At 39.6% G+C, this 61,884-nt stretch overlaps 1 protein-coding gene across 1 annotated transcript; it reads left to right on the top strand.

The window, feature by feature from the left end:
- The first annotated feature begins 24,399 nt into the window (after window positions 1-24,399).
- Window positions 24,400-27,679, top strand: LOC121957682 (stathmin-like). The gene is made up of 5 exons (XM_042506417.1): window positions 24,400-24,465; window positions 26,147-26,190; window positions 26,282-26,454; window positions 26,924-27,115; window positions 27,215-27,679. Exons 2-5 carry the CDS (start codon window positions 26,175-26,177, stop codon window positions 27,272-27,274), a joined length of 441 nt encoding a protein of 146 aa, XP_042362351.1. The 5' UTR covers window positions 24,400-24,465; window positions 26,147-26,174; the 3' UTR covers window positions 27,275-27,679.
- The last annotated feature ends 34,205 nt before the right edge of the window (window positions 27,680-61,884 follow it).

The following is a 61,884-nucleotide window of genomic DNA, read 5'->3' as shown; positions in this document are numbered from 1 at the left end:
TTTGATCCTGGTGTCCTATATACACAACTGACAATTATATTTTTCATTTGTTCCATACATATTTCAACAGTAATACACTTCAACGCATCATCAATAGTTACTGTCGTACTGTCAACAACCTTGTAAGTGAGGCTTTTATCTACATACAGAGCCACACCTCCTCCATTTTTGTTCACTCTATTAATGTAATTTAGCTCATATCCATACATTTCAAAATCAACTACTTTATCTGCTTTGAGCCATGTTTCTGAAGCAGCTATAACAATGAAAGGTTTATCAAATTGTGCTAAATATTCAATAGTCATAGTCATAGTATGGCAAAAAAAACTCAAAATACAACATGTCCAAAAAACAGCTAAAAACGACATAATATAGCATATCAAATGATATCCTAGTATTGCATGTCCAAAATAAGTCTGAAAACATACTAGACTATGATGTTTTTGATGATTTTTGGATGCCATACTATACTATGACGTTTTTGACCATTTAAGTTATAACTGCATAAATTCAAATGAAACTGCAGGAAAATGAAAATTTCTAATGCTTTCCTATGGAGGTCTACAAGCCGGAAGTCCGAGGGCATTGTGTAACTGCAAGAAATGTGATGGGCTTGTGGCGTTCAAGGGCATGGTTTTGTGATCGGTCAATTATGCACTATGTTGCTGTTTGAGAATAAGCTGCACAGTTTTATGCAGAATGTGCGTGCTGTGTGAAACAGGCCTAATGTATTAGCAATGATTAGGAGGAGATGGACGGTAGTTAAAGACAGCACGTCATGGTATCTTGCTGGTTGAGGAGCTGAAATTATTGCATTCACCCATTCGCATTCATCAATGATGATCAGAGCTGGAGGTGATAAATAACCGTGTCTTCTGCGGTGTCATTTGACCCCGGTATAAATGTTGATCGTACATTCCCATTACATTAAAAAGGCAGCTTTTAGCAGGTGTGTTGTGCAGTGGGAATGAGGCTATACAGACAATGTGTATAAAGAGGTGGGTGGGTGTAAGAGTCCATGTCATTGGGGGTCGTGGGATTTTGATCCCAATGGACTACATTCTCCTGCCAGAGAGTGTAATATGAAAAGTCTGTGTGTTGGAAGGGTCGCCCACCTCAGGGTCCGGAAGGTGTGCAGGGCCTGGATGGAGGGAGGGACTCAATAATGGCGGTGTAGAAGAGCATCATCATTGTCTTTGGCAGGTTGAACTTCTTCAGCTGCCGCAGGAAGTACAACATTTGCTTTGCCGTTTTAATAACGGGGCTGTTTTTTAGCCCCCACTTGAAGTCCTGAGAGAGGAGGGAGCCCAACAAGTGAAAAGACTCTATCGTCTCCAGCATTGACTGGGAAGTCGCACAGGTGATTGGGGTGGGGTGAGAGGAATTTTTCATGAAATCCTGAAAGAAACAGTATGACATAATAAAGTTAGAATATGGTATTTTGTTTAAAAAAAAATAGGATGACATTAAAAAAAATCATAATATAGTCTGTGACGGAGAAAAAACAAAGTATAGAATGCCATAAAAAGTATTAATATAGTTTGTCACAAAACTCATAGTATGTTATAAATGTCAAATAGTATTTCATTAAAATAAGTTCCGGTATAGAATTAAATTAAAAAGTAAATACATGGTATGTCATAAATAAAATTCATTACTATGACATAATATTGTCGTAGTATGGTGTAACATAAATAAGTAGTAATATAGTATGATGTAAAAAGCTCAAATTTATAAGACATAAAAAAAGTAATTAAAAGGTCATAATATAGTATGACATTTAAAAACAGTCATTGTACAGTATAATATAAAAAATAAATGTCATAAAAATAAAAATATGGCAAGTCACAAAAGTTATAGTTTTTAGTTTTGTATGTCATAGGAAAGCATGTCATAAAAAAAACATTGCATGATATGTCAATTAAAAAATGTCACAGTATAATATATCATAAAAAAGGCAGAGTATAGTATGGCAGTAAAAAATGCTTGTTCTCTTTTTAATGCCAAAATGAGCTTTGTTATATTGTGTTTTCAGTTCTGAAACAGAAAATGTACCCATATACTCAGCACATTACCCTGTGTGCTCTCAGTATTATCTAGAACATCTGTCAGTGGAGCAGCCTCAGACTTTTTAACTTAGGAAAAACACAAATTTGATTTTGAGCACTGTTGTTTTCAGATTTAGGAGAGAGTTTGTTCCCCTTTAATATTTGGCCATTTTTTTTATAAGTATAAAATATTAATATTAATTCCCGCACACACATACACAAAGAATACACTCTTTTATGCATTCCTCTTGTGCTAAGCTCATAGCTCTGTACAATTTGATTATAACCACCGTCTGTGATGGAAGACACTTGGTATGGCGCCAATCATTTTTTACATCTCCTCAAGTGTAAAGTGAGAGCGTCTGAAGAGCGCTGGAAGAAAGCGCAAGGCGAGACGCGCACGCTTTCTGTTCCTTCCAGAATATCCACGCACTCCTGTTACATAATGCAGCAGTTCCTGTGGCTGTGCAGCAGATGGAGACATTCACCAAATTATCATTCAGCCCGCATCATGCTTCCACGCCGACGGGGGATTTCTTTGTTACGTCTGGTACAAAGAAAATGGCTTAAAACTCAACATTTCTAATAATATTTATGAGGATAGTATGATTTACATAAATATGGTGACTAAAATGTTAACTTTGAGGGTCCGGTTTCACATTTCTGCACACATTTTTTTCAGTTTCAAACCCAGTCAGGAGATGGAATTGGACACACCCAGTATCGTCTCGATGCTTGTGCAGCAGGGAGGAGTGATTTGACGAAATCGGACCCTTTTTGAATAGCTTTTGGTTTGATGCTGTGAGATACTGCTCCTTACCTGTGGAGGAGAAGGTGTGTGTGTGTACAGAGTGTGTTTGGAGGCAATGACTGAACCTTTGTAGATTATGCAGACTGCTTGTCTGGCTGCATCCCAGCATCCCTGCTGACAGGAGATGAGACCATGCATACACCCAACGGCTCTTTGTCTCTCTGCAGAAACAGTAAAGCACTTGTGCGTGTGAGGCATTATGTTTGTTAGCTGCTGCTGCGCTCTGTACATTATGTAACAGAAACATTATTTATTAAATACACAGCGATGGTTGTGCTGCATACGGTTATGTATTCAAGCAAAACACAAGCGCGTAATCCATTTTTTGTTTTTGCTAAAATCTCCCTGCTCGTCTCCACCTCCGCTCTCAGGCAGCCTCCTGTCCTCTGAGGTAGTGCCTTCGCCCAGACTGCTTCGACGTAACTTGTTGCTAGGGTAACCTTGCCTTGAGAGAAGCTTGGGCCTTGTTGCATTGTATGCAGTCATGCTTTTTTAGAGCACGAGGGAAGGTGGAGAATTGATTTGACGGCTTTGGCTACAAGGAGGACAGGAGGCATATGCATTATGTCAGCTGGGTATGGCAAGGTGTGAGGCCCTGTTAGTTTCAAGTGAGAGCAAATTTGACTGTGGTTTTTAATGATTATTATATGATATTTTAAAAAAAGAAAGCAATATGAGAAGAAGTCAACATGGAAGCAAGATCTAAAAATAGCTTTGGGTGGAGCAAATTGCCCTAAATGCTAACATCAACCCTTTAAAACCTGAGCAAATTGGTTTGACTTGGATTGGAATGGGAAGAAAGCTATGTGCAAGTTAAAAAGACACCCAAAAAAATTGCAGGAAATTTGTAAATTTGTGTGTGTGTGTGTGTGTGTGTGTGTGTGTGTGTGCAAAAAAAAATTCCCTAGAAATTTTATATTTTTCTCTTTTTTAATACTAATTTTCATGTCATTTTCTTGTCAACTAATTTCTTGCAATTTGCGTGATATTTCTTGCCAGGTTCCTCATTGCCCTTTTTCCTCATCATTCTCAAAAAAATCAAACCAATTTTCTTATGTTTAAAGGGTTAAACAGCTTATGAATGGTACCTCAACATAGTACAAGAAAACTGTTGTTTTAGGTTTCAAGGGGTTAATCTCTCTTTTTGTGAAGCTGACTACACATTTTTACAGATGTAAAATAACACGACAGCGAGTTTCTAATTCCACAGAACAGAGAGGCAGCGGAGAGAAAAGCTCTCTGTCTTCTTACATAATTGAATAGCATGGTATAAGCGGTTTGCTATTGGCTCTCCTCAAGGAAATTGTCATGTAATTGTCTCACAGAAAATGCACTGTGGTTCCTCTCACAGACAGGTTATAGCCAGATGCTCTGTTATCAGTCGAAGCTAAGTGAATAAGAAGCAGCAGCCTTTCCACCACTCTCTCCTTCTCAATCTCCATCTCTTCCTGTCTTTCACCCCTCATGACCAGGCCGTGGAGTGTGTGATCCAGCTGTTGTGGAGGAGACAGCGGGTGTCAGAGAGGAGTTGGAGATAGAGGAAGGGAGGGAGGGTGGATGATAAGACTGCCACTGAGTCCACGCAGACGTGGGTCACAGAGAGGATGCCAGGCAGGCAGGCAGCCCAGAGAATAGAAAAGCCTTCACGTGGAAGTCAACGTGCCATTTCCGACACACAGCAGCCTCGGGAGGAAACATGGAGGGAAGAGGAAAAGATGTATCAGAGCAAGAGGCAGAAAAAGAGAAAGAGATGGAAAAATAGAAACATAGGGAGCTTAAAATGTTTTGATTTACTTACACTGTCAAGCCTCAAGCCCGTCAGCTTCTACTGAAGGCGACAATCTTAAAAAAAAAAAAAAAAAAAAGGTCACAAACATATTATCCACATCTTTAAAAAGGTCCAGCAATGACATTAAACAGCTGGGCACTGTCATTTTTAACAAACATTTCTCAGGTGGGAATAAATGGTGCATTTGTCGGGCACTATTTTCATTTGCGGATTAATACACATTTGGTGCGCTTGTGTGTATTTCCATTGAATTTAGGATGTGGTCAATATAAACTACAGTGTCCATTTTTATAATGGCTTATTTGGCTTATGTGTTCTTATTTGTTTTGAACACACTGCGTAAACAAGACGTAGACACTAGACATCAACTGTTGGTTTGTGGACTCGTGTTTTGAAGCTCAGGATTTCGTTCTCCGCCGTCTCGGATCTCTGGCGCCAGATGTGACCATATTTGGACGAATGAGTGGAGGTGTGGAGACATGAGGGGGGAAATCGGACTCGTAGACTATTGTGACATTTTTTCAGACACCCTGTCACTCAAAGTGGCCACGCCTTTAAATATGCCTAACTTTAAGCCTTAATAAAATGTAAATAAAAATTCACATCCGTACAGTTGTTATGATGTTGAAATTAGCTATAGAGAGCAAATCTGTTTTTTTCTTCTTTTTTTATATTAGGCTGTATTAGGCTGTTTATTCCTGCTGTTGAGTTGGGCATTTTAACATGGGTTTTACTGGGCTTCACTCTGTTTTGGAGCCAGTCTCAAGAGGCCATTAGAGGAACTGCAGTTTTTGGCACTGCCACATTGCCTTCATTTTTCAGACCTAAAGGTCGCCGCTTAGTTTTTTGAAAAAATAGAGGTCTAGAGCACAGAGAAATGAAACATAGTTCCAGCTTTGGCTGCACAGACAGAACCTGTTAAGGCTGTAAAGTGTTTCTCCGTGCTTTGTGTGGGCAAACACAGCTTTTTCCCTGTATGAAGACTTTTAGAGCATTTTAATTTTTTCCCCTTTTTTGCTTTCAACCTGTCTCCTGGACTTGGATCAACCAATCAGCTTGTTTTACAGAGGCATGCAAGCAGTGGTGTAGTGGTAGTTGATAAGGTGGCGGTATGCTACTAGCTAGATGTGTAGGTTACTGGGAAGGGTATACTCTTTTTGGCTGATAGGTGGGTATATAGTGTACAAGCAGAAAAAAAGGTGGGTGCACCCTATATGCCCTCCAATATACCACTCTCCTCAAGACACGTTTCAGATATTTAGGAAGTAGGATCAACTCGTTGCTGGTTTAGGATTTTTCATGGCATTTTTTTGCCAGAAAATACAGAATAGTGTCAGTCCTGCTCTTTAATTTCTGTGGTGCAAAAAAAAAAGGATGTGTACTCATTTGGCATTTTGTCAAAGATGAGAGGAAGGTGTTATTTCCACTTTTTTTTTTTTACCTTTATTGTAATTACACACTGTTGTATCTAATTGTCTATAAGGGCTAGGTTACACTAGAAGAGAACTGCTTTATACAATGTGTTGTCTTATCACCCTGAAATCAAAACTGCTGATAGCTGCTCAGAGTGGCCACAATGGAAGGGGGCGTGACAATCTGGCTGTTGAGAGTAGGACAATGTAATATTGTTTAAATACAGTGATGACAATGCACATTTTCAGACAGTCTCTCCTGGAAGGCATTCTTTTTACACAAAACTTATCAAAAATAGATGTGTCACATATGACAGAGAGCATGAGAGAGAAGTTCAAACCCTGCTGTCTCACCTAAACACAGTTAGATGATCAAGTGGGTGTGACTGTTGAATATTGTCATTTTATATTTCTGAAAACCAAGAATGTCACATTTCTACACATCATATGTAATGGATTTGTTGTACGTCTCAGTTTTCAATTTGATATTGTGGCATGCACTGTAGTTAAAGTGTGATTATGTCTAGGTAGAAAAACCACTTTAACGTGAGGGAATAGCATGTTTTGGCCTAAAATACAGACTATACACCTTAAAGGGTTGAGGAAGGAAACAACAGACAATTATGGTGTGTATAAAGCAATGCCAAACAAATGGATTCCCGTGGATGTAAATTACATGAGTCATTATGACAAATCATTGTCTGTTTCTGTTAAAGTCACACAGGGAATAGCTCAGAGTTTAAGGAGCCTTAAGGGCTTCATCATACTTAGATCATACGACTGACGATATTCTCTAATTCTCTATGTCAACTTATCAAGTGTTTATTCAAAGCCTGATATATGATTCTTCTGTGCTGTAGAGCTCAACTGTTGTCCAAAAGTTATTAAAACCACATCAGTGAGCCACACTGATGCACTGGCTGAAATGTTACTTCATCACCATGAACACACACACACACACACACACACACACACACACACACACACACACACACACACACACACACACACACACACACACACACACTGTACAGTAGTTTATTTGGAGCCCATTCACCGTCCTCTCACTTGTGTATTGATCAGCTGCAGAAAACAGTCCCAAACAAACGCAGTCTTTTCTCCTATTTTGCCATATTCACACTACGAGCAACAACGCAACAGTGTGACCAGCTGCATTATTGCTGAGTCGCCGGTGAAGTGTTGTTTAAGCTCTTGGACTGAATGTCATACAAAGGGCGGGATATTCAGAAAGTGCTGAGAGATACACAGACACATTGTTGGTCAATTGATAGTCTATTTTTGACAGAGCAAGGGCACGTTGCTATAAGCCAACCAAATTTTTCTGTTAACAGTTACTTAATATGAAATATCTAATTATGAGGATGCATGCATTCCTAATGACTGAAACACAGCCAGAAATGTTTGATCCATGTTGTTCAAAACTGGACTTTTAACTGCATTAACTTTATCTGAAGGCCATCACAGCACAAAGTAGAAAATACCAACAAATAAAGCAGATAAATAGAATACAATAGAATAAAAAGATAGATAGATAAAAAGACACCATATAAACATAACCTTTCTACGTACTTATGGCAGGAGCACAAATGAACTTAAATGCTTCCGATATGATGCCGTGCAGCAGAAGAGACAAAAAAACAAGGTTGCAGGTGGACTTGCTAAGAGCTACGCCTGGTGGAATTATCTCTTACAGTCAAGATGGCAGTAAAGATAACAAAAACACTGACTAACTGATCTCATGTAGTGTCTCAATTAAGTTGATCGGCTCTGGAATTAATCTGCAGATGCTTCTGTACAAAATAAGACCAAACTTTTCTATGGATGTGCCACCATAAAGGCTAAAATATGGCCCGCAACAGACAGTTAGGCTTGTTTTCTTGTTTGTTTTTTTTAGCAGAGCAGATATCCAGAAAGTTTGCAGCCACTACCAGCTGGTTAAAGAGGAGTGAGGAGACAGCATTTGATGACATGAAACAGTCAGTTAAACAAAATTTTCAATAAATGTGAATCACTGCTACCTTGAGAGTTCCTTGAGCATACAGTCATGCACGTGCACACAAACTATGAGGTTGATTGGTCCAGTAGTTTGCAAGATGAGCTGCAGACAGACATACACACAAATGACCAAAGGCATCATCCCCTAAAGGTGTAGTCAAAGTAGATTTATTCTGTAGCAAACATGAAAGACAAGGTGGAAAACAACTCAAAGCATGCGGTTCCTGACAATTAGGCAGATTGACAGTCACTAATTAGACCTTTCTTGCTCTGTAATCTGTGAACAGGCTGCTCAACAGCAGTTCAGCATCAATCAAGTTAAGTAAGTGGAACCAAAACATCATTTTAATCCCCTGTCCTCATTGTATGGAGCATACCAAGACAAGCCAAGAAAAGAGGGGGGTTGAAACTGATCAAACTTAATGTGATAAAAAATTTAGCTCAATTTGTCAGTTTCCCCATCCATCCATTTTTTCCCCTAAATTTGCCTCCCCTCTTCCTTCCTTCCACTGCACCCAAGGTTGGCAGTTGCTTCACTCTTTGTCCAGCGTTGGATCACAAGGCTTACACACACGCTCAAACACAGACATATGACATCATCCAAGCACTGACGGGGCGGAGACTGGCAGCGTAAGCCTGGCATCACACACACACACACACACACACACACACACACACACACACACACACACACACACACACAGTGGGATTGTACAACTCCTCTCCCTCCATAAGCTCTCTGTCAGACAGCTCAGCTTGGCATCACTCTCTCCCAATAAGATGAAACGAGCATTAGCCTGACCCCGTTCTCACGGAGACCAAATCACTTTGCACAAACATTATGTGGTGCTATCTCTGCACTCTGGCATGTGTGGCCTCTCTAATATCCCTTCCTTCTCCTCTCCTCCGGCATATTCTTGATAAAAATATGATGGAAGGGGCAGACTCTCGCCACCCCCAAAATCCTGACCTCTCTTTCATCTTTCAGCTGAAGTCTGGTCTTAATTGGTTATCTTCCACAGCATCGTCTGAGGGAGGACTGCCTCTGTCCCTTTTCCATCTCATCAATATTCTCTGTGCACAGTTATAGGTCACTGGATTCACTGCTAGTTTTATTCTGTAGAATGCCTTTTTCATAGCCTTTTAATGGCAGAGCACATAGAAACACCAGCACTTATTGTTGTATTTTATTGCTTTGAACTGTTAGGGACCTGACTGCAGTGCCCTTTCAAAGGAACAACAAACATTCGGCGCAGGGCATCAAAAATCTTTGAGCTATTTGGGGATGTCGGGATTTAATTTTCTCTTGACTCACCTAGCCTACACCTACTTAAGTCAGGAAGCGCCTACATTTACCATAATGCTTTTCAGTGCCCTGACAGTGTCCCTTAACATGCCTGAGGATGCCAGACGGGAGTTCCTGGATGTAGAGGCTAGTTATCTACGGCAATAAGAACAGGACTGAGGGTCTAATTATGTCTGTAAGACACATTTTTTGACCACGTCAAGAGGCAAAAATGTTTATACCTGATCCTCACTCAAAGGCAATGTCTAAACACAGGATAACAGCACACATTTTCAGACAGTCTTACATGAAAGACATTCATATTACTGCACTTTTCCACATGAAAAGTGGGTGTGAATGTAGGAAAGTTACAGAAATGGTCAGACATAGTCTCTTCAAATCTGATGTCAAAAAAGGTATGAGGAGAGTAGGGAAGCTTGTCGACCATCTAACAAGCACTTTTTATACTGGCGCCTGAAGAGGCTTTCGCCATGCTAGCAGCTCTTTCAGGTTGCTCTTGAGCAAGAATGGCTTTCTAGCAGAAAGCCCCAAAGACAAACTTCTCCCAACAGCTACACTGACATGCTTACTGTTATCATGACATTAATGCATGAATATCTAACAAATTGCAAAATTTTGCATCCCATCCAATAGTTGCAAAGACATTTCACTCTAAACTACTTAAGTGAACCTCGTGTTAGTGTGAGAGGGGGAGTCAGGGAATCATCCTCTGGGGACCAAGAATGTCTATATTAAATCCCATGGTCTTTATATATGGTTGATGAGATATTTCTGTTTAAACCTCTGGGGTGGAAAAATTAAGCTAATGTGAAAGTGCCTGCAGTTCCTCTAATGGCCATTGGAGGCTGATTCTAAAAGTGAGTCGATTTTCATAGAACCACAATTTTAGAATAACCAACTTTACAGCAGAAATAAGCAGCCTGGCACAAAAAACAGATGTGATCACTATTGTACATTTTACTATCTTTATTCTAGTGATTGGGCTGCAAAATTATCTGTTTTTTTGTATTTCTACTACAAAAGCCACAATGTTTCCTCCTCCCACACCTTTATTTTGTGTCATAAATCAGTTACAGACAGCTTTATGGGATCTCACGACATGGCTAAAGAGATCAGTGTCATATCTCAGAGCCGAGAGTTACTGGCGTCTAAAAGACTCGGAGGGTCTGAGATCATCCTGAGCCTCACTGCAGACATCTGGCTTGTATGAGTGGATGTTGGTATGATAATATCAGGATAACACTAATTGCACAGATTGGGATTATGATTATCACTCGCCAGGACACAAACAGAGCTTCCTCCATACTTCAGGACCAATCTGAACATGTCAGTTTCTAAGGCAAGTCTGGGCCATCACTAATATGCCAATAAATGTCATTAAGCCAATCAGTGTCATTCAGAAGAAGTCAATAACAAGTATAATGAAACTAATTTCATCATGGGGGGCAAAAATCTGATTTGCAGCTTTCTAATACATCTCCAGCGTTTGCCTGCAGCTTTCAGCAGCCATCTGTGGATCATCTCTGTACGCCTTCTTTGTCAATCCCTCTGTGGTTTGCCCCTCTCTACCTCCACCTCCCTCTGCTCCTTCCCATCCTTTTGTTTGCCTCCTCTCCTCTCTCTGTCCCGGGGCTGACATCACAGTCCCAGAGGAGCCCTGTGATGGTAACAAGCCCTGATTCAGCACCAAGTAGTCGCATCTTTGCCCCCGCCCTGCATCACTTTTCAGCCGTCGCATCCCTCTCCTCATCTTTCTTTTTGTCCTCCTAACCCTCCTCCCCGCCCCTCCCATCGCCCCACCCCGCCGGTCTTAAGCAGGCTTCGGGGCTCAGACTGCTTTTACCATGCTGAAAACAAGCTCTCCCAAGTGGGCAGGGCTCTTATTCCACCATAGGCTGTGCCTGGGATGGCTACAGTACATTAATAGGAAACATCAGGGCAACACCAAAATGAAATATTTATCTTAAGCATGAATATGGAGGAGGACATCAAAGTATTACCTTCTACATTTCACCTTCTTTTCTGACTAGATTGCTTCCCATTTTCAAGTCAGAGCATTTGGGTCTCACTTGCAGCACAGAAATGTCTGAAGGCCTGAGTTGAATTTTTAAAACTGCTGCTTAAAAGCACTTTCAAAAAAGGGAAAGGATCCTACACACTGGCCAAAAAAAGGCTTCAATCTGACATATATAAAGAAATTACAGTGGCATGATGCAAACAATAAATGCGACATATGAAGACAAAGAAAAGTCTAAACAACACTGAAGCCCATAAACATTAACATCTAATGTCCTACAATACCACCTTTAACATGCATTCTTCTAATATTTGATTTTAAAGAAAGAATGTGGTAATTTACTAATTCTCGGGTCATTTCATTTGGGTGCAAAAGTATTCAATAAAAAGGGCTAATAAATTACAAATAATCTCTATGTCCAATTTGCATACAATGCCTTTAAATCAATTACAGATAAAGAGATTAATAGCATCAAATGTAGACCAGACTACTGAATTATGTTTTCATAGATTTAAACAAATAGTTTAATTTCTTAGGAAATGTGTTTATTTTTCTCAGATAAGGGTCGATGCCACTCTCATGTTTGTGTGTAAAGTACAAAGCCTGAGTCTGGTGGTGATTAGCCTGGCTTCACATGAAGACCATGAATCTGGCTTTGTACTTGATTCAAGGGGTAAAGCTGAGGAGGGCAGTTTAGTTCCAGTATCACTGGGAAAGAAATCTCATGATAAATTAGGAGCATATTGTAATTCAAGTGGACTGAGAGAACACTAGACTTCTGCAACTCCTCGTTTCTTGATTTTCAGGCTCTAGAGCATTTAGCCTCTGTTGGGAGACTTTGTCCAATCACAGGTTATTTCAAAGAGATTGTAGGCAACAACGGTGTGCAATGTAAAACAACCCCCAAAAAAGAAGAGTTATCAAAAAGCAAAACAAATCATGTTCCAATATTGGCAAACTGCTTCAGAGATGGACAGAAAATGTTAATTGTTTAACCTTCTGCTAAGTGGAGCCAAAGCTTCAAGGCTGCGGCTTCATGCCAGTATTAGCAAAAGTCTCACAATGTTCTTCGCCCATTTTTTTTCCGCCACTGAAAACCACCTTGCTAGGAGGAGAGTGGGCAAACAGCTCTGGTAACAGACCCCAACTCTAACAGCTGTAACACCCCGGACCCAGATAGTGCAAACCCTACCCACAGCCCTGACTCCCTGCAGTATCAGAAAACTTTCTGTTGCTGCCTTTACACAGTTTAAAGCTGGCACAGATATCCACGACATGACTCAAAATTAAAACTTGTCATTTGTTTGTGAACAAATGAAACAACCAAAATACAGTGTTTTATTTCGCAATTTCTCACAAGTAGAATTATCCTCCATGTGCAACTGATGTAAATATTTCTTTGCTGCCGAGTTTACACCGAGTTTATTGCACCTTGTTTTTTACAACTTATATTGTTCTTATTGCTTGCTCATCTTTTAAACACCTTACTGCTGTAGCAATGCAAATGTCCCCATTGTGGGACTAATAAAGGTTTATCTTATCTTTTCTTAGTTAGCTTTAGAGTATCATGCAGCATTTTTTTCCAACTTTCGGCTAGCTGTTTCACCCTGCTTCTAAGCTTCATGCTAATCTAAGCTTTCAGCTCCAGCTCTGTATTTAATGCACTATCAAGAAACTAATATAACATTCAGCCATATGAATACATAGAAAGTTTTATGTTTACTTGATATACACTCAGTTGTTGTTTTTTTCAGTCAGATAGACTAAATATTATAAACATCTCGAAGCATACCACCATACACTTAACTGCAGCCCCCAAAATGACCATAAATTGAATTGTTGAATCAGCCTCTCTAAAACATTTATACAAACTGAACTTTATAACCTTCATGAGAGTTGAAGTCATTGCAGGACTGTTGCATGAGACTGCATTGCTTTTATCTAGGTGTATACCTGGAAACTGAGTGTACATTTGAAAATACAACATAGATTTTGATTGGATTTGATGACTCATAAGGGATAATCAATAGCTCTCCTAAGATCAAGTTCTTATACTGAGACTTGAATGTCTACTCTAAAAACTGCTGATGAAGCAAAGCCACCATAGCGCCATTATTCTCCATGCTGCTTGTATGCATTATTAATTCAGTCATTTAAAGCATATATCAACCACTGCTTGTTGTTTTGTTCCTGCTCAATGCTGTACACACCACTGCGCAGTGACATGCACTTCTCTGCACTTTAAAAGGTAATGCAGGGGCTCTGCATAAACGCATGGTTGCAGTATAAAAATTCAAATTTATCAATTTTGATGAGTTGTGTTGCAATTTAAATACAATTTTTGTCACAGGAGTAAAGACAGCAGCAAACAACACAGAGGATCACAGGGAGGATAACAGACAAACTGTCAAAGAACAAAGGGAAACACACAGGTATATATACACTGGAAACTAATCAGGACAACGACACACAGCCGGGGTAGGTGGACAGAGGAAAAGCAAAGGTATGGCAGCGAACACAAGGTTGGAGCAAACAAGACTAAAACACAACAGGTGTGCAGGGAAGACTCTAACAGGGAGGGACAAATGAGACTGATACAAGACAGGTGTAAAAAAAAAAACTAGGAGGGAAACACACAAACACAGGAAGTAAAACCAGACATAACACCTGAGGAGTTATAATACAAAATAAAACAGGAAACAGAACATTAATAACAAGAAAACAACAGAACACCCCAAAACAAAGCCCACAATATAATATGATTGCAAACAAAATTTAAGCTGTTGTAAATTGATGAAACTGGGTGGATAATTTAACTTTTCTCCCCCTTGAGTTTAGGATCTCAAATGCCCTCCTTTCACCACTTCACATGCTTGGAAAAATTCAGGCATTTAAGGCTGTTTGTTAGGAACCTGTTGGCCAAACAACTATGACACAAAGGAGTATCATTTCATAAAAACTTTAAAATCAACTTAATGAATTGCATTTATGTCATCAGTTATTAAATTAGTTAGGATTAATTTAATTAAAAATACCTTTGATTGCAGAAGAACAGCTAATTACCCTAACTCTCACTCCATTGTGTTTGTTGCACATGATTTCATTCTATCATAACTCAAAAAAGATTGATGCAAACTATTGCATTAATTTTTTGTTTGTTTTTGGGCATTTGCTCTTTAGAGTGTGCAGGCCAGCACAACAGCAATATTTATCACTCTTAGCGCTGTCTGCTGTTTCAGAGGGTGTGAGTCCCATCTGTTGGGTCTCATTAGGGAAAAACCCAAAACACGGCTATTGTGTGCACACTGAGGCGACAGGACAGCGGGAGGTCGACACCATTGCGGAGGAGAGGGTGGGGCTGGACGGATAATGCAGGAGGAGAAATGCAGTGACCAATGGATTAGCTAATGGGACAGCCTTACTGTAAGCCACTAGAGAAAGGCTGGTAACTGAGGTCGGAGATCTCCTTTTATTACTGTTGTAAATGCACAAGACAGGGGCCTGAAAGACACGTATGCCACTTCAAATGCAAAAGCTATGATCTATAAAAACAAACTTGATGGGAGAATTTGCCAAATGTACAGAACTCCTGCCCATGTGTATGAACATTTCAGAGGGAGGGGAAAGTGGCGATGCAGATGGTGAGGAGGTGGATTAAAGCTAGTCTGTAGAAATTAAATATTAGAAGCATCATTATTTATGATGCCTCTCACACATGACGTTTCCCTACCAATCACACATTACTTATAGACTTTAACATAAACAGTCAAAGCAGCAGTGTTAATTGTACTTGTGTAAGTCATAACTATTCCAAAAGAATCTCTCAGTTGTAGAGGATATAAGCCAACTCAAATCTCAAATCAAATTCCTCTCAGTATTTCAACAGCATCACATTCCCCATCCCCCGAGTGCAGAGGAGAGGGCTGGACTGCTGACTCTTGTGCTCAGCTGTTGAAATGCTGGATGATGCCAAAAATGTGGCAGGTGGCAGGACTGAGGAAAGTCCGGATTGCCTTTTCCTAATATTAAGACCTTTGATTTTGCATTGAAAAAAAAGGAAAAAGAAAGAAAAGATCAACACTGGAAAAACTGACAATGAGAAAAAAATAAAGAAAAACTTTAACCCCATTACACTCAGATGAGAGGCCACAGAGGACATGATGTCAGAGACTTAGGGTACACTGTCAACAGGATAGAGGAGCAGACAAGGACATAGAGACAGAGAGCTTGGTAAAGCACAGCAGGCATTCAAGATACTACGGCAAATCTGATTAGGGTAATTCTTTTCTCATCGACAGACTAGTAAGGTGTTTTTTTTTTTTTTTTTTACACTGACATGTTTCCTGCCATCTTCCTCAGAAGAGTCACATGTATAAAACAGCTGACAGGACACGTCTCACATCAAGTCATGTTGCGAGAGTGTGGAGTTTGCTATCCGTTTGAATGTGATTTTTTTTCTATATCTTGGTAAGGCCTCTTTTGCCTAAATCTAACCAGTCGTTCCAGCATGAGCGTTGGTTGTCATGTGCTTTTGTTGTCTAAACATAATCACGTGCAGCTTTATATCACCATGTCCATGTGTTGAAATCATTCTAGCGGTATTATGGAATGTCAATAGCAGACGCACAGAACGCAGTCAAGCAAGTCCACTGCAAAGTAGCAACATGTGACGGGTCGAAATGAGAACATGCTGGCACAGCAGGTATTCAAGATACTATGGCTAGTTTGGTTTTCTAACCAGCTCTCCAACAACAACAAGCTACAAACTTTCAATATCTCCATGAAGACAGTCCCACTGTAAGCTTTTGAGATGTGGAAACAACCAAGGCACTAAAGCAAAATTCAGGTGTTGGTCAACAAATGACTACATGAACTACATCTTTTAAAAAAGCTCCGGAGAGCATACCTACCCCAATCAGAAGAAGAAAGCTGAAATGAATAGGTTACACTTTTAGGAAGAACATAAATACGTGGAGATGTTCCACGCCTCAAGATCTTGTGTATATCAGTCAGCTTGCGGGATGCAAAAGTCCAGGGCCATAAAAGAGTGAGATGGCAAGTCCTGGTGGACGCCTTCTGTACCTAATTAGAGAAAAGAGTCAAGTTAGTCATGAATCCATTTCACCCCAACAATGTTAACTAGGCTAACTGATGAAATTATGATCATCAGTTGTAGAAATCCAAGGTAATATCAAATAGCATTCAGAAACTGCAGAACAGAGCATCAACAGTTTTTAATAACATCTTCTAATACTGTGCAAATAATACTTTGGTTTTCATATAGTTTTGTGTGTAAAATCACTGCAGTGAACACGACAGAGCACTCTGGAGACATTGCAGTGGCTTCTACACACACTCTGCCCTCTCCAGTCACCTCACATACATATTCACCACCTACACATATAGATTGTGTAAATTAGCAAAGTCTGGAAATAAAGCCAGTGACAGCTCTCTACACTCCATATGCTAATTATGAGTCCCAGTAATAATGCAGGCAAAGCTCAACAATACAAAAATTAAATAAATACATTTTTTTTTATCTTAGCCAGGCAAGGGACACCTTACGGCCTCATGGAACATGTGTTCCTGTCCTGGGCCACTAGGCTTCACCCCAGGAAGGATTCATCACTTGTTATTCTCCTCTTGTCTCAGTGTGCCTCTTCCCAAGCTAAATCTATCTTAATGACACTTCAAATATGACTTTGGTGTGCTCTGAGAACATGACCTAACCAATACAGATGTTGATCTTTGATCTGCTGGACTGCTTTGTCAAGAATATCCAGCCAGATGAAAGGCATTTATCTTGATCATGTCACATCTACAGTGTAAATATGATTCTCTAAAAGAGAAAAGAGCTCCACAGGATGCCTCTAGATCTAACAACAGGAACATAGTGGGGCAAGACCACAACCCTGCTGTATGCCTGATCCCACTCATATTACCACCAATTACTTCCTTAAAAATATAGTAGCTTTATCACATGTTCACTTTTCTTTTTTTATCGCACAATGTTTTTATACCTGTTCTGATATGTGTGATATATGTACTAGAATTACTGCCTTGGGTGATCTCAAGGGGTTCTTGAGATACAGTGTTCACAAGAATGTGACAGTAACCTTAAGCTTCGACCAACAAATTCTGAATGGGTCATCCAAGGACTAAAAGTGGATGAAAATTCCACAAGATGTTTTCACAATAATGAAACAGACAAGGTCACAGTGACTTTGACCTTTGACCTATGACTGTAAACAACTAATCAGTTAATCTTTGAGTCCAACTGGACATTTGTGCCACATTTGAAGAAATTCTCTCATGGCGTTTTTGAGATATTGCACACAAGAGAATGGGACAGAGGAACGTATGTACGTACGTACAGATGAATGGACAACTGCACAACATAATGCTTCTGCGCTGGCGATAGTTGTGGCCGGAGGCGTTATGTTGTCTGGTTGTCTATCCAAATAATAACATAAGAATGGTTTACAGTTCAACATTTTAGGTAGGTCCCAGATGTCCCCCAGTATTATATTTTCAATCATTTTTGCTGACCACTCTTAGATGTAGATCGCCATTGTTTTGAGACAACATGTTTCTACAGCACATGCTCTATGTGAGGAGACATTACTCTGACATACACACAAACATTTATGTACACACACACAGAAAGTACACACATGCATAACAAATGGGGGGTGGGGGCAGGGATGCTGAAACCACTTCTAGACAGCCCGCAGCCTCCCAGAGAGGAGAGCAGCTGAGTTAGTGATTATGTAACCCACAGTTACATAAAAGTTATCACTACACTTAAACATGCCTGCCCCATAGATTTAGCGCCATGGTAACAGAGGACATACGGTGTCACGTTCCATTAAATATTTACAAAAAGAGCTTTTGCGTTCCTTGTGAATCAGCGTTCGATAACTCAGAGGGTTCCGTTCTTAGCTGTATATTATCAGCCTTCATCACAAGCAGCAAATGTCGCTGTTTTTTTGGTTAAACTTCAATGGGATATGTGTTGTTCCTGTGTTGTGGCTACCTGTGCATGTAACAGCCCCACAGAGAAAAATTACGCCTGCCAAGCTTCCGATCAGGACAATTACAGCACAAATGGCTACCCCATTCCCTAATCTGCACGCTATTGGATCCCACTGCCTCTGTGGACGGGGAGGGAGGCAGGGAGGTGGCCCACACCGTGTTTGTGTGGACAAAAAAATGGGTCAGGCACAGCCACAGCACACACCAGCATGGCTGAGTGCCTCTGAAAGGAGGGTCCCACTCCTCCGCTGTCTTGGGAGGAATGCTTCCTGTGGATCGGCTGCCAGTGTGTGTGTGTGACACAGTGGCAGCCCTCTAGGAGATGCATAGATTAGTAATAACCCCCCGCATTCCCCATCATGCAACCACTTGTCCTCTCTTTCATTGCAAAGCTTTGAAAACACCATGCGGTTAACCCCGTGCACCGTCCATCGAACACAATGCTTCTTTGGCGTGAAAGTGTTTTCCAATACCTTCACAATGCAGCATGAATAAATCGAATCTGAACCTCTTGTAGACAAATAAACTAGATCTTAATACTTGAAAAAAAAATGAGAAAGCAGATTTGACTCCCTAGAGATCATATTGGACCATGAATCATTTCTGACAAGCTGTTTTTGAAAAAGTGAGGCATAGATGTTTGTCATTGGAAACTCATTGAAAATGCTAATGGGTAAACAAATTTCCAAAATCAAAGCAATGACCTGAATACAGAACTTTTTCACTCTTAGCCACGAGGCTGAATGTATGAAAAGATAATCAGCACAAACACACAGACAATGTCTCGAACCTCTCCCCCCAGACACAGACGATACTCTACCCCAAAATTCTCTTTCACACACACACACACACACACACACACACACACATCTGCAAATTTTGGCTGGTGCTGCCACTGGACCATGCTGACAGACAGCCCCCCTGCCCTCCCCAGCTTTCCGTCTCAGGCCCTCATTCGCCCGTCTTTGTCCTGTGAAGCACCACAGATCCAGTTAGAGGGGGAGACTGCTGCTGGCAGGCCGTGAACACCATCTGCTCCTCTTCACCGGGCCAGAGCGGCTCAGCCACACTGAGCTGACTGGGACTGAACCCACAGGACGCTACAGGCTTCTATTGATTAAGTGAAAAATACTACATGACACCTAGCATGCCATTGTAATTAATTATGCATGACAGCAATGTCAGACAGGGCTGAATGGAGCAAGGTGCTTTAGGAATGTAACTGGAATGACATTTTTGGAAATGTTTTTATTTGCTTTCTAGCCAAGTTTTTTTTGATGTACAATTAACATAAAGGTAAAGCAGGGAGACAGTTAGGTTAGCTTAGCATAAGGATTTGAAACAGGGGAAACACATAGACTTTATAAAATAACGGGTGTAGCCATTGTGATGCCACTCCTTGGTTTGTGGACTCCTGTTTTGAAGCCTCGAGTTTGGGCATTTTGGCTGATGCCATCTTGAATTTTTGGAGCCAGAGGTACCGTATTTGGATGAGAAGATGGTGCTAACCCTCATGCTAGCTTGGTTAGCACACCGCCTTTGCAGCTAGTGTTAAAAGTAATAATGTTAATGTTAATTTTGGATATTGAAAAACAGGCTTAAAAAGCATTAAACAAATTGAACATTACCCTACTTACCAGGAAAAAAAAATATCATACAACTCTTTAAAGGAATAATTAGAATTTATGTGTTTTCTATTTTTTTTTCATATAAATATTTGCATTAGGTTTGTTCTGTTTATACAGTCTCACCAGAATCTGCACTGTTGACCACTGCCGCTGGTCCTATAGTAACAGCTGTATTAACAGCAGTGTCTGAGCTCAAAGGCACCTTGCCTCTTATCTGTGAGAGTGTTATTCTTTCAATTTTCCTTCCCAGACCCTGGGGATTTGTTCCAGTGACCTTTGAGGAATGAAGAATCATGTCTGAGTGCTGATGTGAGTAATTATGTCTGTATCTCTCAGACTGTGAAACCATACAGCCCTGTTGGGTGACTCTGCCACTGTAAAGTGAGACTGAATCAGGCTGTCTGTAACCATCCAATCAGTCTAGCCAGAGCTACCCTCACTGACCTGACGGACGAGAGCATGCTATACATGCCTCCAGTGTGCCGCACGGATTGGTCTCTCTTTCTCTGCACTGAAACATCCGACTGAAAGTGCCTTCAACAGAATTTTAAATCAGTGGCCTAAATCACAAGATGAAATGACATCCACATGGCAGCAGTAAAAATAGATCTAAGTGGCCTTGTGGTTACAAATATTTTCAGCAAAGCTTTACTCTGACTGAACAAACGCTGATCTGCTCCTCCTGTTGTCAGAAAAATGTTGAGCTAAAAATAGCCGGAAATCAAATAGTTTGGGTTGGGTCGATTGAAGTTGAATTCAGTCCAAGCATTCCCATTTACATGATGCGTGGGCAGTGGAGAGCTGTATAAAATAATGCAGCAGGAGCCAAAAAGATTCGGTGATATCACTTAAAACTACTGTTTTGCTACATTAGATCTGACCATAAATTAATTAAAAAGCAGGCCGCTGCCTAGGAGGTTCTTCCATTTCTGGGAAACAGATGAACAACATGTTTGATAATTAATCGGATTAAAAGAGACAGAACATTTTATCCAAATGCCAACCTCTTGGGCTGAAAAATGAAGCCAGCGTGCAACAGAAGTGCCATGAACTGCAGTTCCTGGAATGGCCACTTGAGACTGGCTCCAAGAGAGGGAGTCAAATCCCATAGACTGTATAAATAATGGGCTTAGCTACACTGACGTCACCCATTGGTGCGTTGACTCCCATTTTTGAAGCCATGAGCTTGGCATTTCAGTCATCGACATCTTGGGGTTTTTTTGGAGCCAGAGGTGACTATATTTGTACTAGAGGGTAGAGCTAGAAGTGGATCTGACTGAGAAGCTGAGGACACTATTGGCAGATAGCTAAACACAAACAACAAAAACAAAAAACAACAAAACCACTTTTTGCAAAAGGTTGTAAACATGCTTATTTCTGCTGCAACGTTGGGCAATTGGGGTTCTGTAGGGATTAACTCACTTTTGGAACCAGCCTCAAGTGGCCATTTGAGGATCTGCAGTTTTTGGCACTTCCTGGGCACCTTGGTTTCATTTTTCAGCCTCAGAGATTTTCACTTGGTCAATGCCGCATCAGGTGTTCAGTTTTTCCAGTAAATTCATTTCCTTCAGTGGTTTTAAACCTGTTTTTTGCTAGCAAAAATTAGCATCATCATTAACCATAGACAGAAATGCTCCACCCTCTCCTCCAAATATGGTTACTTCTGGCTCCAAAAATCCAAGTTAGCGACAATAAAAATAGGAAACTCAAGGCTTCGAAGCAGAAGTTCACCAACCAATGGGTGACATTACAGTGTCTCCGTCCATTATTTTAAATAGTCTATGATTTGATCTGATGGGGCCCGAGATCAAGTTTTTTCGAAACAAAACACTTAACATACAGGTTTGGTTCCTTCTTAAGACCAAATATGTGTCAGAAAAAAAGTCACATAAATGACAGGGCTGATTCCTCTTCTGAAGCACAGGCACATTTTTCAGCTGTTTCTTTTGTTTTGATCTGGGATTTTGATGCATTGTGTGCAGATTTTTGAGGTGAAAAAAGCACAAGTTGTGAACAAGGGGAATTTACTCAAGTACTTTCACAAACTCACATTAGCTTTGCAGGTCCTCTAAAGGGTGGGTCAACTCACTCAAAAATGGCATTCGGCCTATTTCTCCGGGGAAACAGTTTTTGACTGTAATGTGGCCCTGCAAACCCCTGACATCTTGTAACTGTGACCTTCTCACTGCAAGCAGTCGAGGTAAAATGCCTTTGACAGAGTGGGTTGAACAATGTCTCAAACATTGTTCCACCCAGCATGTAGGTTCTCCAAATGCAGCAGTACAGCCTTCAAATCATGCACCAGTTGTTATTGCTAATTCAGCTTTGTTAACTTATACAGTAAAGGCTGTGTGTGCTGATGTCACTGGCGTGTATCAGCAGAAAAAATGGGCTGCAGCAGAAATCTCCCAATAGATTCCTTTGCCTTCTGCTGTCTGCATGTCTCAGTCAAACATGCGCAAACAGCAGCATGCCATCATTTTCTACACAATCTTTAAAACAGTCTTATTTTTAATTTTTCACCTACATTTGTCGCATGATTTACATACAAACATTTTATACATTTCAATGTAAGATAACATTATTTTTAAATTTTCCTTAAATTTTCCTCCTTGCTCAATTCTCTTTTTTTCCACTTTTCTCCCTGAGAAGGATCAGAGGTTACGGTCAGAACTGGTCAGCATCAAAGAAACTTAACCATGACGGAGAAATGGTTTCTTCCAGCCTTCACCCCCCCCCATCTCTTTTCAGTGACCACTCCAATGTCTACAACAAGTACACAAAAACAAAAATCTCTAATACCAAATATATTAAGATATGTATATTTGACTTATCATGGCAACTATGATAAGACTTGACAGAATTATCTTAAGGAGTTGGAAAATAGATTTTAAAGTCTGGGCAGAGGCATGGTAGATACAAAATTTTATGAGTCTGTTTGAAAGCTTGATAGTCTGAAAGTTGAAATCTCCAAGGCCTTTTATTGATTGAAAAATTGTGCCTGTTTGCAGCCTGTTGCATTCGTGTTTTTGAAGTTTCAGTGCATGTATGTTTGTTTGGAGTTTGTATTTTGATTTTATTTCATGCCGAAGTCTATATCTGTTTAATAGTGACATCTTCTCTTTTTAAAATTATGCAAATTCTTACTTGCTGCCGTGCTACTTTTAAAATCTCCTCTAAACATGTTTAAAGACAATAAAAAGTAAAAAGTTTTTTTTTCACATAAAAAGTGGTTATTGTTTGTTAAAATGAATTATACACTGAGAAGAAAAACATTGAGCAGATGTAAATGTAGCATAATTAAATCTGTGATAATAATAATAATTTAAAATGCAATTGTTCAAAAACAAGACATAATGGATTTTTTTCCTTAATTTGATCAATTTATGGAATCCCAGCTAATCTTCTTTGGCAACTCTTATCTTGTGTCATTACTTTGTACCCACATAATTGTGAATTGGGAGGAGCTGTGGATTCAACCACAACCACAGAATCATGGGTGTCTCCTGAGTAAATACACAATACTACAGGATGGTATTATGGTTGTCACTTCTAAATATTCAAAAATCACCCTGGGCCTTTAGACAAGTGTTATAAAATGAAAGCTGAGTCAGGATGAATTAGTGTCCTATTTATAACCACTTTTAACAACTAAGAACCTACTGAAATTGTGAGTACTGTAACAGTATAAGCAATGTCCTAAATTTTTATAAAAAATCATTAGTGAGGTAGAGGACATTTTAATTATCTAATCAAGCATGTGTGGTGAAAAACATAAATAAATATAATTAGAAATGAATGTGAGTCTACTTGCAAATGTATGTATATTGGCTTACAAAAATGAGTTTACACAAAGACTGGGCTTGCTTTTCTAATTAATAATAATCAGTAAATGAAGTTTTAAAGTATATATATAATTTTATTCTATTTTATTTTTTCAGTGGTTTCCAAATGGCCAAAAATAAAACATTTGTAATGGCGAAAATTCTAAAATCCACTTTATCAGACAAAGGGTGGAGCAATGGCTAAAACCACTGTGGGACACTAGGGGACAATGACCCTAACAACTTTCATATGAGGTTTTTTTTTTTTGTTATAAATTGCTTTTCTCAGTATATTACTATGGATTACTCCCTCACTCAGTTTACTCTCCGTCATAATAATAAACACTATCAATCAATTTTGACTCGTGAAACAGCTGAATGTCATTGTCTACGTGTATATTGAACAAAGAAACTACCATTCCCAGAGGCACCTGGGAGTGAGGAGCCCACCAATGATTAGCAGCAATCGGCGTGACGGCACTCGCTTTGGTCCATTTATGTGTGCGCCTGGTACGCTCGAGCAGAGGGCTCGCGGTAAACTCTGTGAGAGAGGAGCACAGCATCCAGAGCTTGTTGAAGGTGGGTGTGACAGACAGCATCTTTACAACCGAAACGCTACACAGGGACTATTTTTCTTCATTTCGAAACAAAAATTGTTTTATTCATAGCGTTGTAAAGCGATGCCAGTGAGACAAGGTTAATATTTTTAATGGAGTTTGTATTTTTGGACTGCATTTATATGCCTTCGTCTTTTTTTGTTGTGAATGGTGTTTGTCGTTTTTGTTTGCGTTGCACGTGAGCCTTAAATCTTGACGACAGACAGGTTGCTGATGGATTTTCGACCTCGTGAGGTATTTTTTTTGCCATTTCAACGACAAAAAACGAGACAAAAACGGCGGTTGTTGGTTCACTTTCTGTGGGCTGCTTGGCGGGCTGTTAGCCTATTGTATGGTAGGAGACACTGGCACAGTTGGCACCGACGGAGAGACAGACGGGGGTGGACTTTGAGGACTTCTTTCATGTCTGTGAATTTGTGGGCAGCTGTCACATTTTGTCAGCTTTTATTTACCCCTTAACGGCACCAGTGTGTGAGCTGAGCGTTATTATTGGACATTTTGTGTGAAAACAACCTGCCGTCAGCTCGTCTTTGTTTGCAGACTGCTCTTCACGTTGCTGTCAAAGGCGCCTTTGTTTGATGCTGCTTGTTATGCTGGAGCTAATGACAGCACAAAGAAAACCGAGTCTAAATTTAAGAAAAATCTGGTTATTGTCAGCGAGAACATTATAAAGGCGAAGTCAGTGACTGAAATGTAAAAAAATGCCAACCGTGGTGTCGATTTGGAGTAACAAGGTGTTGGCATTCACCTGATCTCTGCAATTTTAGATTAATATAGAAAGCAAACACCATAGTGATGCTACATTAGCTAGTTGGTAGTCTTTAAGAACAATCAGGGGAGGGGTCTTTTCACTGAACGACACCATTTGATTATAGTGATCGTTTATGAATCACATTTAACCAAATGCCATGACAGCTGTTGTCCAACAATGCTTCACATCTAAGTCTAAATTTCAAATTCTATCACTCGCGTTACATTTGAGCACAAGCATGCAGCTATTCGAGCCTGCCTTGCGTGTCTAGTCTGCTGTTTTGTCCCCCCCCTCCTGCGGCGCAAACACATGGTGCAAGGAACAGGTGCTCCCCGATGATCATTTCCCCCCGGATATACTCATCGCTCAGTAATCTCATTTTCAGATGGTGCATTTTGGCTATTTTGTAGGCCGACTACAGGCCTGCCTGCACCTGGCACTGCCAGCCGTGCCCACCCTGATCACAGCCTTTTGTTTCACCAAAATGTGACTTGTGCCGTTCATCATCAATTAACGCGGCGGTGGACGAGCTTTTTTTTAAAAAGCCATCTCATCTCGTCTGGTGTGATGAAGCGGCTCGACTGCTCGCGGACTGATCGGATTGTCTTTGCTGTCACAAGTTAGATGATAAACAATAGTTTGCGCGTGTGTGTGTGTGTGTGTAAAATGTCAGTGCTGTTTTGTGTGGTTGATGGGCGGTGGTTGCTTGCAGTGCTGAAGGCGGCCACAGGGTGTTGCCACTTTGCCTTGTTTTATATTGTGAATGGTTGTTCTGGAAATGGTGTAAAACATCCGCTAGAGGTCACTCATTTTAAAGCCATCTGCTAATAGGACTTCATCAGACAGTGAATCAGTCACAACAATCTGACCTTTTCTTATATTTCCCCTTTAGGTAAATTGACCTGCAGTGCACTGTTAACATGGCAGCCTCCGGAGGTGAATTATATCTTTAGATTTTAATGTAAATTATGGCTTAATAATGTTAGTTCTTTGTGCCTTAATGCGTTTTCTTACTTTGTGTGTTCAGATATCCAGGTCAAGGAGCTCGACAAGCGGGCTTCCGGCCAGGCCTTTGAGGTCATCCTGGGTGCTCCTGCCCCAGACGCCAAGGGCGACTTCCCCCTGTCTCCTCCCAAGAAGAAGGATGTCTCGCTGGAGGAGATCCAGAGGAAGCTGGACGCTGCGGAGGAGAGACGCAAGGTAAGAATTTATCACAATAAAACCTGAGCAAAGAGTTTCCTAGGAACTTAATATATATTTGTAAATATTTTTCATAATGCAAAGAAAAGATATACACAGATGAATATTACTTCAAATATGAAAATAAAAAAACAAAAAAAAGACAACCAAATGAGCACACATCAAACATATTAAAATTTGAGGAAAAAAAGAGGGTGTATGGGGGTGTAATGATGTCTTTAGAGTAACGTGTAAACACACTCTAATCAGAAAAAGATACATTTTGTGTACATGAGCACACTTATTGCATCATCATTTACCTTCAAATAATTATTTTTTTGGGTAAATTTTAAAAACCATGAACTTTCAAAATCAGAAAGCATTTATTCTCTTACATGTTGACTTCATCGTCATTTAAATGCTTTTGATTTTTGCCAAAAAATGTGATGGGCTGGAGCTTATATCTTCTTTATGTACCACCCTTTTTCAGAACCATGAAGCCGAGGTTCTGAAGCACTTAGCTGAGAAGCGCGAGCATGAAAAGGAAGTGCTACAGAAAGCTATGGAGGAGAACAACAACTTCAGTAAGATGGCAGAGGAGAAGCTCAATCAGAAGATGGAGGCCAACAAAGAGAACCGCACAGCACTTATGGCAGCGATGAACGAGAAATTCAAGGAGAAGGTCAGTGTTTTCACATCATGTAAAATGGATGAACATACACATTTTTTTCTCCCAAGGATGTTTGAAATTAACCCTTTTGTTTTACCTGCTCTTTAACAGGACAAGAAGTTGGAAGAGGTGCGAAAGAACAAGGAAACCAAAGAGGGCACCGAAGACTGAGAGTGGCAAAGGGGGGATTGTACAGGGTTTTTTACGTATCCAAAGATTGATTTATTTTTTGTTTGGCCAGTATTTTTGTTGTGTTCACTACCCAACTTTTTGAAATGAAGTTCCACTTTGTGAATTTTTCAATTCTCCTGCTATAAGTGTACTTGCGCTGGTTTTAACATGTGGATCATTTCCCCCACTTGTTGAGTCTGTTCCATTTGATATGTAGCTTGTCAATGCAGCTTCTGCCCTTTTTCAAGATTAGCAGTGTGTACTTATCCTTTTTGAGGATGCATGTTTCTATGCATAGGTCTTTTATCCCTGCCTATTTCATAGTGCATTTTGAAAAATGTCCCTGTGAACCACACCTGTTCTCTGCACTTACTGTATATTAAAATAATAATGATAAAAAAAAAAAGAAAAAAAAAGTAGCACAAGGTTCGATGAAGGCGTCGGCTGTTATACATGGTGTTTAGTGCAGCTTAGATTCTGCTAGTTTGCTCCTGCAGATCATGTTTTTGTGCCACTGCTGATTCTTCGCTTTTGTAAAAATATGGGGTTGTCTTCAAAGCACATAACTTCTTGCTGTTATAGCTGTGAATTAACATGCCAGACATGGAAAAATGGGTGCCATCTTGAACAGCACTGATCAGGGGGTCTACACATGGAATGCAAACGAGCAATACACTTTGGCATCTCAATAGATACAGTGGCTAGTTGACTTGAACTGTTGTACTAAAACAAATAAAAAAAATGCAAACACACTGCTTTGCTTGCTGTTGAAACTATTAGTTTCTTACACTTAAACTTTTTTGTCTCCGTCTACTGTGGAAGATGGTATGTTGGGTAACACATGCACTTAATAAGCAGATCCACTTTAAGGTGTAAATTTAAATCTTAGTTTTGATCATGCAAATTATGAGACTTCCATTCAACTCAAATGTATGTGAGGTTCAGAAGACTGGCCTATCTTTAACAGGCTGTAATAACATGAAACAGGAAAAATATCAATCTTTTGGATATTGATGTCTCCACGTAGAGTAAAATAACTCAGATCATATAGTGAATATTGAATATAATTGTCTCTAGCTACCTTACATGCTGTTATGTAAAGACGCTCACATGTACATTTTGCTCCCTGCTGGAGATGTGCAAAGACTGGCCCTCATTCTCTAACTGTAGTAGGTCATGTAAAATAGTGACTCATCACAGATCCAGTAAATTAATACTTGATGGTGACGCTGCTTTTGAGTACTATAAAGTCAAATATTTTGAAAGAAATCAAGGATTCTGGTGATATACGGTACATTTATATTTATCAGTGACATCACTGCACACCATCTCAACCAGCCCATTCTGTGGTCCAGCTTCCTAAAATCTGCAGTCTTTGTCTCCCTCTGCTGGTGCTTTGAATGTTTAACCCATTTGTGCTGGCTGCTGAATTTTAAGTTTCCCCTCAGAGGAACTGTTCTTTGGGCTTGCCGAAGGTGAGTTTTTCAAAATTGGTCCAAAAGAAAAAAAAAAAATCATACCATATCTGGTCTTGGGGTAGGAGAATTTAGTTTTTTCTATATGTTCTTATATCTCATAACAATAAAATAATATATGAATACATAAAAATATTTGTATTTATTTTATATATATATTAAAACAGCAGTCCCACATATCCAAAGACTAATAGTATGAAAACAAAGTTGCTGAATCTCTGAAACTGCAAGAGCACAATCAAGATACTATTAACAAGATTCTATAATCTCATAATATAAACTGACATATATGTACAATATCAAAGATATGCACACATATGCAATGTAAAAAAAGAGGAAGATATTTAAACATAATGTGGAATTTTTCCTGAATTTAAAAATCTTGACTTTGACTATTAATAAAAGTATTTTTTAATGCAAACTAAAAAAAATCCAAAATGATACTGATCCTCACCCAAAGTATGTCAGACTTCAAGATTTTAGACCAGTCAGAACAAATTTTGTGGCATCTTTCTTTATATAGAGTTTGGGCACAAATGGGTTCATGTACTGGGTATAGCACAGGTATTCTAAAAAGCTGCATTAAATTAAAAATGGCATTACAATTTGGAATTGTGCACCAAAATGGTAATTATTTTCTATTCCAAATCAAACATGTTAACAGCTCAAAGAAGTTGTAGGCCCCTATTGCTAAAGATCAGAAGCGTTTACACAGTTAAAGCTTCGGAGACAGTGCGTATTAGTGGACATTTTTGTAAATGTGCCAGTTAAGCCAGATATCCAGCTTTGACAACATGGACAAAACTAGAAAAACAAACAAAAAAAACCAAAAACAAGTCCAATTCACCCAATACTGAAGTACAAAATATTGATGAGCATGCATACACCACTACAAGTGTATGTTGTTTTTTCTAATTTTTGTATTATATGGATCACTCAGCTTGTGGTGCTCAAAGTGCCAAAATTACGTCTGAAAAACTCAAACAAAAGGTTTTTGATATCGGGATGAACTGTCCCTTTAAATACTTGAGTAAATGCAATAAATTAGTTTCCACCTTTGCATCTCAGATAGGCATAGTGTCTACAAAGTCGCTACAACAAGGGCGATTGGTTTATATTCTGATTTTACACCTCAAGTTCTGTTTTTTTAACTGTAGGATTTGGATCTTGGTGTTCTCTTCTAGTAATTAGTTAAACTGACCAGTGGAGGGCAATGTTGTTCTTTACTTCCTCTCTTTGCCTCCATCATATCCATCATAATTCTCATGACTGTGTTTAAAATCTTGGATTAAATCCATCTTTTTATTTATTTATTTTTTGCACCTACTTCTGCAGAGGGGAGAAGGAAATTTTCAAAGTACCACTCTAAACCGTAATCAGTGCTATTTTGTTGCATCACCCACAAACTTTGTGTGAATAACTGACTATGGATTTCTAAACCATTAGGATCACATAACCTCAATGCACATGGGCTGCCTCCAGTAACCCATGTGGAATAACTGAAGTTGTTGATTAAGTACTGGATTGTAGGACTATACAATATGCTGAATGTGGTGGGAAAATATTGTTCTTTTGGGGTCTTTCAACCAAGTCTCAAAGTTTTCCTTATGGGATAGGGTTTGCTCGGTTGTCATGGAGATTGCTCCGCTGTCATCATGTGACCATAGTTTCATACTTTATATAGCACATACTTAGAAAACATCATGATGACTGGGCAAACATAATCCGCTGTGGAAGACCTTGAAATGCAGTTGAAATGACAGAAAAATGCAATGAAGGGGAGTTTGAGTTTTTCTTTCATTGTTAGCCGTAGTGTGCCAAAAGTCAATGATGGATGTACATGCTTAGTTTGTCTTGCTTGTCTTGTCTCATCTCATTTTATCTTATTTGCTAACAATTATAAATTAGCAAAATAGCACTTAGCATGAACTACAGCAGAAGAACATGTTAGTGCCTTACATTTTTCAGGTATTCAGTCATGATCCAAACTACTGGAAAGATTACATTTTTGATCTGATGACACTTGATGACACTAGGAAAAGTCAGCGAGATTTATTCTCTTAGGAACATGATTGTCTATGTAAAATTTTGTGCCAATCCATCCAGCAGATGCTGAGATATTTTACAGGACAAGTGAAAACTTTGACCTGCTGGGGGTGCTAAGGGAAAAGGCAGGGGTTAATCCAAGTAGGAACCAACAGTTTATTTACAGTTTTGTATTTTTTTCTCTTCTTATGCTAGTTGACAAATTAGCGCTCCACAAATTGTGTTGTCACGTCCTGTTGTTAATGCACTTAACGTCAAGCTCTGTACGTCAGGATTAGGCAAGTAGAGCTACATAGGTTTGATTTCGGAAAATAAATTATTGGACGTATCGTATTACGTAGACCACTTAGCATAAAGTTCTGAACTTTATGTTAAGTTACACAGGTACGTTTTGTGCAAGTAAAGTTACATAGTCAGGTTTAGGGAAGAAATACAGTAATGATGTGACTGAAAATAACTACAAGTTTAGTTGGTTTCACACGATTCTGAACACCGGTCTCCTAAGGGAAGTCCTGTGTCTGTTTGACCCATCCACGACCCCAGCCTGCCTCTTTACATAGACTTTTGCTCTTTACATGACTTCTTTTTCCCATCAGCACATTGTTCATGCTTTTGCAGCCTTCCCGATTCCATGGGCTCTAGATGAATTACTGGCTTGTGATAACGTGATCTAAATACGCATTGTGGTTAACTACTTTTCTGAGGTGTACATATGAACAGTGAATGAAAACAGCATTTTATATTTCACAACGCCCCCATGTTTTAATTAAAATCTTAATTTGCAGGTTAATTTGTGATTACAGCTGTGAATTAAATCTAGTACAAGGAGTACAAGGTGAAACATTTCTCTCTGAACTACAGTCATGTGAATGCTTAAAGTCAACAAAAGGGAACATTCAAGTTCAAGCACTTTAAATTGTACTTAAGTGACCAAAATTGTTCATTTCCACCAATGTGGGGATATACAGTAATAACACAAGAGTGAAAACTGAAATAACCTACCTTCCCCTAAAACACCATCAAAGAACACCGGGAGTCCAAGTTTGACAGCTGCCATCTCAGCTAACTTGTTGACTGTAAAATACAATTTAAAACCTGCAGAATTTCCGTCAAACCTTATAAGCCCATACGTATAAGAGCTCCACTCTTATACGTATCTCACAGAGTGTACCTGGCTGAACACATGCTGTGTGTAATACAGCCGACATTCAGGATGTCAACATGAAGCTTGGCACTTGTCGGCAATTTGCAACGACTATTCTGAGACAAAAAAAAGGGTGACAAAGGAAATAGTACAGGTTTTTAAGTACTTGTCGGAGAACTCATTCTCCATGCTGGATTTGCTCTGCTGTTGTTGCACAGAAGGCAAGGCAAATTTATTTAAACAGCACATTTCATTCCACAGAAACTCAAAGTGCTTTACATTGAAAAACAAAATAGAAATATACAGACATAAACCTGAGAAACACAAGAAAAAACATAAACATCAACACAAGCAAATAGAAAACCCCTGCCCTTTGACAACCTACTGCACGAGGAACAAGTACTAGTTTACACACACACACACACACACACACACAGTCATTAAGGTTAAGCCTGGGAGGATAGGAGAGTTTTAAATTTGCTTTGACTGTGGACACAGTTGTAATGGGCTACGAGTCAGCAGGCAGCTTGTTCCACGGAGGACCACAGGATCTGAAGGCCCTCCCACTGGAACTGGATCTAATTGTGGGTACAGCTAAAAAAAACAAAAAAAACTAATGTCTGATGACCCGAGAGGCCTGAACATGTTATAATCAGCAAGCAAGTCAGAAATGCACTGAGAAGCTTAACAGTTAAGTGCCTTATTAGAGACGTTTAACAGGGTTTTGAAATGATTCTGCATCGTACTCTGAGCCAATGCAGTGATTTCAGTACCAGAGTAATATGTTCGAATTTTTATGTGCGTGTAGGTCCAGACACACTTAACTAACATCAAACGACTAGTGGCGTCAAAGGCCGACTAATGCGTCACCTCATGTTAGCTGCGTCTTAGCCAAAAAGTTGCACTTGAACACATCGTTAAGGCTGTCGCCAATGACAACTAGCACCAACATTCTGCACCTGCATGAGAGGAAATAGCTCTCCATAGCAGCAGGCGGCAAACCAGAAGACCAACAGGACGGATTCAAGACGCTAGTCAGCACATCCACAACACAACCTGATGTTAAACAATTACACAACAACAATTATGAACCATTTCTGCTTAAGGGCTTAATTGCTAGAAAAATGGTCTTACCTCAAATATTGACCTTGTTTCCATCTCTTGCCGTCTGGCCATTCAGCTCAGCACATGAGAAGAGAACTGGAAGTGAGGAAAGTAACCAAACAGCTAAAATCCAATCAGAGGGATTTCACTCACCACAAGACCTCTACCTTCCTCCAGATCTGGAATTGACAGTTGAGAGTAGACATTGAGGTCATGACCGCAGATTGGTGTGAGTTTGAAAAAGAAAAAAAAGCAAATTAATCACTTTTAGTTGTAGATAGAAACTCATGAGGAATATATTTAGAGGGATTAATCAGTTAATCAAATGAAGAGAAAAAGATTTAGGCATTATTCTGATTTTTGTTAATCAATTCAGAAATGAAGGACTGTCTGGAAGATTTCATATATCAGTTTTAACAGTAAAAAGTATTCCAATAGATCTAGCCCTGTGAACTTCAGGCCTTTTATGCTTTTCAAACCATCCTGGATGTCAGGACCTGGATCTATTATATCATTTTTTAAATTGTAAGTTCCTCCGTTTTTAAACTTGAATTTTTTTATTTTTTCAGCTCTCTGGGATATTCTTTTAATCATCCCTACTTTTTCACTGTTTCTCCAAGGTGCTTTTAGATTTGGAAGAAGCAACGTGATCAATGATCTGAGATATAACATTTGAAAAACTGTCCATCATGGCGTATACATACATACATATATATATATATGCACAACATATATCAACCTGTTGTCACTCCCAACTAAAAAAGACTCTTGGTCAGAGGCCCTCGGTGTCAGATACCAATAAATCAAGGCACCCTTTAGCAGCGGTATGAGATGCACTGGACAATAGAATTTTTTTGACGCTCCAAGAAACTGTCGTAGAATAAATACCGAAGAAGTCCACACAAGTGGCCTAGACTTGAGGTGGCTGGATGAAACAACTTCCAGAATTTCACTCAGGAGACCGCTGGTTTGTGTCATTAGTTCTTTTAATAACTACATGATGTGCTGGCATGTGTAGAATGCTTTGCTAGTGACGTATGTGTTATTACATGACATTAGTAACAAGCATACTTATTTTAAGCCCAACCATGAATTTTTTTTCTTAACCATATCACCACGCTCTTTTGCTGCCTAAATCTGATGAAGTAAACATTAAAACTCTTTATTTTTAATCCACGTTTAAGGTAAAAAAAAAAAAAAAAAATTAAAAAAAAGCAGAAACTATTATTTTCAATGCATTTAATTTGCATAATTTGACATGCTGTTCTTGAACAGCCAAAACTGATGCTGAAGGGGTACTTAGGGCGTCATAGTTTGATGTGTGGGGCCACTGACAAACGTTGATATTTGAAAAGTTGGGAGTGAGAATGCATTGTGTATACTTTGAAAATTCAGTCATTAATATATCAGCTAAATAAGCACTGATGTACCATTTATTATTGGTATACTACCAATAGTCTTCTGTTCAAAGCAGCATATTACATAAAAAAATATGCAATAACTGTTACGAACGAACAAATTTCGACATCTAGAACAGCATGATTACAACATCAAGAACTTTTGAAACGACAAGGTCGAGTATGATGCTTTGGCATATTGTTTGAAATCAAATTATTTTAGTAAACGTATGAATTGCTTTGTATTTGAACTGTTGCTGTCATCCACATGAATGTTGAAATCATCTTGAATATGAATATATGAATGATAATGCTGGCATTGATTGGGAATAAGAAAAACTCTGTTGAGACTTCAAACTGTTGACGAAGGAAAAATGTGTGGGTTTAATCACTGAAATGCACAATTCATGACTCAAACTGTGGAGTTCTAGCATCACAAGAAACACAGAAAAAAAAATCCTTAAAACCCTCTGTAATATTACAACAGCAGGAGTGACCCAAGACAAACTTCTGTATGAAAGCTCAATAATGCTCTGTGTGCACAAAGGCTCTGATGATTACTGATACACACATCATGGAAGGACTGTTCTTAATGTTAAACACACACACAGTGTTAGCCCCACGAAGTTTATGCTTAAAATAGCTCTAATTGGCACGACACTGCAGGCGGACACTTTGAATGATTTTACACAGCTGAACACATTGTTGACAGTACTGCCGCTCATTATGACTCACTGCTTACCAGTGCACAGCCTGCGGAGTACTAATCACTCACATGTACTTCAATCAATCCTTGTTTTACTTTGTGGTTATCTCAAAAGGAAATACAGAGCAATTTACCCTCTGTTGTAGAGTCTTCATTGTTACTTGCTTTTTATGCAGTGGTACCCCTTGCTTTTGGCTTGTGACCCCTCTCACAGTGGCACTTCAATGATTTTATACTCAAGTCTTACTTCCAAACAGTCCAGTTTTGTTCAATTTCAGTTTGTTACACATTAGAGTGGTCAGTTTCATCAGTCATACATGGTATGAATAGAACCATCCCATTTTGTCCTATTTTTTCGTTAACTGTCTGTTGACATACCTAGCACGCTAATCTAGTACTAAAAAGCGGAGTGTCAGTCTTGCTATTTTTATTGAATGTCCCACAGACTATGACAGAAACTCTAAATGCTGAAGCTGAGTTTTGTTTGTTTTGTTCTGAAAAAGTTTTTGCAAAAAGTTCGATTTTCTGACTTTTTTCACATACGTCAAAAGAGCTGATTGACCAAGAAGCAGTCAAGAAAAGGTGGCGAAAACCTGCAAAACACAAAGCAAAAATCCTTTCATCATTTCATAATACAAGAAGGCGTAGTGCCATGTGAAAGTTGGCAGCAGAGAGTGGCGAGGGGAGGATCTTGCTTTGTGTTATAAATTTTCATAACAAATAGAACAATAAAATGCATCCGACTCAGTGTACAAGATTTCTGTGCATAATGATTTTTTATTTTTCATTTTTTAAAGCGCATACTAAAGATACGGACTTGGTGTGTCAAGGCTTTAATGTTTATTCCATGTTCACCGTTTTAGCATGCCAGCATGATAAGACTGGTTAAATAGTACATAAAGGAGAGCAAAAACTAGAGAAACTAATACCATGCAACTTTGTGTAAATACTTGAATTCTGTGTAAACATTTATTTCCCTAACCATCACTTAAATCATCTTGTGATCCCAGAGATTTATCTTGCCACAACCATGTTATTGTCTTCAAATTGCAATTTGTGTCATTCTCTAATGTTTGAATTTTCCATTTAAACATAATATCTTCATAAATCTATAATGTGCAGAACGCGACAATCATTCCTCTGCCGCATTCTCGTTTTATGTTTATCTTTTTTATTTTTTTATTCGCCTGGAAAGATCCCAACAAAGAGGGAAAATCGTGCGGCCTGTATCTCCTTGAGTAAACATAATGCAGAATGAGTTGTGTCTATCCTGACATCATCTTAATGAAAATGTCTGTAGGGAAACAACAAATAGGGCCAGGCTAAGGATAGGACTCCAGGGAGAGTAGACGGTGTGCAGATAGGCTGAGGCAGGGAGGGATAAGGCAAGCGGAGCAGAGCAGGGTCAGTGGAGGCGGTGTAGAAGGCACATTAAGGCAGGGAAACAGATCAGCAGAGATGATGAGTAACAGTGAGATAAAGCCGGGATGTGGAGGAATGGGAGGAGGAATAATGATCTTGAATGTGAAAATACTATTACAGGGCTGACTGAGCTTTTAATGTAGCAAAGAGATGCTGTTAATATTAAAAGTAGCAGGTGGTTGAACATGCGTCCTGATAATGTTAGGCTGCTCAGTGATATCAGCCAAGACTCCACCAACGCTGGGATTTTAAAGCAGATTCTGATACAGAGCAGAAACTTAGTAGATGCCAGTAACTGATGTTTTCTGCTTTAATGTGACATCCAGAAATGTCTTGTTTCCCTTGAGTTCATTTGTTCTCAGCAGTAGCTGATTTGGGGGGGGGGGGGGGGGGCAAGGGAGGTCACCACTCCATGTTAGTGAAATTACCAAAATGTGTCCCCCTTGTTAATCTGCCTACAACCTACAACCAATTAATTACAGAGAAATATTCAATTCTGAGGGAGTATTTCTGGTTTAATTTCTATTTTAGGCACAACATTTGTAGCGCTTGTTTAGCGAGCAGGAAACTCAAAAACAAATTGCATGCATCAAATCATCTTAGGTAATGCTACTAAGCCAATCAAATCTGCACATCCCAATAAGCAGGTAATGTGTAAGGTAATGTGTTCTGCGAAGAAAAGGAAGTTGCGCTTTCCAAGCTTCACTGTTTTTTGTTGTGGTGGCTTGCTAATTGCTGTCGCTTTGTGCCGCACTCATATAGCAGTTGCCGCTGATAACACTGTCCTAACTCATGTGGTAGGTCACTATCATTATGGAAGCAAAGTGCCCCCCAGATTAACAGTGTTAACTCTGACAGCACAGTTGCAGTTGTTAACACTGTTTGTACTTTTGGCATCATTAGCTACTGGCCACTGTTAGCCACCCCATGTTAGGAGCCATGTGCAGACAATCCCTGCTCAGTCTCTGAATCTTGGATATACTTTAAATGTCACATACAGTTTTTTTTAATAAAGGCCCTTACCTTGTCAATTGATGTTGTACTTAAGTAGGGGAGACCTTTTTTTTAAAAATTAAATTAGCACAAACTGGTTGGCACACACTTAGCCCGAAGCTCTCAGCCACTGCTCACCCGGGAGTTCTGGGGACCCAGGGGCAGTTGCTTAATTTTTCTGGTTGGTCAATATTAGTAATATCTCCTAATATCGATGCTTATACCTAAATTTAGGATTTTGGCCAGTATGAGTTGGGTCCAGGCTACAAATTCATTGGTATTATTCCTTCATGCAAAAGGTAATCAATACAGTATGGGACTGTGAATCCTTATAATATAATAACTGCAGATGAAGTAATAAGTGCACATAATGCAATGAAAATGTAATACAAACTGAAAATGTATTAATCAGCTGAGAATGTAATAAAATATAGGGAGGGAATAATGATTGGATAGTACTCTATGCAACAGTTAATTCTGACCAACTAATTTGATTGGACAAGAGACATTTGATAAGTACAAACTTTGCACTGCGAAGATGAACGATGTCCACAAATATTATTCAAGTTATATTATGAATAGTCAGTAATCAAAAGAGGATGAAGGGAAAGAAAGAAGACTGGATACTTAACTGCAAACCTCCATGTGTGCTCATATGACATAGGCTAATGTCACAATGCAGCATGTGATCACACTATTAACTCATCAGAATCACACATGCCACCAAAAGATAATGCAGGGATGTCCCAGTCAAGTTACAGAGCTATTTTTGTTGGTGGAGCAAAATAAAGGATTAAATGAACAAAAAAATAATAATCTGTTGTCACTTATTACTGTCGTGCTGATATTCAGTACAAAAGCACTTTCTCCTGTGTGATATTGCTCAGTTGTGCAAGTATTACATTGCTAGTTTAGTGGAACTTTTTCACAAAAAATGTCAGAACTCATCTCGACATAAGAAATTCTTTTATTTTTCATTATTTCACAGTGAATCAAAGTATGCCGCTTCTCTGAAATTGATCCGTAAGAAAAATCCTTTAAAAATAAATCAAAAACCAGAGTGTGGAAAGGTCTCATAGTTGCCCCTTGTCCTTGTGTCCTCATCCACCTACAGCTCGACACTCTAGAATGAGACCAAGAAGACACCAATCAAGAAAGCTTTGACAAAGAACACAAAGGTGACAGTCCTGCTTTTAAAAACAAAGTTTTGGTTGAACAGAAGAAAAGTTTCCCTAAGCTTTTCATAGAGAAGCATCGCGGCTACCAAGTTCAAAATAGCCAGTATTCACTGCCACTATTCACTGTCTGCTTTGTGATATAAGAAATTACAGAAGGTATTCATTTGAAGAAGGTATTAGTTCAGCTTTAATTTGTTTTTGTAAAGGCCATCACACGTTCATCAGCATGTTGTTCCTGCACTGAAGAAAAAGCGGCGTTACACCTGAATAAGTCCAAAACAGCTTTATTTTTGAGTTTGAACCAGAGCAAGTCCTTGTTTTTATGCACCAACAATATATGGGTCAGTGACACTGACACTAATGGATACCAAACCTCAATATTTGTATAGAAAAAATAAGTGAATGACAAAAATCCTCCATAAAATAAAAACGTTAAAGTCCAAGTGCCAAGGACCAAGTATAGTTCTATTGTATATTTCAGCAAAACATCCTGGAATGTGATCATTTCAAAAGCTCAGGTCAAAAGCTTCAAATATCCAGGATGTCCCCACAATGTGCTTCTTTATCAGGTGTGAAAAGCCTGTAAACCATAACTTCAAGACTCAGGACTGACTCACAAATGGCTGCTGCACCTCTCTTTGTGGGCTTCAACTCTCAGACATGGTGCACACAAGGCTCCACCCCAATCATCAACAGCTGCCAGAGCCAGAGCATCTGCTGGGATATGACTGGTTGAGGTGTGGCCACAAATACAACAGCTTTGAACATTTTTTTGACGGATAAAGAAGCATGACAACAGTAGTTTTCCTATTATATTTAGTGTTCTGTTGGTTCCACAGTCTTGTATTGAAAAGGGAAAGCAGTCTCACATTGTTGTATACAAGAAAGCACCTACGAAATTTTCAATCTTGGCTACGGCCCTGGTCTCCCTCTAGCTCAGACAACTGCCAGAAGTTAAACAATTTGCTAGCAATTTATTGGCAAAGGGATAAGTGTTTGGAACGTACTGAAAACAACTGATTAATTAGGATGACTTTGTGCCAATGAAACAGTCCCTAATAAAACTGCCCGCAGTGTGATTTGTGGAATGCCCAAAGAATCAGGACATATATTCTGGGAAGAGTAGTTGCTGTTTAGTTTCATAAATGTCATATTTTACTGCTGTAATAAAGTAAATTCTAGTCACCTTTAATGTACTGAGGTAGCTGACAAAATTCAAGAGCAAAATCCAGCACATGATAGCAATCTATCTGCATGAATTGACACCGCTTGTGGTGAATGACTTTTAAAGGATGGCTGGGTTGTTGGTGATACTTTGACTTTTCCTGTTGCACCACTAGCACTAGCACATTTATTGTATGTAATGTATACAGTACAATATCTCAGCATCTGATGGACGGCCATGAATGAAATTGTTTTGGATACACAAGTCTAATTCAACATGAATTGTGATAATATTGGTAATACCAAAACTTTTCAACAAGCACAATTACACAGTTAGATTAAAATTTGTCCATAATTTGGTTTTCTGACCAAATACAGAACTAATCACATTCTCGAGTCAGGTGCCCAGGAAGTCACTGTAGTGGCCAAACAGCATAATTACAACCTCCAAGACCTGAAAATACTTATACTAAATACTAATACTAATACTAATATTAATCCATAAACTTAGACAACATGGAAAGAGACACACCTGTACATCAGTGGATGCACTTTTTTGAGGACCACAACCCCAACGATATCACTCAATTTCACTCTTGTAATTTGATCCATTTGGTCCAAGAATATTTGAAAAGTCTAGATTAGCCTCAGGATTAAATAATTTTATTTCAATTCAAGTTAGCAGAGTGCTACACCGGAAGTTGAACATTTTTGGCTGATGGGGTATAAGCACTTTTGTGGATGTAAACACAACCACGCCTCCCACGCTGTATCCAGTTCCGTTTATACATCCATGCCTCAGCTGGATGATAGTAATTGCTAGCATGCTATCATGTTAAACTACTTAAGCGATCATTGTAAACCTCTTTAACTTGGCATGCTAGCAACAAGCTAGGCATTTTCAGACCGGATAATCTTTTTATAGTTCTAGAAACCACCTTTTTGTTGTTCGTGCCACATGAACTACGATTGATTGTAGTCCTTCCAAAGCCATTTTGAGGTATATTTTTATAGTTCCTATTTTAGAGTTGGTTTCCTCCGAGCACAAGAGGAAACACACGTGACATAGTGAATGCTATATATTTAAGTGGGAAAATTGTAAATAGCCAGAAAAAAACCCAGACATTTTTAAAAACTCATAAACCATCTGTGACCAACAGACAACACAGAACACAAACAGAATCTCTTAACGCCAAAAAATGGAAGATAACACAAACAAATGCATCGACAGCGAATTCCAGGCTTTACTTAGTATATTCAATGGTGGAATTGCAACACAATTTTGTCTCATTAAAGAGAAAGTGGCAGTGCCACAGCCACCCCTGACTGGCTTAAGGAGCATCACTGCAGTGGGCAGTTCCTCTCAGGGCGTCCCCACAACGGTTTGGCCCAAAAATACCTATTGTCATCCTAAGCAGCATGCTGACATTAGCATTTATCTAATAGCAGTGCTTTGCCTAATGCTGTGTTTCCATCACGTTGTTTATAACATGATTATGTATCGTGAAACAGGTAAAGTTATCCTCCGACTTGTAGTTTTGACAATATGTCCGGCTTGGTGAGAGGCACTATAGACATGTCAAAAACTGTTAGCAGAATGGCTTCAAATGCATCACCACTGGCAGTTGCATCAAAATAAAAACAAATACTAACACAAATACAGGCAACTCAGCTAATTTCACAGGAGATAATTGGCAACTACAGCCATGCTATAAGCAGCAGATGTAAAATTCTAAAAAAATTCTAAAATTCTTTAGCTCCACTGTTTTTGGATAACAGGTACAACATTTGGAAATACAGTAGGTCCCAAATCCTCTGTAAGCAAATCTGTTCTTTGCAAAGTGACCCTTTTAAATGTGTTTGTAGTAACTTTAACCCAAGAGTTTTCAGGAAATGAGGTGTAAAACTTGAGCATTGTTGCTATGGTTACCTGCAGTTAAATGTAGCCAAATGTCTACCGCACTCCAACAATGCAATTATACACTACAATAAAATATAAGACAAAAATACAACGACCTGAAAGTATTTGCAATCATGAGTGAGCATCTCAGGTCATCCATGACACACACGCTCCATCAGAGGCGCTTGGTAAAAGTGTTGATATAAATGTTAAATAAGTGATGTCAAGCGGAGGAGGATGTTTTAGTATCACGTCTCTGTAAGCATTGGTTTTTGTGTAGGTGTCAGCAAGCCAAGCAGCTCTTTACTGGAAGCTGCATCACACATATTGATCAACAGTAGTGTATCCAAAGAGGCCTACAGTGTGTGTGTGTGTGTGTGTGTGTGTGTGTGCATATTTTTCACATGCAGCAGTCCCACAGTACAGCAGTGTGGGAGTAGCTAATCCAAATGCCTCAGTGCTTATAGGAGATGACCTGCAGTTAAGCAGCTAAAATCTCACCCACTTTTCAGGCACAGCACGCTGTTGCTGCTATTTGCTCCCACTATTGTGAAGAATAATAACTGATTGTTGGGTTTTATTGCGATTCAGCCCCCGTGATGAACCCCCCTTCAGGGATCGTTTCCAAAGTTGATTTATGCAAAGCTAGTGTGGAAAAGTCAACTAAATCCTGACTAGTGAATGTGCAGCTGTTTTTCTAAGAGGTGAAGCACGTTCCTGGAAGCGGTGTCAAGTCGCAGCAACTCTGAGTGACGATGATAGAGGAAGTCTGTAATGAAGAGCAGATAAACAGAAATGTGAATGGAAAGAGGAACTTTACAGGCAGAAACACTGCTTGATGTTTTTGCCTCAAAATTGAGTTGCTTTCAAACGGTGAGGAAGTGAGTATGTGTGCGTCTGGTTAGTTGATTAAACTGGAAGAATGCCTAATTACATCAAGCACAGCTTGCTTGGATGAATATTTGTGTATCCAAATACACCGAGGCTACATCTGCAAGCTTTAGATAAAGATTTATCTTAAGAAATACGGAAAAGTAAATGCAATTCCAATTACCATGCGGAAGTGAGATCCTCACTTTCAGTCTGCAGTTGTACTTTTTGGACACTGTGTTTTTGACATGTTGTGATACAATAAATGCAGTTTAATTTGTGCGAGGTGTGAGTGTTCCAGCTGGACTGTGTCTTGCACTCCAGAGTTTGAAGTTTTCAGTCAACAATTTTTGTCTCCAAGTGAACAGAGCAGCAGGATGGAGGCTCAGGGTGACTCAGCTACATCTAAATTTAATACACTTGATATAAAAGTGTCTGTTGCTGATTTTTGTCCCTCGCTATATTTGAACAATGTGCAGTGGAGGGTTTTTCACAGCCAGTTCCAAACATTTGGGACAGAAAGAAATCCTTGGCCTCTCAGAAAAAGGTCAAAAGCTCCACAGTTTGCTGCTATAGGCTAAAATGGTCATTGAGAAAATGTGCACCCATCTGCAACAAAAAATATGAGTATTTGTGGCCAGGCCAATGAGAAAGTGGAGCATCAGGATTAATTTGCATGTCCATGAAAAATTGGTCCTAGAGGCCTGGTGATATACTACTGACTACTCATGCTGTGGCTGCTGTTTGTTTTGGCTGGTTTCATTTTTGTAAAGTTCTAATTAGAGAAGGTTTGAAATCGGTTGGTGCAGCTAATTTTTTAGCTTCTTGGTACTCTTGTACCATCAAAAGTCTGTCATAACAGCAGTCAACTGTGCAAATTTTCATCAAAGGTTGAACAAAAATGTACAAATTTACTTCATCCCCACAAGTTCATCAACTGATAATGGTGAGTCCTTTGAAATGACTTCATTTCTGTCCAGAATACTACTTTTCATGGCTCTAGGAAAGGTTTACAATTATAAAGCCACCACGAATGAAAAATTTTATCTGGAAAGACTGATAATTGTCTTTGTTTGAATTTCAAGGTGTCCTGTCACACACATCTCCTTTATAAAAGTGGCCACTGAAAAAAAATGCTGCAAAGCTAAGCAGTTTTCCATGGGGCCTGATCACTATGAATTAACGAAAAGTCCAGTTTGGCTAAAGTGTGAGCTGGTGCTTAGAGCGACTATCAAACGCATCCTAGGGTGTTGGTCCAGTTGTTTAGGTTTGGCTATATCAACAATTAAAATGGTAAAATGTCTCGGGTAAAAAAATTTTTAACTGCATCGTCAGAATCAAAATCAGCAGATTCGCTCACATGACTGAAGTAAATCTGGTCTCATGATTTGCAGTCTCTTAAAATTTAGTGAACTGTGACATCCAAATTCATACAGTTGACCAAAAGCAAATGTTTAACCTCTGATTGAACAGGGAGCTGGAAAATCTAAAAGACAGAATGCGTCATAGCTAGCTGCATTGCACAGGCCACCAGTTGCGGCGGGCGATCATTTATATGGGTAAGGCTATAGGCACTGACAGACTATTCTCACTCCAAACTCGTAAAATACCGCCACTTTGACAGTGCTTTTGAAGTAACATCACAACCCCAAAAACAAACCTTTTGTGTATGCCTAAAACACCCACGTGAAATGCAGCAGGACAGCAGCAGGTTGAAATGCTGCCAGTCACAAGGTTATATAAGGAAGCATTCTGAAATGTAAAGAGCAGATGCAGAGGGATGCCTGGAGCATAATATGTAGCTTAAGTCCACTGCACAGCAGCAATATGTGAAGACCTTGAATGAGAATGTGTTGGCAAAAAGAGCCAACAATAAAGTTTGACTCCAACTATACAAGACAGTTGCATTTACTCAACAATTGAGTCAGAAAAGCAACACACTCCATCTTACAGCCCAGCTTTGCTACTTCATCTGTCTCTTTTCTCACCAAGCAGAAGGATTCTCTAGAAAACAACACGAACCTTGGAGCGGAAAAAAATATTTTCTTCAAGAGAATATCTGAATTCAACACAAATGCTGACAGTACTTTCACAAGGACATACGGATGAACTTTGCTGTGCCACTTTGTCGGCAATCCAATAAACCCCGAACACTCCCATGTGACTGTCCTCAGAGATAATATATTCAAGGTTATGTGACCAACAGAGAGAAAAAGCTTATCTGTGGTGCTGTCCAAAAATGCAGAATGATATACAGACTCATGCCTACATTACCAAATTACATCAGCAGTTATTTTGAACACGCAGGGAGGGTATGCACATCACATTATGTCAGTTCTGTCCTCTGGAAAGAGATTACTGCAGGGTCCGAGAGAAAAATCGAGGGTCACAGCTGCTCCACTGAATGGATTTTCCAGGTTATTATCTGTTTGCATTCATTCTTGTAGAGATTCAAGGTCTTGAATCCCATAACGGACACAGAATCAGTACCAGGAGAGACAATGTGTTTTTATCTCATGACGCACTTCAGTCAATTAATGTCTTTGATGTCATTTATCATGTTCCTTGTTATGCAAATAGTCACTTGTTAGGAACACAATGAGCAGAATTTATCAGCCCAGATCTGGATGTCTGCACTGAATATGTAAAATGAGAAAGATTAAGGAGAAAATAAATAAATAAAAAGGGAAGGGGGTGTGAAAGTGAGAGACTGACGAGGGGATAAATTTAGGGGAAATAAGGCTGCATATTTTCTCACAAAATGGAACGCTGTGAAACGCCCTGCAATTTACCACTAAAACGATTTCCACTTCTCCTGGATATGTTCCCGGTTTGTCACTGATACCTTGTACACGGCAGCTCCACAGGGATAAATTGGCGAAAGAAGATATTTCATATACACTCTATCTTTTCTCACTTTTTTCTTTTGGAAAGTGTTGGAAATTGAAAGTGAAGTTAAGATGTCACAGATTACCAAGTATGGCATGATCAGCTGAATGGACCTGCACATGCTGTGCCTTCTATAACAAGATAGGTTGCTCAGACAGACTTTCCAATTTTAGAAGAGCTAAGAAGTGGAACTGAAGTCCAGACATGTAGGATGGAGATAAAGCTACCGGATCTATCACAGATCTTTTCCTCTGAATGACGAGGAACTGTTACGTGGCACCAAAGCTACCAGAGATGCTAATTTTAGGATTAGCTGTTGTGAAGTGAGAAATGTGAGAGCCAAGAAAATGCAATACCAACTGGCAACAACGACAGCTCACTGAGACAAACGCAAGGATAATTCTGGATTGTTACAACTTTTTGTAGTACTGTAGTTTTTGTCAGATTTTAGATTTTATTTAAGAATAAACATCCTAAAAAATATTTGGAGTTAGAAACACAGACTAAAAGGTCTTAATTTTTTATTTATTATTTTTTTTTTTTTATCGGAACTATCTGTTGTTAACATCCATCACAGGTTACACTCTAACTTCTATGTTTAACTGGTCTGTTGTAATTTTCTGTGTAGTGAGGCTTTTTTACAGACATTAGAGTCATGCTCTACTCTATCTTTAATGTTCACATTTACCTAGACTAAAGGTGGCAAAGCATAGAAATATTTACATCAAATTTTCAAGGGGTATCTGTATGCGCCATTCAGTGCATTAATAAAGCAGCGAAAGACTATTTGCTATGTAAAGATACAGTGAAGTAATGGCATCCTGTGGTTTGTTGCACTCAGCTGGTCCAGCCATGCATGTGTGTTAGTGCATGTGTGTATCACACGGGCTAGCTCGTCAATGCTGCTTTGCACTGCACTCATTCAGCAATTACTGCTGACACTGGGATGATGTTGTCACTAAAGTGTAGCATAATGCCAACCCTCCAGATCTTCCTGTGGTTAACACCATGAGCTCTGTCAGCATTGTTGCATTTGTTAAGTGCTATTAATAAAGTTATCACTGTAAGCTGCTAGCTGCCAGTTCAGCCACCTCCATGTTGAGAACTGTGTCCAAACAACTCATCCGCTCTGTATTTTGCATAGCATCCCTTTTAGCTCAGGAATTTGTCCAAAAATTTTAATATAAAAATTGTACCTTTAAGAGTGGACTTAATTTGGAGAGAATTACACATAAAAAGCAATACTAGGTCTTATGGTGTGTTTTTATGAAAAGTATATCCATTAAATTGAATTGTAATGATGCACTACATTCAGTATTACAATAACAATATAGTGGAGGATGTAGCTGCTAGAAAGCCAGATATTTCTCTCAGGAGTATGTGGGGAACATGGATGTATAATGACAACTGGATATAACATTGGAGTCGAACCCCCGTTCATTCCTGAAAATGGCTCAGTGGCGCATGAACCAAAAAAACTTGTGGGGCCCAGAGAGCAAGCACACTGAAGACTTACAGCTGCAAACAACTACCTTCTGCTTTAGCACTCTGCTAACTTGGATGAGGATAAAGTGATTATGATAATTATGCAACCCTTTGAGACTTGAAATGTTATCATACCGGATGGATCAAATCCTGATAGTCATTCTGCAGGGGTTGTGAGGCTCCAAAAAATGAAGTCTTTTTGGGCCCCATGGCATCACTTGAGGGACCTGTATATTGTAATTCCACTTTTGGCCTCAAGGGCCAGTGCTGTTCTTGGGGACATAATGGAGACCAAAACAGAGCTAAATGTAGAGTATCCTGGCATAAATTTAAAATGTTTCTAGACACCTTTTGGTGGATGCAGTTTTTGGTGCTTGTACTGCTTTACAGGTGTTTTTTATTATTTTGCCCACCCCATTATTTCAACAAGGGGGGGTAAATAGCAGAGACATGTCTCGGTATAATGCAATACAGTTCAACAGCAGAGCAAGCTTTCATGGAGGTAGGATTTATTGCAGAGCTGTTGCATTAGTTTTAGCTTGGTGCTTTATATGACTTCCTGAGGTGAGGCAAATCCAGGCTTCAAACATTGCCCTCGAAACTTTCGTATTTCACAATCTGTGTGCAAAGCTGCTAAATGTCTGTGATAATGAGAGCTGCAGAACAGGTGAGACAGATGCACTGCCACTCATACATGTTGCAGGGAGGTCTTCCAAGGATGTACACTTGATCTCTTGTGAATCTTCCAGCTTCCTTGCAGGTACAATTCTGACAACCAAAATTAAGATGTGTCAACTCGGCAGGTTCAAATCCACTTCCTACACAGTCTCTTTCTCTGAGGCTAATGTACTACAACTCGTACACTGTGTGGCATACTGTACGAGTACATACTGTAAAATCTTTTTTTTTTTTTTAAACTCCACAAGGAATCTGTGCTGGTTTTTCTAATGCTGCAGTATATGAGAAGTCATCCACAACCACCAAGACAGATGTTTCATCAGCCAGGCACTCTGCACACTATAAAGAAAATTATCCACTTTACAAGACCAAGCTGTATGTTATGCTAACACATGCCATGAAACATATGGCGCATCAAGCATTCCAGCACCTTCCACTTCACTCTGTGGGCTCTCTTACTGCACATCTGACTTTAAATCACCCAGCAGCCCTTCTCCCTTTTCCCTTTTTATTTTCTGACTCTGAACTTTCGGGTTGTGACAAATTGATGGGGTTGTGGCGAAAGGCTTTCACAATGCTATAAGTTACGGCGGGGCGAAGGCCTTAAAACAATAGGCCATTAGCATTTTTTCCCCCCCATCCATCAGCAGGCAGTGCCAGCCGCTGGCAGCCATTCATCACATCCATGCCACCGAGCAAGCGAGCCTCGGGCCCCCGCCACGCTGCTTATAAAGAGATGTATGAATACAACATGAACACGGTGGGTTAAGATAAAGACTAATATCACCCAGTTCAACTGTGACCATGAAGATGAATGTGTTAAAAGAAAACAATGACATCGTGACTGATAGTTTTAATACAAGCGGTGAATAAGCAGTCTGCGTTGACGTTAGCTTGTTTATTGTCATGAAGTGTGACAATAATATGATATACTGTAAAGCCACTAAAAGCAGCACTGTGCCTTCCCCAGGGTGTGAGGCAGTGCTACTCACCTTACAGCCAAATCTGGCCCCCGACAGGGTGCCAGATGGCCCCCCAATCATTTTCTAATTCATAATAAAAATAAAGTGTTTGACACTGGAAATTGTTTTTATACTTCTAGTATACATAGGGTGCCAGAGTGCATAAAACACTAACAAAATAGAGCTTGTTCATCAAAAAAAGTGCCAGCGGAGGATTCCCCACACCCCCAGACAGAAGTCCTAGATAAATTGCTAATGTCCTAAAATCCTGGAAATGTCTTAAAATCTGAAAACATCATAAAATCCATGAAATGTCCTAAAATCTGAAAAATGTCAGAAATTCCTAGAAACGTCCTGAAATCATCCTAAATTCTTGAACCAAACTAAACCCCTAGCAACATCCGTAAATCCTAGAAATTTCCAAAAATTCTTGAAACATCCTAATATCCGAGAAATGTCCTAGAATCTTAAAAACATGCTTAAGTCTTTAAAATGTCCTTAAATCAAAGAAATGTCCAAAATTCATCCTAAAAATCTTGAAAATGTCCTAAAGTCATAGAAATGTCTTCAAATCCTTAAAATGTCCCCAAATCCTAGAAAACTCCTAAATCAGAGAAATGTCCTAAAATTCTGTAAATGTCTTAAAATGTGATAAATGTCCTAAAATCCTAGAAATGTTCTAAAGTCCATGAGATGTCCTAAAATACTAGAAAGATGCACGGAGCTGCTGCAACTGACTCCTGACCTCCTGTCATTGGCCCCAAGCAAAGCAGGTTGAGTATCCCTGGTGTAAAGTCTGTGAAGGCTGCTTCACTCTTTAATTCCCTCTGTGTGATGCAGATGAAGTTCCTCACACAGTTGTGTGTTTGTGTCAGAGCTCAGTTTAGTTTGGGACTCTGAGCCAGCCGCTGCTAGAACGCCTGTCCATTAAGCTCGCTCTGGGGAGAGACTAAAAATTAACCTTAATGGACACTTTTCTCTTTGAATACTAACAAGGGGCTCCTTACTAAGTACCACTGTGTCTCTCTCACAGTTTGTTTGGCTATTCTTATTTATTTATTTCACCATAGAGGAGTTAATGTATGAGAGTCACCGAGCTGACAGCCTCTAAGAGTGCAGCGGTTCCGCTGAGGCCGCTCACTCACAAACCCGCCTCTCCTCGCCATCCCTCTTTCCTGCTGAGCAGCCCTCCATAAATGCCAATTAGCAAAAATTTAAAACCAATTAGAGCTGCTTTGTGCTCAGTAAATCTGATTATTAAAAGCCATGTACATCTTCTGTGCAATCAGCGCCTGATGCTGTACTACAGACAGACTCTCATGCCAAACCTATCAGTCTGCCATCCAAGCCAGTGACTGCTTCACTACCCTCGGTCCCCCTCGCCTTCTAATCTGACTATAATGACATTTGCGTAAGGCAATGAACAGTGTTGTGCCGCGCTTTTTCGAGACTCTGCCGCCCACCACACACATCACAGACGTTTTTACGACTCCTGGGTGTAATATTTCCTTCATTTGCATAATGATGTCCCCTGTTTATTATAAACCTGTGCATCCATCTCACTAAGGCCCATTGAACAAGCAGTGGATTTGTACAAAATTAGAATGCAAAAAGGAATGTATTACTGTTGCACTACCAGTGATGAGCCAATAAACTACCTGCCCCCCCCTCTGCTATCCCCAGCAACTAGAAGCAATATGCACCGCCGTCGCACACCTACGCAACACTTAAACAACAAAGATGTCATAAATCAGACTTTTGGAAGAAAGTTTTTTCGGTAGAGGCAGAGGTTATATATAAACAGGTGACATTATAAATGTCTGTGTTTTGACATTGTTGCTAACTGTTGATGTGACCTAAAGTTGAGGCAGACTTGCTTCAGGGATAAAAGATCCTGCCATCCTCCATCTATGGAAACCTTTCACAGTTAAATCAATAGATGAATTTATTATGTGAAAGAATAATCCATCTGAGTGTTAAATCTTTCTCTCAGAGGAGCAGTGAAGCCTCTGACCATGCAAGGACATTTTGAGGGGTGAGGATCATAATCCACCCACTGAATACTTCTAAGAGCAGTAGCGTAATTTATTCACACAATAATTAAGATGCACACTAGAGAAGTATCCTTTTATGCATGGCAGCTACAGTTTTGATAGCACTTTATCAAATGCAAAATAAGAACACTTTTGATTATACAAAGAAAATGGCATTCCCTCATGAAATATTAATGCCGGTGTTCTATCTTTGTCCCTTTAGCTGGGTCTGAATATCAACTTTTTGGCACTCGGGCCATGATAGTATGCGCCACAGGGTCCACACTCTCCTCCCACGGCATTTAAATTAGATTACCGGCCAGATAAATTTGACTGAGTCTGTAACGAAATGCGCTGTGACAAATGCTGACTCAGGTGGCCACAAGCAAATCAAGACAAAAATCACCATTGCAGTTCAAACGCAATGCTCCCTTATTTTATTTTCCTCTCTGTGCCAGCGTACTCTGAAGCTGGCTTCTTATGGGAATGAAATCGCAGCATTTTGATTGGATTGAGATCACCCTGCGCTGGTCATTTAACATTCTTACTACCTAAAAGTTTTTCTCACAATGCCAACTTCTGACTCCCCAGAGGGAAGGACACCTCAGGGAAAGCAATTCATGGCTAGAATATATTACATTTCGGCATACTGTACCAGAGAAAATATCCCCACTGTAATGGTATATGATTAAAATTCAAGGTGTTGAAGAAAATATTCCCCGGGGAATTCTATTTTAGAGCGAATCTACACACTGAGGGATTTGGAGTTCTCAGCAGGGATATTTTACTTTTCCTATTGTGAAATGCAGCAATTGTGGCCATAATCTCGAGATTCACAGCCTGTGAATGAGCAACATGGTGAGAAATGTCTATGAAGCTGTAGAGAGGTCTGTGGAAAAGTGCCACAAGACTCTTTTAACCAGGGAATCAATTTGCCATCAATGGATAATTGATTACGTGGGCAGTTTTAAATACAGCACATATACTGTACTATCTTTTCAAAAAAGTCTAGAAAATCTGTGAAGAATAACTCTGATAGTTTACTTCAAACTAAGTGCTTGTCGGGTCGTCTAATAGTGTCTTAAAAAACCCTTCCCCTATGAATCTTTCAAAGGTGGAATTGGAGGGCTGAATCCGACCCTTGGATGGGCAAGATAAGAAGTGTTTCCTCAAACTCTTTTTCATTGGTAACACAACTACTGCCATCCCTTTCCATGTGTACAACCAAAATCAACACTGTGAATGTTGTTAAGGAAAGGCTGGACAAATGTGTTAACCCCTTTCATATGATTAATCCAAGCGGCAACCTCTGCGGCTGAAAAGTGAAGCCAGCGCCTATGTGTCAAAAACTGCAGTTCCTCTAATGGGCGCTTGAGGCTGGCTCCATACATGAGTCCATCCCCATAAAATGCCCAACTTTACATGGAAATGAATGTGTTTGTAGCCTGGCACAACCCCCCTCCTTTTTTTTTGTCTCTATAACTGATTTCCTGTTTATGATAAATACGGAGAATTTTTATAGAACTCATGCGTAAACATTTTATTAAGGCTTAAAGTTGAAGGACATGGCCACTTTGAGGGACAAGCTGTCTGATAGGCGTCACCACAGTCTGTGAGTCAGATCGACCCCTCCCTCCTCCATAGCTCCACCCTCATGTCTAAATGTGGTCACACTTGGGTCCAAAAAAACCAAGACAGTGACGTCTGAAATGCTTTGCACAGACCTATGGGTGAGGTAATGTAACCATGGCATAACCCTACATTCCCAGAGTATAGGTGTAGCTGTCACTATTTCAGTGTGTTTTCAGTTCATAAAATTCAATTGTAACATTTAGGTCACACTAAAAAAGACTTGTTCGGCATGTGGTTGTACTTAAAGACCCTCTTAGGAATCAGATGTCCAGTTTTTCCAGTAATTGCATTTTGTGATAATGGTTTTAAGCCTGTTTTTCGCTAACAAAAAATGCCTCTTTTGCTAACAAAAAAACAGCATTAGCATCATCACTAACCATAGCTGTAAAGGCAACATGCTAATAGAGCTAGCAGCTCGCGTTAGGTTTAGCTCAACCCTCTCGCCAAGATAGGGTCACTTCTGGAACAAAAAATCCATGATGTCGACGGCCAAAATGCTAAACTCTGAGTCAACAAATCAATGGGTGACAACAGGGTGGCTACGTCTATTATTTTATAAAGTCTATGGATTAATTGCACCTCTACATGATTTTTGACACCTTAAAGCCCAGTCATTCAGAAGAAATACACATAAACTGTCTTTTAGACATGTTCCGACTATACTTTGTACGTGCTAGTTTGTTTCAAGCTTATTGAGAACTTAAAGTTGCAGTGAAAATGAAGTTATGAATGAATGAGTTTAACCTCAGTCGATTTTTGAGGAAATGCAAACAAGCTTTTCACCAAATGAAATTCGAACCTCCTACTATGATATTGCTCTGCCCCTAACGGTCAAGTTCGGTTTGATATGACGGGCAGGTCAGGTTGTTATCTGAAATATTATTGGATACATTTATGAGCCCCCATGTTCAAGATTTTTTTTTTTTTTTTTACATTTTACAGGAACAGAAAGGGATTTTGTGATAAAAGAAAATAAAAATACTGACAATTAGTGTGAGTTTTAAAAAAAAAAAAAAAAAAAAAGACTAAAAAACACAGGGACACAAGATTAGAACTTAAAAATGTATTTTTCATTTCATTTCATTGTGCTTTATGAGGACATCTTGGAGGACATAATATACTGCTGAATTTATGATTCATTTGACTTCCCTCTTGAATACAGACTGTCCGCCTAAGGAAACTGATCAGTATCTCCAAAATATTTCTAGGGACAACACACTGATTTGTTCTAAGGGGTCACAAGCCAAAAAGGTTGAAATAAACTGGATTAATGTACCTAATTTATTACCCCAAAACATCTGATAACATTCACATAGCAAAGTCGTACAGCTGTATTATGAATTATGTCTATCAGGTGAAAAGGAAGAAAAGTGACATTACAGAGCCACAGTGTCTGCCAACAAAACATGCAGTTTCCAAAGAAATTACCAAATAATCAGCAGAAATATAATTTTTTTTTGTTAATTTGGTAAAATTTTAAATAATGTATACATTATATTTGCTCTAGCCTCTTAGGTGTGAAATTTGCTTCTTTTAAAACGTTCATGTTAGTCTAAAATGATTACATTTGGGTTTTAGACTTTTTTAAACAAAAAAGGCACTACTTTAGGCTGAAATGTGCATTTGTCACTATTTTTGACATTTTGTAGATCAAATTATTTATACAGGTGTTTAATATACACAAAAGATAGTTGCAGCCCCACTCAAACTCATAAGACAGTCCCTTTTACTATTTTGAAATGGAAAATAAATGAAAAACACACAAAGACTTATGCAGTCACAATGATGTTCCAGTTACTTGCTGCAGGGGGCAGTAGTAGGACATGGATACACAGCTGAGCCCTGTTCTAAATCTCCAATACTGTCCAACTGCAGCAGTCAAAGCTTTCTCATCACAAGGTAAGATGAGACCTCATGATTCAATCACAGCACATTAATATCCACTGCAAACTAGTTTTTTTGCTCCTTGTTTGCTGCAAGTGCTCTCACTTGTTTTCATGTCACAGACACATAAAGCCATTAGTGTCACCACCCCTGTGTGACATCCGTATAAGGAGATTTCTGTGAGTGATTGATGCAGTTAGCCTTTTAGAGGATTGTAGAACTGCAGGGAGATAATAATGATGAGGGTGAAAACTATGATTAGGATGCCATAGTCATTCTTACACACTGTTGCTTGGGATCATTTCTTTTGAATTAAATTAGAATCAAAAGATGCGTCATTGAGCTTGGGGTCCCACTAGAGACCTCTCAAGGACTGAAAGAACCACTGATTTGGTGATTAAATCATTCATTGCAAAGCACCCTGGGAGCTTTGAAGGCACTGTCAGAGACAGTAGTGGAGTTGTTGTAAAAACAAATTCAGCAGGTTTTTAGGAAGCAAAAAAAGTGCCATTTTGGCTTCGAGCTATGCTGGAGAAAGGCTCACTGACTGAAATAATCTAATTCTTCACACACCAGTATCCACTGGTGACCATCTGCAAATGGTCGAAAAAATTGCACAAATTGACGTGTTGGCTCCTAGAAAAGCATCTCCATTCCTTTTTCCAGTTCATCACCTTTTGTTTCCATCTGGACGCTAACATTCAGTGATGTACTCGTTTAAAATGAATGGTCCGCAGACTCGCCTTGCTGAGCTTGTTAGAGGATTTCTGCAACTTTGTGGCCGATCAAACCATCATCTGAAATCTCGCAGTCCCTCAGCTGTCTTCGTGCCTTTGCTCTTTCAGCTTTTTTGATGCTCCCTGACTTTTTGTCGCCAGTGTTTCCCAATGGCTATCCCTTTAATCTTCATGCCTCCTTTATGGTGTAAGGGACATAAATAAAAAAAAGTTACAGTACACTGCAAAATCCGTACATGTGCTGAACTGTGTATCAGGCATTAGCGGGTATACCTCTGCATGGAGCTGTACAACAGTGTAGCGCTGCCTCCGCCAGCTAGTCAACACCACCCACTGAGGTGTAACATGAGTGCTTCAGGGAGCTCATCCTATCAGTCATCTCACAACCACAGCCCTGCCATCCCATCATGAGACTCTCAGCTCTGCTCCATGCTTGGCTCCCCCATCAATGCAAAGCTGCCCATGTAGAAAAGTCTACTGATAGAGGGGACTTGCAGGGTGACTTCTGATTTATTACCCTATCCTATAAGAGCTGCTGTCAGAAAGTCATTACAAATACAAGCTACTCTTTCTCCTCATCTCTGTGCTCCCATTCCATCTCATATCTTTACTTATATTTGATCACATTTCAGCTTATTCTTTTAATCCTCCCATTCTCCCTCTCCTCTCTGTCCCCTTTTTTCGTTTCACCACACGATGCTCCCTCGCCGCTGCCTGATTAGGAAATCTGATCCCACCATCCTACACAATGTTACTCTTAAGCAGACATCTTCTCTCCCCAGAAATAAGACCGCGCACACACTCTGCATAACCCGAGTTTGACAGCGCTGTCGGCTGGATAAGTGCATGCCGGCTGGAATAACTTGCACTTAGCCTTGTAATTATGCAATGGACAGTAATAATTTACTGTTTGAGAGTAGAGAGGGGGATAGGGGTCACTGAGCTAGGTGCTGTCATTGCCCTAAGATGAACGCACTACACTGCACCATGTGCACAGATAAAATGTTAGAACCATCCTTCTGATCTCACCTCTTTCGCTGCTTGTATTTCAGACAGCATACCACGCAGCACACAGGTTGTAGATACAAGGTTCTGCATATGTCTACAGCCCCTTAACCTCTATAAACCGATACGGCATATTTATGCTGAATCTGTAGGCAACGGAACAAGATTTTGGTATTGGAAGCATTCTTGTTTTCTATTTGTAGTCGGAGTAGTATCGACCAATCGAAAGGTAAATAATCTGTTTGGAGAACATCAAGGCGGAATGCACAGGCTGAAATGTAATCTCCGAACCCTCTGGCTATTGTCTGAAGACAATTTAGATTTTAAGTACTTTTTCTTCTTTAATTTATCTGCAGTCATATGCACATAACGTTTATAGAGATTACCAAAAATGACTGACTCATGGAAGAGGAAAACTTGGCTTGGATATCAGCTAGTTACATCGGAATGCCTGGAATATTGGCTGTTACCTGTTACCTATAGGCTTATTGTCGTCAGACCAATAGCCGATGCCGTCCGAGATTAACATGGGAATTGTGTTTTACTTTCCTAGTCACTTGTGGTAGTCACTATAGCAACAATAGTTTTGAGACGCAGAGAATAAGCACACAAAATACATATATTACGCTTTAGGGCATATTGTTACAGACACTGAAATGGCAGTTCAACATATACTGTATGTCTGAAAAAGTGCCTGGGTTACTTAAAAATGAAAGTTTCAGATATAATCTAAATAGGTCTAACCCACTAACAAACAGACAACTGCCCCGAGGCCCAAGACCCAGAGATGCTAGAAAAAAACCCTGGTTGTTACATTATAATTTTGTTAAGAATTATGCATCAAGTTGCTAACTTCCTGTCAAGCCTGTGTCAAAAAATAGATAAATCATTTTAATTTATATTGTGCTCACATACAACATATTCCAAATTAGGTTGTTTAATTACTTAAAACTTCCAATTCTGTAGTAATTAATTCCAGTTAGGAATTGGACAATAGACGATTTTATTATCATGATAATCATGAATATCATGTACAGCAGCTGTCTAATTAGGCTTTTCAACCTTTTACACATGGTTGATGTTGTGAAAGGTTGCAGTTAGGTTTAGGCAATACAACTGCCTGGTTCGGTTAGAAAAGAGAAAATGATCTGGGTTAAAATAAGTATGTTTGTCACTTAATATTACGTGATGTCAACACGGGACGTGGTAAATAAGTTACATAACAATGACTTACAACAACATTGACTGTTATTTTCACAAGGGACACGAGCTGTGGCCTCCTAGGTGAAATTATGTTTGAACCATCCACCTCGCCTCCCTCGCTCTTTATGCTACATCAGTTGCTCTCAGCATTAGGGGTTGCTGTGGATGGGTTTTCACTAGAGTTAGTTGAAACCCTGGGTATCTCATAAAGACACTAAAGGGTGCCCTTGGTGCTGATATCACATTCTGAGGGGCGTAATAAGGTAATGCTATTGGATGACCTGTGAAAGAAAATGTGCTGTAGGCATACCTTCACACACACGTGAACACACACACACCCACGCCAAATTCCAGCTTGGAAAAATGTTGCGCCAAAGCGTGGAAAAGTTTTTTTGACCAACCATTCAATTGACAGGGTGAGCTATAGAGCTCCAGGTCTGAGCTAAAAAAAAATGCAAGAATTACCCCATGATTTTATCATCATAAAAACTCAACTATTACTACAGCTGCCACTTCTAACAGTACTAATTGTGAACACTTAAACATTTATTCTCATGTAATCTTACTTAAATGTATCAGGGCAATCACTTTTAGTCAAGTGTTGCAGTGTTTTCAGTGACAGCCACTCAGGTGATAATAATGAATGTGTCATCAAACAAACTTTCATCATTTAAAAGGGACTAGACATACAGTATGAAGAGAATGAACAATATTACTTTCAAGAAATAGGCTCACATTTTTTCAAAAACATCAGCTAATTGCATCATTTATTGGTAGACATGTTTTCATCTGTTATGAGATTTATTTCTTAAAAATCCAGTATCTGCCAAATATAATTTGGTTTTATTAACAAACTCGTATGTTCAAGTGGGTAGCTATTATATATTCCTCTGAACGCAACTTGTTTTTCTCACATTATCATCACTAAAGTCCCGAATACATTTGAAAACAAATTCAGTCTTTGAAGAGCAGCTTCTCAGTTTATGTAACCTACTTGGTGAAAGAAAGCGGATTTTTACCCAGATTCTGAAGCAGCAGCAGCAGACACCTGTGCCGGTGATCAGGCAGTGCTAATGTGTACCAGACAGCGACCAGTGGGCCGAGAGGAGGGGATTAACTTCACTTTAGAGAGGAGGAGTAACTGTCATTTAAGGATTTGCAGAGGGATATCTTTATTTCCACTGCTAAGCTCTTGGTGAAGTGTCAGAGGGAAAATATTTCCACCTTCTTGGATGACTTTAGGCTGCATTCATGTTGAAGCAGAGCACATTCCCACCACCAAAAACGCTGGAGGTCAAACTGAAATCAGCGATTCTGTTCACACAATGTCCAAGGACAGATCTGCTGTTTTGACTAGTTACACTCTCCCCACAGCTCTTGTGAAGCAGCTTGGTTCCAATCAATCACAGATTGATGGCATTTGATTGACACCCTCACTTAATTGATATTTTAAGTCTGTGTTCAAGCCAGAGATGCTCACAAGTCCATTTTTGCAAGTCCAAGTCTTAAGTCACAAGTCTCTTATGGTTGTAATAAGCGTTCCATCAGTGGAACCATGCAATTTGGCCTGCTTGGGCCATCAAACTTCCCATTTAATCATTGTGTTCCCCCTTTAAGTTCTGACATTTTGAAGTTCTGACATGCAGCACAGGTGGAGCTTTGTGAGAGTTTATTTTTCCACAGCAGGAGTTTGGAATCTTTGCATCGCAAGGTGATTAATTTATCTGTTAACCTAGTCAGAGCTGATCTGATCAGATCGATAGATAAGAGGAGAAGCTGCTGCAGAGGCGAGTGATGGCAAATTCTTCGGCCCACTGCATTGAACTGTTAAGTTTCACTTTCACTTCCCCTGGCATTTTGCTGCTTCATCTGCACCCAGAGTAAACTCTGCACTATGACATCATGGTTATATGAATAACTGAACAGTATAAATACATCACGGGCACTCCTAATGAACAGTCTAGCTCCAAAAATATAACATCCATATGTCCATAAATGTGTGGGAAACCATGCAGCTTACTATAATCTGCTAAATGTAAAGATATACAGTACAGGCCAAAAGTTTGGACACACCTTCTCATTCAATGCGTTTTCTTTATTTTCATGACTATTTACATTGTAGATTCTCACTGAAGGCAACTATAAATGAACACATGTGGAGTTATGTACTTAACAAAAAAGGGTGAAATAAGTGAAAACATGTTTTATATCCTAGTTTCTTCAAAATAGCCACCCTTTGCTCTGATTACTGCTTTGCACACTCTTGGCATTCTCTCGATGAGCTTCAAGAGGTAGTTGCCTGAAATGGTTTTCACTTCACAGGTGTGCCTTATCAGGGTTAATTCGTGGAATTTCTTCCTTTATCAATGGGGTTGGGACCATCAGTTGTGTTGTGCAGAAGTCAGGTTAATACACAGCCGACAGCCCTATTGGACAACTGTTAAAATTCATATTATGGCAAGAACCAATCAGCTAACTAAAGAAAAACGAGTGGCCATCATTACTTTAAGATATGAAGGTCAGTCAGTCCGGAAAATTGCAAAAGCTTTAAATGTGTCCCCAAGTGGAGTCGCAAAAACCATCAAGCGCTACAACGAAACTGGCACACATGAGGACTGACCCAGGAAATGAAGACCAAGAGTCACCTCTGCTTCTGAGGATAAGTTCATCCGAGTCACCAGCCTCAGAAATCGCAAGAAATCGAAAGTTAACAGCAGCTCAGATCAGAGACCAGATGAATGCCACACAGAGTTCTTGCAGCAGACCCATCTCTAGAACAACTGTTAAGAGGAGACTGCGCGAATCAGGCCTTCATGGTCAAATAGGTGCTAGGAAACCACTGCTAAGGAGAGGCAACAAGCAGAAGAGATTTGTTTGGGCCAAGAAACACAAGGTATGGACATTAGACCAGTGGAAATCTGTGCTTTGGTCTGATGAGTCCAAATTTGAGATCTTTGGTTCCAACTGCCGTGTCTTTGTGAGACGCAGAAAAGGTGAACGGATGGATTCCACATGCCTGGTTTCCACTGTGAAGCATGGAGGAGGAGGTGTGATGGTGTGGGGGTGTTTTGCTGGTGACACTGTTGGGGATTTATTCAAAATTGAAGGCACACTGAACCAGCATGACTACCACAGCATCCTGCAGCGACATGCCATCCCATCCGGTTTGCGTTTAGTTGGACGATCATTTATTTTTCAACAGGACAATGACCCCAAACACACCTCCAGGCTGTGTAAGGGCTATTTGACCAAGAAGGAGAGTGATGGAGTGCTGCGGCAGATGACCTGGCCTCCACAGTCACCGGACCTGAACCCAATGGAGATGGTTTGGGGTGAGCTGGACCGCAGAGTGAAGTCAAAGGGGCCAACAAGTGCTAAACACCTCTGGGAACTCCTTCAAGACTGTTGGAAAACCATTTCAGGCAACTACCTCTTGAAGCTCATCGAGAGAATGCCAAGAGTGTGCAAAGCAGTAATCAGAGCAAAGGGTGGCTATTTTGAAGAAACTAGAATATAAAACATGTTTTCACTTATTTCACCTTTTTTTAAGTACATAACTCCACATGTGTTCATTCATAGTTTTGATGCCTTCAGTGAGAATCTGCAATGTAAATAGTCATGAAAATAAAGAAAACGCATTGAATGAGAAGGTGTGTCCAAACTTTTGGCCTGTACTGTATATTTAAAAAAAGGTGGTCCAACCACCAAAAATTTTATGTAATGTGTTGCTTTGCTAGTGTCTTTGACAAACTAAATCACAGAAGCTATACAACCTAGCCTACTGCTGTGGACCTGGGTTTACAGCAAAATGTATATACTAGCCACCTATAAGGATCCCCCTAAACAAATCAACATCAGTTTAAGTTTATGCTACATTTGGGATATTTTGTCCATTTTACCTTACACAATAACCAACCGAGGCAGCAGTAGACCAGCAACTCCCGTGTTCCTTGAGACAAAGAAAACTGATGAATTTTTAGGTGGGACTTTTTAAAGGTTGCAAAAAACTCACCAACTGAGGCAATGTTTGTTCAGTGTCTGTTTATTTTATATATGTCATGCCGGGATTTTCAGAACCAGTAGCTACTGTAAACAATCACTGATTAAATAATAATAATAAACCTGTAACCTGCCTGTAGCCAACATTAATCATTGACATGGTCTCTCTCTTGGTTTAACAATAGCCAGCAGATAACATCGATAATAAAAGTTAAGTAAACCAAACATGTCAAAGCAGCAACTCTATCCGAACAAGTTCGGCAATTAAGAAAACATTCATCTTTTCAAAATATTCAGCGAACACCAATTTAATCAAGTTAACCTCCCTTAGCCAAAGCTAAATGCAAGCTAATGATAGATTGATGATGTTGAACTAAACATGCTGGTGAACCATCCATAAGTGCTAACATTAACTTTTGCAATGCTAAGTGACTCATCTCTGTGTGTTTTCAGGGTCCTTAGGGTTTGATGTGGTCGAAGTATCCTTTATTTCAATAGCACAGATGATGCATTTTGCCATTTTGTTGTTTCGGCCTTGTTTAAAGTTATTATGGTCATGACAAATGGCATAGCAGCTGTGGGTGAGCTCACCGTGGCTACAGTTTAGGGCTAATTTTGCTCAGTGTAAGATACGGAGACAGATGAAGCCTTCTGTCCATTCACTGTGTTCCTCATTCTACCCATATTTATGCATGTTTTTCTCA

Source organism: Plectropomus leopardus, chromosome 18 (assembly GCF_008729295.1).
Source record: "Plectropomus leopardus isolate mb chromosome 18, YSFRI_Pleo_2.0, whole genome shotgun sequence".
Classification (NCBI taxonomy): domain Eukaryota; kingdom Metazoa; phylum Chordata; class Actinopteri; order Perciformes; family Serranidae; genus Plectropomus; species Plectropomus leopardus.
Note: the sequence above shows the minus strand (reverse complement) of the source record. Positions and strands in the feature narration are given on the sequence as shown.

Excerpts from the sequence above, each read along its gene's own strand:
- LOC121957682 (XM_042506417.1), top strand. Across the intron at positions 26,455-26,923 it reads CTGCGGAGGAGAGACGCAAG|AACCATGAAGCCGAGGTTCT; the intron begins GTAAGAATTTAT and ends ACCCTTTTTCAG. Across the intron at positions 27,116-27,214 it reads ACGAGAAATTCAAGGAGAAG|GACAAGAAGTTGGAAGAGGT; the intron begins GTCAGTGTTTTC and ends GCTCTTTAACAG.